At 40.4% G+C, this 60948-nt stretch overlaps 3 protein-coding genes across 4 annotated transcripts; 2 read left to right on the top strand and 1 right to left on the bottom strand.

Annotated features, from left to right (window-relative positions):
* Nucleotides 1–448: 448 nt before the first annotated feature.
* On the top strand, nt 449–6556 carry zc4h2 (zinc finger, C4H2 domain containing). Its single transcript, XM_088432302.1, has 5 exons — nt 449–676; nt 1776–1947; nt 2179–2351; nt 4823–4985; nt 5918–6556. The coding sequence occupies exons 1-5, from the start codon at nt 624–626 to the stop codon at nt 6029–6031; spliced, it is 675 nt and encodes a 224-aa protein (XP_088288428.1). The 5' UTR covers nt 449–623; the 3' UTR covers nt 6032–6556.
* Nucleotides 6557–11542: 4986 nt separating this feature from the next.
* On the top strand, nt 11543–12967 carry asb12b (ankyrin repeat and SOCS box containing 12b). The gene is made up of 3 exons (XM_088432038.1): nt 11543–11818; nt 12226–12754; nt 12825–12967. The coding sequence occupies exons 1-3, from the start codon at nt 11546–11548 to the stop codon at nt 12965–12967; spliced, it is 945 nt and encodes a 314-aa protein (XP_088288164.1). The 5' UTR covers nt 11543–11545.
* Nucleotides 12968–15185: 2218 nt separating this feature from the next.
* LOC148413563 (rho guanine nucleotide exchange factor 9) lies at nt 15186–53852 on the bottom strand. 2 transcript variants are annotated; one of them, XM_088431554.1, is made up of 15 exons: nt 53785–53852; nt 51335–52983; nt 49595–49930; nt 48766–48892; nt 48567–48673; nt 31451–31630; nt 30854–30943; nt 28324–28524; nt 27162–27341; nt 26119–26351; nt 25312–25441; nt 23942–24073; nt 21574–21817; nt 21360–21428; nt 15186–19180 (listed from the first exon to the last, which is right to left on the bottom strand). In XM_088431554.1, the coding sequence occupies exons 2-15, from the start codon at nt 52904–52906 to the stop codon at nt 19005–19007; spliced, it is 3777 nt and encodes a 1258-aa protein (XP_088287680.1). In that variant the 5' UTR covers nt 52907–52983; nt 53785–53852; the 3' UTR covers nt 15186–19004. The 2 variants fall into 2 exon arrangements, with proteins under 2 accessions (XP_088287680.1, XP_088287681.1); XM_088431555.1 differs by lacking the exons at nt 30854–30943; nt 48567–48673; nt 48766–48892; ... (1 more) ...; nt 51335–52983; nt 53785–53852 and adding an exon at nt 37208–37826.
* Nucleotides 53853–60948: the final 7096 nt, after the last annotated feature.

Genomic DNA, 60948 nt, shown 5'->3' with positions numbered 1-60948 from the left:
AAAGTGTTCAAAACAGAGATTGGAACAAAAAAATATATATATATTTTTAAGTTTTTTAAAAGTTGAAGATAACTAGCAAATTGTGGCGGGCCAAATCTGGGCCCCAAGCCTTATGTTTGACACCTGTGGCTTAGACCAACAATAACAAACGTGTAATAGGAAGGGAGGGGGCATTGGGGTGGTGTGTTTTTAATTTCATATATTTTCTTTAGCTAATCTTGCCAATTCTTTTGGCTAAAAATTGTTAGTCCGTTGAGTTCACCGTGTTATGAGAAACTATGGAACATGTGGCAGCAACTGCTCTTTTTTGCTGGACAAAAAAAAAACCTACCCATTATAACTCTGTCATTAACAAATCATCAATACTTTTACTTTTACCGTTCCTCTTTCTGCTGCACCTGTAGTTTATAATGTGAGTACTTTATCCACCTTTTAACACTTGACCTTTGTCGGACTTGCACAGGAATATGTGCACAACTGCGTTAACGTTTTTGCAGACTACTTCCTGGCTCGCTTCAGCCATCGCTTCACCTTGAGTGAGCGCTCTCTTAATGTAATACGCTAGAGACCACAGGGCAAGACTGCGGTATCAGCTGGACGACGACAAAAGGGATTTCTTCATCATGACGGACGAACAAGAAATCATGTGCAAGTTAGAAAACATCCTGGAAGTACGGTAAGGCTGAAAAACACGTAAACACGACGGAAAGCAGACGTTTGCGAAAGGTCAGCGAATGCAACACTAGGCAGCCAAAGAAGAGCCCCCCTTGGTTGCTTTGTTACCCTGTTAGCTAGTGGGGGCTAGCTTGGTTAGCAGCGGCTGCGCTGCTACTCACCTTAAAGGACAAAGCTAGCCTTTTTTAATGTTCAGTGCGCCTTGACGTAATTGCACGGATATGCACCGCGTGCAGCAGACACGAACGTTTATAATCATACTTCCGTCAGCGTTCCAGATGTGTAGGAAAATTCCAGATGTGGGTTGAGAAGCTGCTACGGTCGAGCTAGCTAAAGCCAGCAGCTGCCTGTCAGTTTTCAACTCACTTTCCTATCATTGCTCCCCGTCTGACACGTGCAAAACATAATTTGTATTTTAATTTTAAACACTGCGAGCATCGCTAATACAATTTCCAATATGTGATGTTACAGGGGCGTTGCAGGGCTTAAAGCGCTACACAGGCCCGTTACAACACGGTCCTCCAAACACCGGCTCGTTGCCGGTGTACGGGCCAGCTGCACATAAATATTACACACAAAATGTTACGTAACGGAGCATATGCAGTATATCTTAAATGTATTGTATCACCAGGGTTATGACTGCAACATGTTTGCCAGTCCACAAAATATAGAATATTGTATAGCATATAATACAAAATATCCGTTTTCATAAACGAATATTCAATATTTTAGTATGCGAGGGACCTCAGTCTAGGATGGAGTTATGTGAACTTTAATTTGCGTATGTATGAACACACTGTAGTTTATCACTAACCTGATCTGATAAAACCTCAATTAAAATATAGTTTGGACTTTGAATATGTAACAATTAAGTTATTAAGAATTGATTAAGGATTAATTGAGTTTGCATTCTTATCCGACTGTGCAAAGTAATTCACTATACTGTATGCATGGCACATAACCTTGGGACCGACTGTAATTTCTATTTATTTGTTTTTTACCAACCTGCCCGCGACCCCGCTTATGCACCGCAACCAATCAGGTGTTTGATTTTTTTCTGTGAAGAAGTTGAGCCAAGTATCCTCTTCTCGCGCCAACAGGAACAAAACAGTTCAAATGCAGAAGATTAAATCTCGCTTGAAGATTGAGTTTGAGGCTCTGGAATCTGAGGAGAAGCATCTAAAAGAGTACAAGCAAGAGATGGACCTCCTCCTGCAGGAGAAGATGGCACATGTAGAGGAGCTCCGGCTGATCCATGCTGATATCAATGTGGTGAGTCTGTGTGTCACAATTACACAACAGCACCATTAATATAATCATAATAGCAAGTACTATTAAACTTTTCAATTAATTTAATGCGGGTGTACTAGGAAGCAAGTTGTTTTGTCAAACTGTTTATTTACTGTGCATGCATGTGTGTGTATATTCCAATATATAGTTCCGACTATACAGTTCTCTGTCTATAGAGTTAGGGATTATACTGTTATTTTTTTCTGTCCAAAGATGGAAAGCACAATCAAGCAGTCTGAAAATGACCTTAACAAGCTGCTGGAAACAACCCGCCGCCTGCACGATGAGTACAAACCTCTGAAGGAGCATGTTGATGCATTGAGGATGACTTTGGGGTTGCACAGACTTCCTCACCTCAACGAGGAAGAGGAGAAGCTATCCTTGGAGTTAGTAAAACACACACACACACACACTTATCCAATTGTACTTTTACAGTATAATGCGCCCTCCCTATTTGCAGGGGATACACTACATACTGGGCCAACCAAAAAATAACAAAAATCTGCATGTAAATAAGGCCTATTGGAATCCATCTAGGGGGAAAATGTAATATTTACACAAAAAATATTGAAAAAACTCAAATCAACCTCCAGTGTGTGATTTCCATGAAAAATCAGGGGAAACTTGTGAACAGACGACAGTGCATTATCATTCAGACTCGAAAAACAGGAAGGATCTTTTCTTTGCTTTTGTGACTTCAAACAAGCATCATCTCTTCTCTGTGCTAAAAAAATACATATCTGAGCACAAGAATTTCCAATCTTTCAAATGACTATCCGAACAGCACTTCAATTTTTGAGCATGGATACCAGCAAATCAGGGGGTGTCATATGATGCATGATGATGTCGCAAAAAAAACTAAACAAACACATTTTTTTAGGGCAAATTGGGTGGAGGTGTGTAATTTTCAAGTGCGTCTTATTCTTTGTTGAGCATATGAAGAAGTCAAATCAGGACAGTTTCATATTTAAATAGTGCCAATACTGTATACAGGAGGTGTTATCTTAAAGCACCTTTCATGTGGACCAGGACTAAAATTGCGCTCAGGCTGACTGGGAAATGATGCCCCGATGCTGGGTATGAATATTTCTGCGCAATTGAAGCTATTACTGAGACTTCCATGAGCAATTCACATGAGGACAATGTGCTTCTGACCCGCTTTTGCAATTTCACATTGGCCGGCTCAGTCCCAGTCATTTAGAGACCCAAGGCAAATAGTCAGTGCTCCCCTTCCGCTTTGTACTTTTGTTCACGTTTGACAAAATGGGAGATATTGGTATATTTATATATAATATTGGCCACTTTGTCTTGCTTTTCAAATCATTTACTATGATTGATTACTCAGTACTAAAGAAGTAGCTCTCAGCATCAAAAAGGTTAAGGATCCCAGCAAGCCAATTAAAGGCAGTTGCTTTTGACCGGTGGCTAAAGAATACGATGCTATCGTGTGGAAGGCTGAATCCAAATCTAACGGGCAGCACAAAGAATTGACCTTTGTTTGAAGTAACGGGGAAGTCATAAGTTAACTTCACGAGTGGTTTCTGAGTACTATGATGTGGTCTAGGAAGTCCCTGTTTTGTAGGAAGTCAATGTGTGGCAATTGCTTTTTTTTCTTTTTTTTTTAAGGAAAATTGGATACAAGTCTATAATTAGCTTGGCCATCTGGGTCAAAAAGAGTTGTAGATGACTGTGAGGTCTACTGAAAGAACACAACCGCTAATCGGCAGCTAACAAAACGTTGGCAGCACTTTGATTGGGATTTGAACTCAACAACAGTGTTAAATGCCAACCAGCGAGAAACGCAAAATTTATCAGAGAAAAAAAAAACAAGCAAAATACAGAGACTTCTCAATAGTTTGGAATGTTCAATCCAGGAATGCTAAATATTCTCTGTGAGTGTTCATCGCTCCTGTTACTGTGACAGAGTTGTAATGAGCAGATCAATGCTATTTAGTGAATTTGTGCCTTACTGGTCAGTGTGGTCGGAAGATGGAGCAATTCATCCACAGTCTGTTCATCTAAAAATTGCGGTTGTTGAACGGCTTAATTCGGAACACTTTAACTAAGGATGTCCTGCACAGATACACAATTTTAAGCGAAAAGCTGCGGGACAAATCAAGTGTTTATCGATCGGTTTTTGATCAGCTGTACTAGGCTTCCGACCATCACTCTTCTTGTCTTCTTTGTGCCACAATGCTGTCAGACTTCTCGGTGGTTCATCTCGTTGTCACAAAAGTAATTCTGCAATCATTTTTACCGTTCGTAATTCCTCCTCAAGTTGTGCTTGAAAGCGTGTGAGAGTAACTTTCAACTGAAACGACGTCTCATATGCCTAAGATTTTCAAATGCGCTGAGATGAAATGACCTCCATCATAGAAAATCAGTTTGAAATATCAATTTAGGCAAGCACATGTTTAATGAACATTCATTGAACATGAAATATCGAGGTGTGTCGTGTTAATGGAATGCATTAATATGTGATAGCTGGGGTTACAGGAAAGCTGAACCATTCTGATGTGGTCTTCAGTGAATTGTACTCCAGCACAAACCTATTTCTGAAAGAAACCAGGGAGCATAATGAAATGGGATATCACTTTTTTGAGTCAGGGAAATGCGCCAGTCAGGCATAAAAACCGAAGCAGAGCCCCCCCCAGCCCTCCACACCCGTGCACAAATACACTCACATTAACTCAGACAAACACTCTCACTATGACTGTACTTTGACACACTAAGGGAAAAAAAGTGTGCTTGTTTTCTTTTGTGTTGATGCTCCTGACGTGATGGGATGGAGTTTGTGAGATCCTCCAAATGAGACTCACAGCCAGCCCTGTTTCTGTCTTGTCTTTACCTCCGACAGTTACTTTGAGAAGCAAAAAGCAGAGTGGCAAAAGGAGCCACATGAGCCAGCCATCCCAGAATCCCTTGCTGCCGCTGCGGCAGCAGCACAGCAGCTTCAAGTGTCCCGGAAACAAGATGCCCGTCAGACGGCCACCTTCAGACAACAGCCACCACCCATGAAGGTATCTCTCAGCCCAAAAGAAGCCACAAGGGAAACAAGTCTCGCGGTTTTGCTACTTCTTAATATAACAAGGTAGAGTTTGGTAAATAATTCAAAATTAAGAGCATGTTTATTCAGAGTGACAACCCAAATTATAATTAAATGGACCTGCAAAAATGGAGTACAAACAAAAAATAATTTAAAAAAATGAATCATTAATGCCAGCCCTGCAGGCGGCCTAATTTTGTGTAACAACTGTTTGTTCTACCGGGGCTAAATTTGAAAAACGTCGTGCACACCAGCCCTTGGTGAACCGTCGTTCCCGGAGAAAGGAACTGTGAGACCTGCTGTGATAGCGAAAATTTGCCAGTAATTGATTTCCCCCTAAAAAAGTTTGTAATTGCTTATACTTAAAACCTCGGTAAAGTGCAAAAGGTACAACTGCTATATCAGATGTTAACTTCCACTTCTAATTTGCGATTGAGGTCTTTCCTTGCACCATTTTGCTAAGTTTAGCACACTGCTCTGTACACCATCCACTGGAATGATCCATCAAACTGCTGTTCTACTGTCTAGCTGCCTTGCTGTCAGATGCCGGCCGACGACACTTGCTACTCCTCACCTAAAGCTGTTCCTAGGAAGGCATACAGAAAGAGCACAACATACACTAATAGTTGTGAATTAGTGTTTTTTATAAAACAATTTTAGGGGTTTCTGTTTAAGGATTTGTAAGTAGGGGCGACTAAATCGGCTGTGCTTCGTTTGACAAGTGTTATAAGTCTAAACATGGTCGTCCGCCTTTGTTTTGGTCATCACACACTTGCCCAGAGGTGCTCAGAACATGAAACATTTTAAGTGGAATCTGATGATAACGGTGTTGTTTTGCACCGCGAGATCCATTTTTGAATGTTTGTGTTTTCAAACTAAACACAGGCTCCTTTGTCCTTACTCCAGGCTTGCCTGTCGTGCCACCAGCAGATTCACCGCAATGCTCCCATCTGTCCCCTGTGCAAGGCCAAGAGCCGCTCACGCAACCCAAAGAAGCCCAAAAGGAAGCCGGACGAGTAAATCCGTTTTTCTGTTTACTGGCAGTGTGCTGATCACGCGTACAGAAAAGAAAAATCTACGCGTTTGGAAGACTCCCGCGCAAATTGGCTAAAATGTATTATTGGTACTGTACCTTATTCGATATCACTGAGCCAGGGATTGGGTCATAACTACATTGTGTGTTTCTATCTGTGCTTTTTTGTGTGTTAATATGTAACTGTATGACTCCCTAAGTTTATTAAGCGACTTCCTCAATCGTGTTCCCGCAATAATAGAACAAAACAGTCATTTATATTTATGTTTATTGCCTTAGATAATGTACTTTAAATTCTGTTGTTTTTTTTTTTATTCACTGCCTGCATGCTCCTGCAATTGTGATTTGTGCCAAAATTTTATTCAATAGATTTAATTGCTACTTTAAATGTCTTTGATTTACAACGTTAAAGAGACCACATACCCGCAAAAAAACAGCCAAACCTAGTTGCTTCGTTGTGTTGTAAGTTTTAATACAGTGATATAAAAATAAATGTCTCTTTTGTACTAAAATGTAGAAATGGTATTTTTATTGAGAAAAGCTTGTCATCATCACAATATCCAAATTCACCCAAAACCTTTTAAACTCAGGTACACAATGATTATTTTTGTTAGCTGCCTGGCTGTAACAGCCAACCAAAGTTCTTTTTCATGGCAATGCTCCAAGACCCGCGCGCATTGTGTGTGCAACGCTAATCAAAGGCAGAGTGACTCCACAGGCTCATGTATGCTCGTTTCCCCAGCAGTAAGCAGGTGACAAACAAAGCCACGTTGTTCAGGATGGTCAAATGCAGATGCTTCAAAGAGCAAGGGTCTGCGAGGAAAAAACTTTTGCTCGAACAAAGTGAAGCTCTACCAAAGCCTAACAACCTGTGGAGAAAATGCACATACATCTATTCTATGTAACATCTTTGAAGGACCAATATCTCACAAAAAGCTCCAAGTATGATGCAGTGTGCTTTAGTACCTTGTGAAGCACCCAGTATGCTCCATATGGACAATCGGGTTGTGTGGCCGGGATATTAAACGAAGAAGCGACGTTTGACACCACCTGAGCATTGTCCCTCACATGGTACAAACGCTGTGCCTGTCACGTCTGCTGCTATCTGTCTGAAAAAGGACAGCGAGGTCCTGCTAAATGAGTTCCTGTAGTGTTTTTGTCACGGTAACCCCTCATTTCATCTGTTGCCAGGGCAACTCCACGTTCCTTCGTAGTTGCTAAGGCGACCGCAGGTTGCTGTGACCCGCATATTTCCACAAAATACTTCCTCCCAAATCCACAGAGGGGCATTGGAGGGCGACGAGGCGTTTTCAAACTCGCGTGCACACTCCTAAAAGAAAGAATTGTTCAAAAGGTCCAACTGCATCAGATTAAGCGCGTCGGTGTCTCCAGGAGACATCAGTATCAGAGATGTTTGGACCTAAGCCATTTAGCTCATGGGTGTATTTAGTCTGCCTTGCGGCGGCTGGTACGGCAATTGTGTCTTCGTTCTGATAAAAGTTTTCAAGGCCGCAGAAACCTGTAACTCCTCACACTGACCACAGTGGGAAAATGAAAGGAGACACGCTCCACGGCGTTAACGTGAATCAGAGCACCCAAGACAAGAAAAGGCCTTGTTTTCTCTTGGCCTATATACCGCATATGAACGACTTCGTCTTCCCATCTCGTCCGAGATGTTTGACCCGCGGCGTTCAAATGAACTACAGTGGGACGGGCTTCATTTCAGGGCCTTGAGATGGAGGTTGCAAAATCTCCTTGAAGGCCTCACACTAATGCTGCGGTCGAGGTTAAATGGGAAGTCAAACAAAAGAATTATTTTAACAAAAATATGTTCCCTGCTCTCCCGGTAGTCTAAACACAGCGTTCTGATTAATTATGCATTTTGTGGAATATGAATTAAAAAGAAAAATCCAGCTATTTTCATCCATCTTATAATGGAGCCGTTTGGTCATTTGCTGTCGCCTGAAAATGACGTCTCAATTGCTCAGTTGAGGACCAAGTACAGCAGAGCAATGTAGGCTACGAAATGTAGGCTGCTCAAAGCACACTTCGCTCAGGACTTGTCTCCATGGAAACAAAGGCCAGATTTCAAAGCTAGATTTATTAAAGGCCGTGTGAATTTGGACACCTGTGTGCGGCCCGGACTTGCCGAAAGTTAGGATAAATTTGGCTCGCTGCGTGCTTATTTGGATACAGACGATTGATTTCTCTGAAAAACCCCTGTAGAGAAGTCTTTTCAGAATCTCATTAAAATAAGTAAGTTCCAGTTTATTATCATTAAATATTTGACAATTGTTCCTGCAACACAAATGTAACCTTGATTTTCTACTGTCTCTACCAATGTTTACGAATAAAGTCATAATCACAATGGCTACTTAGAAGGAAAAAATCAAATAATAATAACAGCAAAAAAATAAGTAAAACTAGGGTAAAATTATTCCAATTCAATTTTTTGTTCACTGTAATGAACACTACACTAAAAGTGTACTTAGTAGAATTATCACCAAAAAATGCAGTTTTTCAGTGCCATACTTATTGACGTAAAAATGTTGATTTTGGTTATCAAAAAAACAATGGAAAAAGGCTTAATAGGAGACCTTTACTGACGTCTATCGTCCAACAAAAAAAAAGGATTGCTTTAGTTGTACCAGGCAACAACCGCTGAACAAAAAATATAGAAAGAAGGTTGGTGTAACATTTTTCCATCATAAATTTATTTAGAAGTATGTGCAGTACCAACTCATCCATAATAAATTGCACAAAAAAAACACGTTATTTTTATGTTTACGGACACTATGAAATCAACGTACCACTGTCGCCATCAAGCGGACAACAAAGGAGGATGCAAATTCAATCAGTTTCCTTTTGACTTTCCTTTGCATGCTGGTTGTTTATGACATCGAATAAATTATTAATCACAGCAAAAACAAATATGGGCTGGTTGAATCACAAACAATAAAATAATATACAGGTGACATACAATACAATACAATACAATACAATACAATACAATACAAATCAAAATAATTTAAAATATATATCGCTAAACTTGTTAGTGATTACATATTTATTAGGTAGAAGCCATATCTTCTTCCACAGTATCTCATGTACAAACCTATTCCAATAAGGAATAACGTTGAGAAATGTTGCAACATCTTTTTGGAACATGGTTCTTATAAATCTATCCATATCAAATCATTATGAGGTGAGAAAAGACTCAAAGAGATTGCCAGTGGATCAGCGGTGTCAAGAAGAGCACAGCACGACGTTTATATTTGCAACTATATTTTTATTTTGAAAATGTTGCTAAAATCTCATCATATCTCGTTCTTGTGGACTCAATCTTGTGAGATCTCTCGTCTCATGAAATTTGTATCTCGTCCCATGCCTAATTATAACCATCCAGTTTTGAGAGCTTCCTCTTCTTCTCCTTTTTTTTTCCCCTTCAGGGATCGTCACAACGAATCAATTGCCTCAATGCACAACGCAGCTCCCGCTGACCTTCTCTGTCCGTTTTGTAAACAAATCAAGATCCTTAAAGCACATGCTGCATCTGTAGTGCTCTTTTTGTCATGAAACCATGGCGCTGCTCACAAATACCACTTCTGCCCTTAGTCTAGCTATTTATTTGCTTAATTATTTCACACATTCGTGCAAATGGAAAATATTGTCACTAACATATCATGTATGTATTAGGAATGTGGGCGTGAATTGGATAGGACATGCAAGCATGGGGAAAACATGAAAACTCCACAGGTGAAAATGGAAAAATTTAAAAAATTGTAAAATATGAACCACGAGATGCAGTATACTGCATACGTGTTCTCCAATACAGTAACCGAGAGTATTCAGTGAATGTCAGCAATCTGGACTATTTGCCATCTGCACAAAGAATGTTTCGTGACATTCTATGAAGACATGGTTGGGTTTGGCAAAAGAACAGCTGACTGATGGCTTCTCTGTGGAAACATCTCACTGTCGTGCAGCTGACACTTACTAAAATGGCTTCTGCTGGGAAACTGGAGGTTTTTTTTTTTACAACGAAGGTGGTCTCAACTGAATGTTTCAGTCAACCTCAATCAACTCTTTTAGGCATATAAAACAGAATAAGACACATACTTAAATAAACAAAATAAAAAAAATTCCATAGGTAAGTTTGTCGTCCTGGTAAGCAGTAACAACTAGCTTCTTCTCCAGAAAGCTAACATTTGCCTGTATTTCATTGTTTATTATTAATGATGGCTATCTAAGATATATTTATTCCTATTAAAGTTTATTTTTCAAATATTTAAAAGCCTGAATGTCTCCCACTTCTTGAATGAACCATAAATTCTATTCTGATCATTATGCTTGATGACATTTTCACGTTTAATTCCGTCATGTGGAATGCGTTTTATGTGTGCTTTTACATTCACGACAGGCCAACAGCAGCCGCAAAGTGTCTCTGGTCTCTCACCTTTCTAATTTTACGCCTGTGCTTCAACTCTCCAAGAATGGAAGTTCAGCCAGGCCCATCTGTGGCCTAAATTTAGCTTCCACCAACCCATAGGTTTAAACACACACATACGCACACGCAAACACACTATCAGGCATCATTCACAACGCTTTGCACACACACAGGATTTTCTCCATTTGTTGTACTTGTTTCCTGTCCTGAGTGTAACGTGGCGTTGACACTTATTTGGAAATGACCTAAGCCCAATGCGGTGAGTCTTTGATGATTATTTTTTAAAATACTTTTGTGCATCATTTCATCAGTCTCACAGCAACAAGCCAGTGCTGAGCCCACTGTCAACAAGGTAGGTTGCAATGTACAATTTCTCATCAAATAACCATTTAGTACTGTAGAAATACAGTATCTTGATAATATGTGCTATATATGTGGGTGCTACTATAGATTATATTGATTACTATGTATTGTAGGTCTTTGGTGATCATTTTCTCTTATCTGGCGTGTGTTTTTGTACAAGTGTGTGGTCTAAGGCGGGGCCTCTCAAACTTTTTTGGAGTCAGGGACCTCTTTTAAAAAGTACATTTTCCAAGGACCCCCATTGCAAATATTTGCGGAAAAAAACAACATTTAAAATGTAAAGAGTATTAGCGTTATTAAACATAAAAGTGTAATAAGTTTTCACCAAACGATTCAATGTGTTTTATTTGTACAAAACAAAACAAAAATAATTGTAGTGAAAGGGTTAAACAATGTCACTGTCATGGAGTTGTGTTACAATAAACTGGCGCTGAGGGGTGTGGATTACCCCAGGGAAAAGGTTTTGTTTTTGTCATGTGCAGTGTAACTGCAATAAAACAACAATATTCATCTTTTTTTCCAGGCATTTTCATGCACTTGGTTATTACTTTTTTCTCTTTTAGACTAAGCTGTAACCTATTTTTTTTATATATAGATAAAAATCTTATTTATGGGAAAATATACATTACCAGCTCCATCGTCCACTTTTCCAGATGGAAGAGCTTTGACTAGCATCGGCCAGCTGGTAAACATGGCTGTCGACATGAGTTTGATGGACATCTCCAAGATCTTCTCATTGCTGCAGCCAAAGGACGACGATGAGGACAATGAGCTGAGCCAAGCCTTGAACAAGGCCGTAAGCAGCGACGACGTCTCGCTTCTCTCTGAGCTTCTTTCTCAGGAGTGCTACAGGAAGTCCGTCAACACCCGAAGCGGGTGGGGGGTCCCCGTCACCCCCTTACGAAATGCTGCTGCTCTGGGGCACCTGAAGTGCCTGGAGCTCCTACTGGAGCACGGAGCAGAGGTGAGACTATATTCAGTAGTGTGATGGATGCTAGACAAACATAATCAGATCACCAATCCAAACAGGCTTAGCCTTTAGCATTTTACACCTGTTTAACATATTTTGCATTCAAGATGAAAAAAATGTTAAACACGTGTAACAACTCATTTTTGCCAGGGGTTGTATTTAGATTTCCTTTGTTTACAACATTTAGATGACCGTTTCAATTAAAAGAATTAGAAATGCTTCCCAGACTGAGCCACGATTACAACCTGTAACCACAATAAGAAACGAGAGTTCAAGATACATTTTCAGTTATCTAAATGTTTACGTTTTACTAAGCAGACTGCAGAAAAATGAACAATATTGTGTGCAAAACTTGAGCAGTTTTAGCGAAATTAATGTCAATGTGGTGTTACCCCATCCAGGTAGACTGCCTGGATGTGAAGGCCCAGACGCCATTGTTCACCGCTGTTTGCGGCAAACATCTGAATTGCGCGGTGGCTCTGCTGAAGGCCGGCGCTGACCCAAATGGCAGCCAGCACAACAACTGCTCACCGCTGCTGACCGCAGCCCGGGAAGGGGACGTGGACATCCTCAAAGAGCTGCTGCGCTTTGGAGCAGAAGTGGACGTTCGAGCAAAAGTACCAGAGTGGGCATCTAATGCGACAGCATGCAGAGGGCCTCTTTATATCTCAGCAGTGTACGGACATCTAGACTGCTTTAAACTCCTTCTCCTCTATGGGACTAACCCGAACTATAACTGCACGGATGAGAAGTTGCTGGCCCGAATGAAGCAGCCAAAGACTGTGCTGGAAGTGTGTTTGCGTTACGGTTGCGGCGTGGAGTACATCCGACTTCTTATAGACTTTGGAGCTGATGTGTATTTGCCCACACTCATTATTGACAAGACAACAAAGCAGAATGAAGCTGTGGCGCTGCTTCTCAAGGAAAGGGGTAAGACACACGTGAATGTCCTCTTGTTTTGTCAAATGTCTGGCTAACTTTGAGCGTCCTTTTGCACCAGTTTGTCCCAAACCTCTGATGTCACAGACTCGCCTGGCAATCCGCAGACACCTTCGTTTCGCTAACAAAGAACCTGCCATTGACAGCTTGGATATTCCGCTCACCCTGAGGAACTACTTGAAGCACGACACTAATTTGTACTAGGGATCACGGTTTAGTTGGAGACTTCCGGTGGTGAAATGGACACATGCGAATTATAGTCGGACTTGATTGGTACTTGTTAGGTAAATGTAATTTGCACACGTGCAAATTATATTGAAATAACCGATCAATTGTCTAAGCACATGATTCCACAAAAAAAAAAAAAAAAAATCCCCTGATTAAATGACCACGGCAGGGCTTCGCTAGTCAACTCTGCTGAAGTGTGACGTTCATGGGCATAACTGAAGCCGCAAGCAATAAATTCTTGAAAATGATCTTTGATGTTAAAAAAAACCGTCAAAGACAAACGCTTCTCATTGCCTCACAACGTGTAACACAGTAACTGAGCGCTAGAGGCCGCAGTTGTGCTATTTTTTGAGTTCACTTCATTTTAGGACGTGCCAAAGGCATGTTGAGTTTTTCTAGAATTCGTCCTCCATCACTCGGGTTATGCAAGTATGCCCTAACTCATAAAACAATTAAGTTAGCCCTACAAAGAGTCTTATCTGGAGCAAATCTCTTGGGGGGGGGGGGGGGGGGGGGGGGCAAAACAAAAGGAAAAGAAAACAGCCACACAAAGGAGTATTAAAAATCTTGCCGAAAAAAAACTAACAAAGAAAAACACTTGCATCTGTGGGTTGAAGTGAAAGACTGAGAAAGGGAAGCAGTCGTCAGAGAGATGTATTTGCATACGCTTTATTACTTATTAATGGCAGCATAGTTACAATGTGGAGACTCATTTTTGGCGTGCCTCCCTCCTCCCAAGCCCCGCAGACATGTCAGCTGCACCACTCTGATGAAGTAATTTTGTTTTAACCAACAGGGGGCGTTGAGGGGGGCAAAACCTACACAAAAAATATATTTCGTTTCAAAAACACAATCCATAGCTTTAGGTTCCAAATGAAAGTGTCACTCACCAGACCTGTTCCTTTCTTCAATAGAAAAGATGCCCGTTGATCTTTCATCCGAACAAACTTGTCAAATACCCATTTGTCAAAGTCCAATAAACCATGACTGAATTTATTTTCAAAGGACAGCATACAGTAGCTAGTGCATTTAATCTCTGCTGTCTGTACTGCTCTAAGGTGATCACTTTTTCAAAATCTCTACTCCACTTGAGCAAAACACCAAGCTTCTTCGTTTGTCCGCTTCATGAAAGCAGACAAATTGTGCATCAGCAAGGACTGAAAGATTACCAACAAATTTTTCTCTTTTGACGTGACAGTCATTCCCTGTCACAAACAGTAGATGGGTATGGTGGTCCCAAATGCAGGAAGGCAAGGCAGAACTATAGCCTGGTCAAAACAAAATGTACTTATTTTTCCAAAAATAAAACAAAAGGGTCAAAAAACGTGTAAGGGATTAGAAATACTAAAATGATAGTCAAAAAAGTGGCTAAAGAACAAAAAAAAAAGAGGAATGGGCTATTCTTGACCAGAAATGGACAAGAATCCACAAAGAAGCAATGGCTGAGAAAAACTGAAAGGGCGCCAGAGAAATAACTACAAAAAAATAAAAATAATGAGACAAGTAACACCTGGACAAGACACAAAGGGTTTGAACGGATAGGTGAACACAAGGGGCCAGGATGGGGAGAACAGGTGAAACCCAGAACTAACGAGGAAGACATCAAAGCACGTGAGGAAACGAGACATCCCCAAACTTAAAAAAAAAAAAAACCTCCCAAAAAAATCTGAAAATCTTCTGATGCCACAAAACTACCTCAACGTGTAAAATGTGGGTCAACATTGTCTTTAAACGTGAGAATATAAACATGCTATTTTATACTCAGGCCAACGCACTTATTCTTCATTTTTACCCATCAACATAAATGAGCAACCGATTAACATCCGATGTGGATAATTTAAACAAGAAATCAAACTTACAAAATATTTCAAAATGTAATTGCGATCAAAACTATGAGTGAGTAAAATTTCAGAACGGAAAATAAGAATTGAGTTTGCCGTCTATAGTATACAGTACTATACTGTGCTTCTGTACTATACCATACTACTGTACTATACTGCCGTACAATATTGTACTGTGGGTCAGGCCCGTCAAACTGTGAGAAATAATACTGAATGAATCCTTGTGTCAAATATTGTAATTACTATCAAATCATAACAAAGAACAGAAAGTGTAATTCACACACTCACGCACAAATCCCACACAACATTCTGTAGAGGTTTTATTGTCAACAAAAGTACAGCTATAGCATATATGGATTCATTTTTATTTATTTGTTTTTTTACAGCGAAGTACAACATATTCCCAGTGCTTCTGAATACACCAAAACATATAATGTACATACAGTTGACATCTCCACTCTCCCATTCACAGTTTCTGGATTGAATAGGCATTATTTTTCATTTCTACATCAAATAAACTCAAAATGCCAGCAAGAACAAAAATGACAAATGTTTGCATATGGAGACAAGGACTTTGGGTCGTGAGTTGTTTTATGTGGTAGGCAAAACTGAGACCTTGGACTATATGGTATTATACAATGAATAGCGTGTCTCTAATAATGGGACGTCAGTCTTTAGCTCGCATTGCTGTCATCGAAAACCGCATCTAATTATGGCTCATCGGACTCTGTGGTACCCTGACGGTTCGGTCGCAACCAAGGGATCGCTGGCGGCGATGCCACCGTGGTCCATGTGAGTGCTTTTTGTATACACTTTGGAATAAAAAGGATGACTGAAAGCAGCCCTCTAGGCATTCTTGTTCACTAACTTGGCTGTTTCAGCTCAAAAGTGGAGAACAAATGGGATATTAAAAAAAAAAACTATTTAGCACTGAGAGACTTGAATAAAAGCTCAGAATGTTGACTATATAAGATCAACAAAACCAAGATGTTTGAAAAATTGGCTACGAATTAAATAAATACAATTGAGAACATCGTCTTTACTGTCAAGTTGTTAAACCTCAGAGCATTATTTGGAAACAAGAGCGTGATATGAATTGTAATGAAGTACTCTGCGTCTTCAGGATTAGGGTTATTTATAACACCCCCCCCCGCAGAGTTCCTATGCGTTCAGCTCTTCTGCTAGACTAAAAATCTATACACAGTTCCTATGATCAGTGCTAGCTCCTATTTTGTTGTCATAGAAAAATTATACCCGTTTTGCCTCAGATCTGAAGCTCAGCAGTTACTGGTATCCATAAATAACCAGCGATTAGAGCTATGCCAGTGTAGCTTGGAATACAAAAGAGAAAACATTGAATATTTGGCTGCCGGTGCCTTTCGTTTGATCGACGAAGAGCTCACTCCGACTCGGTGTGAGGTTAAGTCCCTTTCCTCCTCCCGACGCGGAATAAGAACAAAAGCTATGCGACGTAAGCAGAAGACGGGTGGACAGAGACCAGAAATCCCTCCGGTGAGATGGCAGTGCGTTCACGATCGAATGCTTCATTCGCCCAAGTGAAATGAAACTAAACAAAGTGTAAAGAGTCGTTTTAAGTCTCATGCAAAGTATCGGATGCCACAAGCATGCATTTACCTGGTACTGAGCTCTACCGTACGCTAGAACTGGAACAACATTCGTCTCCAACGCAAAATACCAATATCCAAATATATGATCTGTTCTTTTTACTTTACAATATTTACAGTGCGTAGCTGATAACGTTAAAATAGATGACTTTTTCTTATTTAATTCATAACCCATTGCTTATAATAGTCTTTGAACAGTATACTCTAAGCCCACTAAGCAAAACTAATGATTTCTAATATATATCCCGAACGAAACCTCTTTCAACAATAAAGGAATTCTATCATTTCTATATACTACATCTGAAATCAGAATAACTTATATTTGTGCAAGATAACTGCAGCTCTGCAAGTGTGACAAAGTAACAAAATACTGTAAGTGTTTTGAGTGCGCCGCGCGCGCGCGCAAACGACTCACGTGGAAGAGATCTGTCAGAGTGGATCTCGTGCCAGACAAAGGAAAATACCGTTGCGAGCCCCACACTGAAGGGAAAATCCATGACGAATTCAAATCTGCCTGTGAAACTGAATAGCTAATCACTAGTGGAATGCTGGAAGGCACTGTTAGATAGCATCTCTCTTCTCCGCAGCACAACGGGCCAGTAAGTGCGCATGTTTGTGTGTCTCTGTGTGCCTTTGCATCTGCGGGGGTAAGGAGGTGGGCTGGGCGCAGCACTGGACCTGAGGTTATCATGCTCAAGGAACCGTAGGTTGGCGGTGAAGGGAATTCTCTTCCGGAACAATCTGGCCGGGAGGGACACCGCTCATTCGTGTCACCACTTTCTTTACTGAAATCAAACGCGGCTTGTACGACACACAAAGAAATTCTACGGAGTTTTCCCAGGAAGATCTAAGGTCTATTTGAAGGCAAACAAATGACATAAAACCATATACCGAAAACCCTTTATATTGAGTCACGCGGTAATGATGGCAGATTGCTCAGATACCGAAATGCACTGTCCGCTGAATACCACTGGAAAAGGTGTCTGAGGTCAAAATATACTTACAACCCGTGGCCAGATGTTTTGCTTACATTCCAACAGGAGCGACAGAAATCGGCCTTTCTCAAGCTGTGTTTTTCTAGCCGCTCTGCTCAAGAAGCATCCCGATCATTTTGGGTTCAACAAATCCATCTGATCGGGCCACAGTTTTCAGAAATTCTGTGAATAGTGTGCCAGAACATGGATCAGATCTGAATAAACAACAGGATGGAAGGGGAATGCCAAGATTTTAAGCTGCGGTCTGTGGAGATGAATCACAATCAGAAAATGCCTGTATGCTACACATTTTAACCATCCTTGTGCCTCTATACTCATACTACGCTTCTTTTACACTTGCTTTGTAACACCTCATTGCGGTAGCTCAGGATCTACCTTATTTTACCGAAGCCATCAACGCGCATTGATCTTCCGCAGTAGAAAAAACAAAAACTCATCCAAGCTGTGAGAACAATACAAAATTAGTCAAACATATTTTTTTCAAGAGCTGACGAAAAAAAACCAAAAAAAAAACAAGAACAACCCCAAAAAGACATTTGAAAGATCAAGCTCACTGGGTGCATTTCCAGAGGTGGGCCCTGCTCTTTCCAAACGGTCCGTGAGCTGCCAGCACAGTGCTACATGGGTGGTCTCTAGGGAGAAAGGGGAGGGGCTCCGGCGCCGGGCGGCTGGTGCGTCGCCTGTCTATCTCCCGCTCCCAGCAGGTTCATCTGAGCGGCAAGCTCCCCACAACCCACAGCCCTTGACCTTCTGCGTGATGGGATATGAATACCCTGTCAAAACTGCTTGGTGAAAAAATATTAATACACTATACTTCTGACATTCCCGCTATTGATTTGTTCCTGGAGCCGTCATATCATTGCCGGTGGCAGCTTTTTGAAGGATTGAAATGCTTCCTCTGACTCATAAAGGCTGAGCAGGTGAGCGGTGAGATAAAGATGACGAGGGTTAGGATGACGAAGAGGGGAAGCGTTGCGACGAGAGGGCTACCGAGGGGCGAGCGGAGCGTAAATGGTCTGCAATTTGCGGTGGGGGAGTGATGCCCCGCGGACTCGGGTTTCCGGGTAGTTCAGACGGGCCAAGCGTTACTTGGGCACACATTCACAAAACGCAACGCACAGTCTCACATAGCAGCGCAGCAAGATCTTGGACACGATCGTACAACGACTTGGCGCTGCCCGGTTTGTGTCCACGGACAATGGATTTAAGGAGGATTTCAAGACAACAATCTCAACGAATTCCAGGACATTCAGATAGTGTGATGATACAGGTCACGCGAGAGTGCGCGTGACGGTAGGACTGAGCCGGAGAAGCGTGATAACTAAGGATGTTGTCGACGTGTATGAATTGTTACGTTTTATCTCCCCCGACCCCGCGTTCGGCGAAAGTCTTCGGTCCACTTGCTGCTTTCAGCCACACCCACTAGTAACATTGGTCCTTAACTCTGAAAGTCTCAAGTCAGTGTGTTTTTGTATTTTCTTCATTGTGGGACAAGATCATCCAGTGTTTAGTGCTTCTAAGAAAAAAAAAATAGCTGGTCCTTCAGAAGTCTCTATTTCTTAAATGGAGCTAATCTACTAAAATTTTGCCAGAAAGGAGCCTGGCCTCTTTTGGATTGACTGAATTCAAAAACCTCTCCTTGTGCCATGTCCTCCGTTACCTCATACTGCCCCGCGCTGAGGGGTTCCTGGGGGGGCGGATATGAGGGGGGCGTGCACCTGTTTACACCTAGAAGAGCAGCAAGAAAGGGCAGGGGGACAAGGAGGCGGCATAGGCACAAAGCAAAGAGAAAACGATCGTCAGTATACTCATTGAATTGCTTGACAACACAACATCTATTCATGCTGCCACAGCACACAGGCGCACGCATAAAAATGAGATTCCATTGGTAACATTCCTGCATGTTAAACCTGAAACATGATCACATGATGACCGCCGGAGAGGATGGGAAGCGGAAGTCGGCGTTAGTGAAGACCAAAGATGCTATTCAAGCAAAGAGCAGAACCTACACGTCACATCGGATACAACTAGCTTTTGGACGAGAGAGACGTCGTTCCTCCGTTTTTGTTGACGGCATATTTGTTTGAATAGCAACCTCAACACTTGAGGAACACAAGGGTGGTGAAAGTAGAACCCAACAGAAAGCTTTTCATGTGCATTTAACTAGATTCTACCATGTCATTGAGCTGCTCTACAAGCATCACATGTATTGCTGCCAGATTTACAAACTACTATATTTGGAGATGAAAGATTCCAAAGCTGCCATGGCATCTCAGGAATAGATTAAAAAAAAAAAAAAAGAGTCGAAAAGGTTTGTTCTTTTATAGGTATTTTGCCAAACACTGTTTTAGCAGCAGTGAGAAGGGTTTGCTTCCTCTATTTGTGATCGAGGAAGCTGTTTCTCTGAGATGTGATAATGCTTATCAGCACATTGGACAGTGACTGCATGCTCCAGTGCCAACGTTAATGACAACACCTCCCAATGCTGTTTTAGCAGTTGCCATGGCATCTTATTGTGCTAGCGCTAAAGAGAACTCTAATGCATATACCTTTATCATTTTCAAACCATGTCCATACAACATGGCCCTCTTTCTCAAGATGAAATCTATAAATGAATCTGAAATTCAAGAGAGTACTTCACCTTGTGCCAGCCATGTACACATATAGCACATAAACAACATTTACTTGCAAAAGACATCTACAAGGGTTCACGCCAGGGAAAACATTCAGAAGTGGTCATTGGTTAATTCATACATCAATGGGTGATAATGCTTATTGTGCCATAGCGAAAAAACAAGAAAAACAGAAACACAAAAACGACATTTGGACTCAAATTAAAATTAAAATGGAAAGGATGACACCAGAATTTGTGACATGTGGGCCCAGTGCATATATTGTCGGTTGCTAGTATCTAAAATCTGTGCTTGAAATTCTTCACTTAGTTCTGGCGCTGTGATGGTAGATTTTACTTGCAACTATCTGTTGTTCCACCAGACAGAATCAGACAAAGTAAAGTGGAAAACTATCACAGACAATGCTGCTTAATAAGTATTGAACAGTATTCATACTCCAATGAAACTTTTCAAGTTTTTTCACATCCACGAAACTCAGTTTTGATTTTAGATTTTACATGCGTGAAATACATAAAGTAGCAGGTACCAATTTTTCCCAAATACAAGTCGATCTCAAGTATAACTCGACCCCTCGTTTTTACTGATATTTGGGTGAATTTTACAAAAACCGGATGTGTGTCGATCCCTAACTTTAGTGCCTACATATATCATGATTAACCAAATTTTATATTTTTTATAAGTTCTTTCAAGATCTGAAAGAACCTTGACAATTGTGTTCACTTTCATGTTGGACCTTATGAGCTAGTCCCAAGCTACGGAGCTAATATTACAAGGGCGCCTACGCTACTAAAACTGTACCTAAAACTACAGAAACAGGTATGAAGTACATATTATGACCGACATTTTTCCCTAGCTCGGTTGAAGAAAAAAGTTGCTAAATCCAACCAAAAATATTTAATGGAAATGACTTCAAGATAATTGCGACGGTGGATCCAGATGCCATTAAGACGGGTGTCATCTTTAAAACGCAATAACTACATGCAAACAGTCCCTCTGTCTTTTCATTGATGTTTACGAGCTGCTTTATTACGTGTGGCAAGTCGTCTTCATTTGAGCAGACGGACATTTAACCCAAATGGAAGGCCGAGGGCAAACCTTGATATACTGTACTTTTCCAGCAACCTTCATAAATGTGTGTCTGTGTGTTTAGGAAACGTTATTGAAAGTAGATAGAGAAAAAGCAAGTTGAACGAATAGTAAACAACAATGAGAAGACAGAGCACAGCAACAAGGAAAAGAAAATGAAATCACCTGATATCTTCTTGTTGCCTCACCTTTCTGTTTGGTCACTTTTCTCACTGTCATGGCTGCTTGCCGTTTCTGGTACTCTGAGATCTCAAAACCTAAACAGCAAACGACACAGAGATTGTTTGACATTACACCTTAAAACGAATTGTTATGGTGTCGGGTTGTACTAAAAAAGAACAGTAACTGAAGCTATCATTTCAATTAGGAATGAAGCAAAGATTTTTCAAATACGCGACTGACCGATTTTCTCATCCTCCTGCACCATCTTCCTCTCCTCATGGAAAGCTCTGAGCCAGCGGATCTTCTCCTCCGGCTTCTTGGCCAGGAAGATGTGGATCTCGTCGCTGTCTTTGTTGCACAATTTGAAGGCATTCTTCACACTTACATTGAAGTCATCGTCTCTTCCGTCAATGGCGTCCCGCACCTCATAGCGATCCATGTCGATGCGACCCTTATAGTACAGAATGTCCCGTCGTATCAGATCCTGGCGAGGTGCACAGAAAGATGAGTTGTGTGTAGTTCAAGAATGCGGTGTGAGTGTGTGTTTTTAAATCTCTGCAGAGGTGTCAACAAGCCACCTTATATTGATGCTGGACAGTCTGTCTTCCTGAACCCTTTCCATCTGCTAGCACCCACTTTGCACATAGAGGGATGACAGTTTTGCTAAAAAAGTATGCTTATCAAGGCTATTTTAACACTGGCATTGATAAGTGTATGAGAGCAGCGCTTGTACAAGGTAAAGCAGCTACTTAAAGTTTCAACGCTGTTAGCTTCAAATAATCATTGAACTTTTAGAGTTTACTTTTGATCACGCTGTGTAAACCAATGATAAATTCAAACCTTAAAACTCAAATGCCCCACAGACTAATAATGTTTAAGGAATATTTCCAATCTGGCCAAAATTCGAGGGAAAAATATCATTTTGAATCCATCCATTATCTTAACCAATTTTGCTTACGTTGCCCATGATTCTTAGTTGCACAGCAACGTATTTCGTGAAAACTCATCATGTGACTGTTTTCAGACAGGCATAGTACCAGAAACACAAGAGTGCCATAAGTGGATGTATCTGCTCGACATCTAAAGTGTTATTTTTTATAATTGCCTTAATCCAATTTTTAATCTCTAACTGTATGCCTTCTGTATGGTATTTAGACCTGCTTTTATGCATACGGGATTCCTGTGCTTGAATAATTGGGGGTTGGAAAGCATAGGTCAATAGTACCCTGTTGGCTGTTTTTGTGTTTGGGAAAACTTCATAGGCTGCAGTTGTAGGCGGGGGGGATAACTTCAGAATGAAAATGAAAGAACATGTGAGCGTTGTTAGTCCAATGAATGGTGAATTTAACTCCAAATATGACCTGATAATGGAAGGGTGATATCCAAGGAACTTGCTTACCACAGAAGCAACCCATTTAGCCTACCACAAAAATGCAAAACACCCAACTACGACTGCAGATACATCTACGATTAGCAACAAAAACACTAATGTAGCCACTTTTTGTTGTATGAATACCAATCTTTTGATCTGCCACCATAACACAATGTAAAACCCCAAAACCTCAAACAGCTGATTGCACTCGGCTCAATATTGTAAAAAGCAAAAGGTAAAAATGTCAAATTGTATTTTGACTACACTACTACACAATGGGTGCAAACCTCTACAGTCCTTTTAAATCAATTAACACAGCAGCGCATTATGTAACACACACGCCGAATTTCAGAAAAGGCCAAAGGCAACATCTGACCATGTCAACGGTACACTGGCACTAATAACCTTAGCCAACATAACTTGATTTGCTTCTACAGTATGTAAACATAAACTATTGGCCACAGCACTATTGCCTTAGGACCAAACAACATCCACGTACACGAGGAGGTCAGCAGGGGTAAAATGAGAAACAGAACAACTAATGAGCATACAGAGATAAACTTGCATCTATGTACACGTACACGACTGATAAAAACAATAGGAGAGGAAAAGATGGAGGGCTAGCACACCCAGGGGGGAGAAAAGGAAGTAAAAAAGACTAAACCAAATTTCAGCAAACCCTTGCATTTTTTTTTATTTTTTTAATTTGGCACTGCAAAAACTGAGAACGGCACACTGCACAAATATGCTGGAATTGATTTGTGCTGACAGGTACGATCAGCAGCGAAAGGTATAAGGACGGATGAGGTCAATAAATTATTAATCGTGTCATTACTAGCATTATCCAAGCCATACATGAACTATACACTGTATGGCTGTGTATATACCAAGATCATTGTTTATGGTCCTCATTTGGACGCGTGTGAGAATACATTTCCTCCGCCTCTGGGAGCACAGCCTTGGTGCATCGAAGCCCAAATTACCGCAGCTGCATTTTGAGGAAAAGCGCTGAGGATTTGAACTTAACCGAGGGCTCATATGTCTTGAATTGAGTAATACTGTATATTTCCAACCTAAGCAAGAAGTTGCATTGGCGTCAAGCATCTCTGTAGTCAGCATGGGATGCACACATTTCAAGCAGCCAGCAGGGGTTGTGTTCTCCCTTATCAGCTTGTTTTCAAGCAAACGGGAATCAAAATGAAAGGAAGAAAGTGAACAAAGAGAAAGACATTTTACCTTCTTACAGAGAACCAGCTGGTGATCAAAGAGGAAGAAGACTCGCTGCTGGCTTCGCCCATATGGCTGATAGATCCATGACAGCTCCCCAGTGTAGATGAGCTCTGAGCTTCTGTCCAAGATATCATCCCCCTAGAAACATCAAAATGGATTTAAAAAAAAAAAAATCAATAAACCCAAAGTTTACTCTTTGAATGAATCGTTTTATAACATATTTAACGTTTTTATCCAGCCTTTCCAAACAACATAAGAGTAGAGCAGAACAGCATATTGCACTTGCAAAGAAAGGATTCAAATCACCTTATGAGGGATGTGCAGATAAACTGTAATCCACCAGGAAGGTACATTGAATTATTCAAATAAACTTGGAATCACCTTTGGTCGATTTACTGGATGCTCCGACTTATTTAGCTATATCGAAATACAGTATATACTGGTACTTTTTTCTTTTGCAGAGCAGTTTTGTGGATAACTGAATTTATTTGAGGAGAAATGTTCTCTCTCTCTCTTTATATATATATATATATATATATATATATATATATATATATATATATATATATATATATATATATATATATATATATATATATATATATATAGGCAAAAGAAATGATTTTAATGTAAGCTAAAGAAAAAAAAACTATTCAAATATTTTCATAAAATGAGTGAATAAGTTAATGTCTGGAAATATGAAAGCTCATGCAATTAATTCTTGTTGAAATGTTGGATTACAGAAACGATGAATATAAACGAAGACACGTTCAATTATGTGAAATAGAAACTAATCACGGAGCGCAGGATCTTGATGAGAACTAGAAGCAGAATTCAAAGACGGAGAGAATAGATTTAATACATATTGTAAAACCAGCATTAAGAGACCACACCGTCAGAAAAAAATGTGTATGCTACATACTATAGCGATTAATCTGATTGTTGTGATGATTACGACTTTAGGACTGAAAAAGTAAAGTGCCGAAGACATAAACGCTGGAGTTTTGTGTTATAATAATTGTATAGTATTAGCAATCCCATATTTGTTTTGTGCAATATGAATGTTGGTACATTATTATTTTTTGTTGATTTTGTTTGTGAAGAAAGTATAAGGAAACTACATGTCTCTGACATGTAAGAAGAAAGCAGGCACCATGACCTAACCACAGGACGCAACGGTATGTTCCTGAGAAAGAAGATAGCAGTGATTATATGGACTTATAGTGTAAGGATTTGCATCTATATTGCTCACTATCACAAGTTGATTGTTAAGTTGCTGCTGTGTGTCTGTGTGCAATGGCTTTGTAACTATGAACAACCCAAATGAAAAAAAGACGGATCGACAGGATGTGTAACTCGTTCTTAGACGTACATACCTCCCAATCCAAAACCGACGCTTGCCACTGGGCAATTTTGTCAATGTTTTCCAGCCTCCTCTTCCTCTCATTGATCTGTTGGGTGACGTTTCGCATTACTGCCAAGGCTGCTGCCACGTATCGATAGTCGCTGCAGGAACAGACACAAATAATAAACAACAAATAATAACTCTTAGGGGTCAAATTAAGACCTTTGAAAATGGGCTGCAAAAAAACAAAAAAAAAGTAATGCTACAGTAATAAAAGACACAGTGTTACCGTATTATACAGTACATGGGTTGTTTCCCAAAGTAATAGTTGTAAGCCTTCTGGTACCAGGTCCAAACAGCAAGTCTCTATTGAATACCGATTAGCCGCTTTGTCTAGCAACTATGAATTCAACTGCATCAATCTTTGGAGGATTTTTCCTTTTTTTGCAGCTGATTGCAATAGATCCAAATATAGTGTGTATCTGTTTGACAGAGAGATGGCCTATACTTGGCAGATTCTCTACAGTCGAAAACTGTGAATTGGCAGGTCTTGCCGGCAGAGCTGGCGCCTGTCCCTATCTGGCTGAGAGCCCCTGGTTTGTGAATGACCCGGAGCTGGCTGAGTTATGATAAATCTCTTACACTATGTTTCTATGGGATGTACACACGAGTATGCACGTCTCACTTTTCATGTACGTGCATCTGCGTATGAGAGAACCGCTTGCATTAAAAACCGATAAAAGTCAAAACCTGAATATACACAGCATTAAATAATTCACAACAGATTATTTTCTAAGTACTTCTAATTCAATGGTGTTTTATTTACAATTTGCCATACCTGTGCTCTTGTGCGGTGTATTTGAGAAGCTCAGCCAACTGAAGGGGATATTTGCAGATCTTTTGGACTGGGGTAAGCAAGAAGCCATCTATGGCAATGTCAATCATTTGCTGGAGGAGTCGACAGGCCTCAAAGAAGTGCTGGTACCTGCCATCCCTCATCAGCTTGCTCAGCTCCATGCAAGCGTCCAAGTGGTTATTACAGTATTCTGAATATATCCAGAAACCATCTTGCTGTAATGAAGAAAAAAAAAATATTGAGTAAAAGACTTAAAATGGTCATCTGGCAGAGACGTTCAGGATTATTGAGCATTAGCAATGGTTTAGTCCAGAAAAAGTTCCTTTCACGTCTCCTTGATCAATCTTGAGATAGCAGGCCAAATTGTCAATCATCATTCATATTGTAGACTATTGATGAAGGCACATGCGATGTTATTGTCCGTTACAATATTGTGAAAAGTAATTTATTGACTACTCCTTATTTTTGCATATTTTCACCATGGTGAGCCTAAGCTGGGCATTTTTTTGCCTTGTTTATGCGTTTTAAGGTTTCTCATCATTCCTTGGCAGGAAAAGCGCCCATCAGTAACGCATGACAGGATGCCCACCTCTGATGAATACGATGATGGACGAAAAGTGACATTCTGTCAATGCTTACGGTAACTCATCATTTATTTTAGGTTTCTCGTCATTCGTTGTTCATCGGGCGTCACTCAGAGACAGAGTGTGTAGATCCCTACGGACTAACCGCCTCTGTTAAATAGGTTATACATCTTCCCACTGCTTATTAGACAGGCAGTACACAATGTTTTAGTATGAGATAAGTACAGTATAATGCTCACTCAATTTCTGAGTTTGGTGCTGTGTATTTGAAATAAATGCTCAATGATCAAAAAACAAACATCTGTAAGGAACAGCAGAGAGTGATATGAAAACATAAACTGGGATGAGAACACCACTGTTTAACTGTGTTGGGATATGTTTAAGTTTACTGGTGTGTTTTAATTGAAATACATCCATTTGAGTAGGGCACAATGAACTCACATGTTCTAAAAAGCATGGCCCGATTTCGGAAAGGTGAGGCTCTTCTGTGTTGTACTGTTTCTCCAAGTCTCGAACAAATCCCATTTGGAAACGGTAGATGTCCTCAATGTTTCCAAAGATGACCTTCAGTTGGTCATCATTAAACATGTCCACACGCTTCCTGCACTGGCGCAGGTAACCCTGCAAAAGATACAGTATATATTTATTATTAACGGAGGATTAGAAAAGACTAATGATAACTACAAAATATAAGGCCAGAAACCTTGAGTTGATTTCAATAATATAAAAAATACAGTAAAAGGAATACACAGTTCTTAAGTGTCCATGCAGAAAACATCTGCCAACAATTGACATTATCACATTTCATTTAACAGCACCATATGTTTCAATATTCAACAATGTTCGGTACGTGTTGTACATGTCTTTGTATATTACAGTGTTCCCCGGCTACTTCACACCCTCAGTGCTCTGCGTGTAAGCCGCGAATGTCAATAACAAAGAGGTCCGCCCTCAACTTTTTTTGAATGTCGAATCGGGTGCGAAAACACTTGTTTAATTAACACAAGCGGCGGACTTGATTCGAGTCTCACTTGAGTTACTTGGGATTTTCTACCTAACTGACTTGACTATCCCACTAAGTGGTGAACAGTGTTGGCCCAGGCAGCAAATGCAGGTTTATCAAGGTTAGAAACGTGTTCCAAATGGTTGCCAATTTGCCAAGAGAGTTACCGTTTGTTATCACGAATGCAGATACCGTACTGTGACAGGAGCAGTACGGATGAAGATCTGGCAACCGTCTGGCAAACGTTTGTCACCTTGAGGAAACTGACGAGAGGAAAACAGCTGCTACCTTTGCTAACAGTTGGCGACATTGGCCCCTCAGAGGGATATGGGTTTTAGATTTGAACTACATGACTTGACAAATCATCTTGTTTAATATGTGGGAATTGTATCACCTTTTTACCTTTTTATTACATATTTAAGGAGGAAAGAATCAAAGATATCAAAACGAGGGTTGTTTCAATCATGCCAACCTGGCAATCTAGACAGTGGCTAGTCCTGATAGTAAGACCTGTGCAAAAAACTCATAGCTCGTTACGGTTATCAGCTGTAATAGCTAGTATGATGTCTAATAACTGGTTTGCAGCTATGTATTTCGTACCTCACAAATGTCCTTGAGGTGTTTGATGTAGTGCCTCTCCGTGCTCATGATCTCGTTGATGACGTTAGCTCTCATCTGGTCACGGTTCTGGAGAGGCGAGCCCAGACACAAACAATCGTTGGCTGGATCCAAGTGACCATTTTGAACCTCGCTGGTGCCTTCGGCCGGTTCCCCTCCTCCATCCTCTTGATTCACCCACAACTAATGACAAAGACATCCACACGTACAAAGACGGGCATGGGATAAATCAGCCAATTGGGTGTTGATTGCATTTGATGAAAAGCAAACTAAACTAAAATGAACTACACATTTGATATCCAAAATTGAATATGACTTCCTTCCACATACACACGGACACATATAATATGAGACAGGCCATATCATTTCAAAGATTCATTTCCAGAGGACATACGACTTAGATAGGTGCACATGTTCAGTGGATTTGAAAAATAAGTGATCACACCACTGTTAAAATGCAAAATTAAAAAGGCCATTGTTAGAATTGAAAACTCCTTCCCACTTTACACGTGGTATATAACATGCTCACTTTTCATTTCCGTAAAAAAATATATATTCTGGGAATAAAAATAATTACAGCAAACAAGACAGCATGGTTTGTTCAAGCACATTTGCTTCAATAACAACATTCTGTCTTTTTTAGTCAGGAAGTTATCAGTATAGCACGTTTTGTCTATTGGGTCACTCTTGCTTGCAGTAGCATTCCGAATCAAATTGTAAGGACATTCTTGTAGTGACCCCACTGCCTAAATACTTGCAGTGGGATTTAGGTCTGAGTTCAGTCTGGGCTCAATTATATCTTCCAATAAAGCTAATATTTTCTAAATATAATAATAAATAACAGCAATATGTGGTTTTAAGGCAGTTTAGTCACAGAAAAAAAATGCTATTTGAATGTGATTGTACAGTGCTTCACAACAAGAGCTTGGAATGCATTACTTTTATATTTAATAATGCTGTTGATCTCTTTTGGTTAGTATTTGGATATCACGATTTTGGTGACATCAATATGGTTTCACTTTTTAAGGTCTATACTGTGTTCTGTGGTGTATGTAATACTGTTAAACCTTTTTATCATTGTCTGTTTCCTTTGAATAGCAGTTTTATTAAGTAGAGACTTAAAATGGTTGTCAAAAATGTTCTTTACAATAATACGGGCATAACACGGGCATTCCGCCATTTATCGTTGGGCCTGTAGATGTCAATACAAATTCTCAGTGCTCAGGTAACGATCAAACACAGCTTGAAAACATCAGATGACCAATTTTAGAAAAACAGAAAAAGAATTCAGCTATATTCAACTTAATAGACTACAAAGAAGGTTTTTACAAATATTCTCACACTTCTGATTTGATGCCTTCAGCATCTTTCATAAAAGCTGGACAACATAAGACCGGGAAGGTTTTAAAACACTTAAAAAAAAAAAACCTGTGAAACATCCCAAACGTGAACCGGTTAACTGGAAACCGATGAGCCATGATGTGGTATAAAAGGGAGCATCGCCGAATGGTTCATTTGTTCACAAGCAAGGATGGGTCGTGAGTCTTCTTTTTGAAAAAAAAAAACAAAAAAAAACGTGTGAACAAATAGTCCAACGTTTTATTAAAAGCATTTTCATTCAATCGCCGGGAATTGAGGAATTTCATCAACTATAATCCGTCTATAATATAGTAAGATTTTGAGAATCTGGAAATATGTGTATGTCAGGAGCAAGGCCAAAATCTAACTTTGAATGGCCATAAACCTTGATACCTCAAGAAATGCATTCGGAAAAGACATCATTGTGTAAAAAATATTGCTAGAGAACACATCAGCAAACCAGTAAACACAGTTTGCCCCTACAGTTTACAATTGCACGTTGTGCTGACATTAGAAAAATCAGTTTTTTAACAGTGATGTGTTCACCTCATCCACTCACTGTTGATTTTTGCAAACGTCCTCACATGCACATTTGCTCCCCAACATTCATACCCACACAAAATATTCCATCCCGCTAATAGAAAAGGCACAGTGAGCGTGACTTTAAATGCCCAGCAGCCAACACCTGACAACACACAGTTTGCCAATATACAGGAACATCGAAGTACTGACGGGTAGAATGCCAAACACAAGACGTGAAATGCAGCGCCACAGACAAGCAGAGTGACGGGTGGGAGAGCACTGAACTGCAGACGAGAACCAGTAGCGCAGCCTTAAAACTAAAGAAAATAGTCAGAGTCAACAGTAAATGAACTGTAAAGAAAAAAAAATAGTTTTAAAAAATGCCATTAAGCATACATTTTCATTTTTATCTTGATAATTGTCACTCAAACTGCCTAATGTCTCAAATACTTCGAGTATAAGTCTCGAGGAAGAAAATTAAGATCTTTACTTTTGACTCATCACTACTACCCAGTATCTATGACACCTGTCAAGGGTGATTGGATGAGGTTAATGTTTGGTAATGTTGAGGGTGCGTTGCATGGCGGTTTGACAGGCTGGATGGGTGGATGAGGCTGGAAAAAAAACGCACCTTTGACGTGGTGTTTTGGAACCGTGGAGTTGCTATGGGGTTGATATAGAAAACCTGTTTTGTTTGGGGCTGAGGAGGGTGGGGTTCCACCTTGGAGAGAAAGAGTGACACAACAGAAAGATACTTTTTGGTAGACAGTCCTGCCCTCTTGGTAGTGACAATGGAAGGGTGGACAGGTGGGAATGGCAATGAGGGGTGTCTGGAGGTAGAGGGAGGCGTTCTGCTGTGAATGTGGAATCTTCCTTCAGTGAACCCTCAAGGTAATAAAACACAGGAGCTTCATCAAACAAAGTTGGACTAGTTCTGTTCAGAAATTTGTAGTTATGTAATCACGATGTAAAATGACAATAAGGTGGGTGCATTTGAAAGAAAAAAAAGATAGACCTGACGCCACATGAAAGGGCCACCCTCAGCATTTATTTTTAATAGGGCAATATGTCTTCAAATTCTTGTTCACCGCTGTGTATACAAGTATGTGTGAAAAGCCAGCAATATCAATGTTTGTTTGTTTGCATATCTTTATTGTGCCTCCAGTTGTGTGTGTGGGTGTATGTTGAGTCTGTAGACGTGGGCCAGCTGTGGCTGCATCAGACTCACCCGCACAAAGCTGGCAGGGAACCATCCCTCCTCCTCATCAATCTGTCCCCACCACCAGTCCTTGTTGGAGGCATCCAGCACCTTTATGACGTCACCGGCCTTAAATGCCAATTCCCGGTCCGCCATGGTCACATGGTCCCATACCGCCTCAGCGTTGACGATTGACCCTCCACTTATCAACTGAAGAACAGGTGAGAATGAAAATATATATCACAATCTATAGCACAGTTTAATTAGTCTTCAAATGTGTTAACATTACTGAAATAAAAAAAAACACACATATAAGGGCAATCTTAAATGATAACTCAATCACATATAAACTTTATTATATAACAATCTGTTGCTCATTTATCTGCTTTAATATGCACCTTTTACATTTCGTATGGCGTTTAGCTTGAGATTATAATTGTTTTTTTTTCCCCACTTCTTACAAAATGCTCCAAGAATTGTGTTTTAATTGAAAGAGCTTATGAAATAATTGTGAAACAAAATGCGGTACTGTGCTTATCCTTGATATTGAAACCACTCCGATTTCTAATGGATGCAAATACAAACCCTCAAAGCCAACTGATAGCACTGAGGACTGTAAACAGCATTACACAGTTTGTAACACAAACCACAGCACAATAAGGCAAAGTGCATCAACACACAAAGGGCAAAACTAAGACAGGAGAAACAGCACAGTGTTCAGACATGCATCAGTCAGTCGGGGAAGAACATGGCCTGTGAGCTGATTGGATACAGGCAGCTAAAAGTCATTCTCATTAAGGACAAAAGACTGTGACACTGCTAGAATCTAAATGGGACACATATCCGAAATCATCGAGATTCGGGACAACATCACTGAAGGGAGAAGTTGAGCATTATTTTGGTTCTTGTCTTGGCTTGTCAAGTTTCCTTGTCATAAAAAATGCAAAGGAATCACCACCGAAATTCATATGCACATTTCTGCACTTGTCCATTTCAATTTGTGACCGATAGAAAAACCATCCATCCAGCCGTCCATTTTCTAGAGCCGCTTATCCTCACAAGGGACGCAGGCTTGCTGGTGCGTATCCCAGCTGGGCTTTGGGGTGGGAGATACCCTCAACGGGGTGCCAGCCAATCGCAGGGCACCCAGAGACAAACAACCATTCACGCACCCAATCACATCATCAAATATAACAACCATCTGCACAATATTTAGGATTCTTTGTTGACAGCAAATTTGAGTTCAGATGAGGAAAAACTATCAGGTGAAAAAAGCAAAAATATTGTGATGATTTATTTTATTCAGTATTTTTATATGTTGAAGAGGATATTCAAAGGAAAGTGGTCAGAGTTTTCAAACATTTAGGAACGCTAAGATTTTTACTACAGCCAGTCAGCATCTTTTCCACATGTATGCTACTTCTTGCAGGCTAACTGTGGCGGTTGCTCAGGCAATAATCAATTATACAACTTATACTATATTATACAAATTATACTATACAACTAACATTAGTGAGAATAATTTTTCTTATTATTAAAGAATTGGAGAAACGTAAGGACAAAGATAGAGGCTGCTGCTTTGATTAGATGCCAAAGACTGATATTGAGTGCTTTTGTTGCCATCAACACCAAGTTCTGGTGGATAACATTGAAGAAAATGGATAAAAATACTGAAATTTAAAAGGTGGATTTATCTGCATGTCTTCCACAAAAATCAGTGGCTTGATCAATAAGTGTGCGTGACCGACTCCTGATCAGCTATCTAACCAGTAAGTTTTTCAAAAGCTTGTTGAAATGTAATCCAAACTTTGTTTTGCTATAACGATAGATAAACAGATGAACTTATAAAATATGGACCACTGAAACTCTAGGCTGACTTGCCAGCTGAGCGAAGCTGGCAATAGCTGGCGATAGCTTACAAGAGATAGAGCATTAGTGATTTTCTATGAATTGTACAAACAATAAATGATATATTACACTTGATTTATGTATTTGCTACAGCTGTTCCTTAAATATTGCAAAAAATCATTAACATGATCGGTGTCTTCACATAAACTGGTAGCCCTTCGTATTGATTAGTACAAAATAAGTAGCTCTTAGTTTCAAAAAGGTTAGTGATGCCTGTTGTAAACCATAGTTTAACATTCTTTTTGTTCCTTCTCATCAGCTAAAGTAAAATAGAGCCTATCTTACCATTGCTAGTTTGACCAAATAATGTTTGTGAGTGGCCGTTTCATACATTGCACTAAAGCTCATTTTTTGGGGGACTTTTTAAATACGCTAGCACTGAATAAACTATAACCTTGTCACAGCAAATCTGATCATTTTGTCAGTGGAGCGAAGCATTTTCCACTAAATCATCCTGCCCGTTTAAACTTGTCAGTGCAAGTTGAGGCATCTCCAGCTTATTTAGCTTAGCGTAGCCTGCTCAAAGTCGCCAATGAACACATCTCAAAACGTGAGTGCATGATGTCCTGATTGTTATAAGAAAGGTGTATGGAAAATGAAAAGCGGGATTCCTGGGAGTGGGGGTCCTACTTCACGGATTTAACTTTTTGCTAGAGTGTTTTGGTCCCCATCAACTACAAAAAATGAGGAAACACTGCATCCACTTTTCCATCCATCCATTTTCTATCGCCACTCACCCTCACTAGGGTCGCTGACGTGCTGGTGACTTTATGAGCTGTCTTTGGGGAGTAGCCGTGGGACATCCTGATGTGGTTGCCAGCCAATCGCAGGGCACACAGAGATGAATGACCTCTCATAAACAAACACACTTAAGGGAAATTTTGGAGAATCCAATTTACCTACATGCATTTTTTTTGCATGATATTGTTATATATTATTATGATATATTATATATCACCTGTTTAGATTTTATATCATATATTTTTATATATATATCCCGCTTTCCCCAAAATAACATTTTTCCAATAGGTTCTGTGGGGGAATATGAGGTGGGAGGAAATTTCCCCGAATATTTAATTATAAAAAGTAGACCGTTAAACTATGGGATTTTTTATGAACTACTGCATCATATTTGATTTCTAATTAAGCATCCAAATACCTTCATCACATTTGGTGGACTGAGGAAGATATAGAGAACCTGCTAAACTCGAAAAGGAAACACCCATTTCTACATGCAGATTTTTGCTCAAAGATGTTACTGAGAAGGTTGATTACATCGGCGATCACACAGGGCTGTGAGCTGCTGCAACAATAGTTCCAGCCTATATCTCAAAGCTCTTCACTTCAGGAAGAGAGGAGGATTACTGCAAAAACATGTGTCACGCTGCCATGGAAACAGCACGGATGGAGGCTGCTCAAAAAGATTAAAAATCTTTGTTCATTCAGGAAGAGAAATTGGATTTATATCATTCAGACTGAAATGATTATAATGCAAAAATATATTATGGAATGAGCGACCTGACTGAGCCATCATAGACAGAATAGAGGTCATCCTTGATGTTCCTTTTTTTAAACCTATCAGGTTCATACCATTGCACTACACCTTCTGCCCAATTCACCAGAGCGCAGTTCCTATCAATCTGCTGTAATACAGGCGACAGACATCAGGAAAAAGAGGGGGATAGCGATCAAGTCACTATGACCATGTTTCTCAGCTTTCTGTTCTCCCCGTTCCCTCATCCCATCACCTAATGAGATCAGCACTCTCCAATACATTGCATTGCATTTCTCTGCATAAATTAAAAACATTACATAATCAATCTCAACAATTACCCCTGCCTTAGCCGTAGCGTGATCCTATAACATCGGAAAGCTCTTCTATGCAAACACTCATGGCCTGTGTATCTGACAGCTGTAATGACCTATACAGTATGTCAAGTTGCACCATTAAAAACCAGGACCCTCCTGGAACTGGAAGATTTGTATTTAGGTCAGAGCGAATTATTGCAGAGCAATGTCACTCTTAGAGCGGACTTATGTGGTACGTTTAAGTGACATATATTAACACAACGTAAGAAACAAATAAGCTTGAGCTATGCTATCTTTGCAGCACAAAGCATCAGCATTCACTGCACTGGCAGCCCCACTGCATTCTTCCGCTCTTCGTAGTTGTAGCATAGCTGCAACGATGCACCGACAGCATTCCTAAGCATATACACATGTTTCAACAAGCCTTACCATCTTTGTAGCGTGTAACTGTAAGGAGAGCTTATGCATGGAGAGGTCCAAGTCCGGCTCATAAGATCATGATTGAAGATCCCTTTCAATAAAAGTCAAAAGTATGCCTGTTCATGAGAGCGAAGCCCGAGCTGTCGATTAACAGGGTGCTATATTCCAGAAAGAGGTTTCTCTTTCTGACGCACACAGTGAGTCTCACGGTCCATCCTCCCTGCGTCTGCCAACCTTGTTATGTAATACACATATACCCCGAGTCTGGGAGCCAATCAGAAATAGCTCTTCCTAAATTCAGTGAGGAATAGCAGCACATCTCTCACACACATGGTTTTTATCCTTCGCACGCTTTATACGCACATTGACACTTTTGTTTGCAAAACATCTGACTGAACGCTTTAGGAAGACTCCAGCTGCAGAGGGATTACAAAGGTGTGAATATCTTCCGATTCGATAAAAGACAAAACAGTCAATAAGAATAAGTTACATTACATGCAAAATACAAATAAAAAACCCGACACGGACTTGCTAACGTGTGCTCTGCTGCTTACTTTAATCTTGTCCAAAGCTGCTACCTGCGGGATACAAAATCTTGATGCTCCATGTGGCCTCTACATGGAAGTAAGATCAAGCTTTCTTCTACAGTGAAGAGAACATCAGCCAGCATGCCATGACAAGTGGAAATGTTACCTTCCCTTGAGATGCGAAGGGCTGCCAAGTATTTGTCTACACATGCAGTGAAACCTTTCCACCTTCCTTCAACAAACACGTATCACTTAGCCTACAGAGTAAGAGCACTTAACTCTGAAAAAACTAAATAAATAAAAAAGCACAACGCAAACTAGCCTACCCACTATCACTAATAATAGGAATTTCACGAACAAGTCAAAGATGGGCTTTTAGCATATCTATTTATAACATTCATTAAACATTTATGACACCTGCTTCCCATCTTTATTGGCTCATGCAACTGCTTGCGGAAGAAACGAAACAGGCATTTTCCCTTTAACATGCCTTTTCACTTGGCGGATAAGAAAAGTACCAGATGCCAATACAGTTCGCAATGGCCGGAGAGCTGCGAGCCTCAGAAACATGTGCGAAGAAGTATGAATATTCTAGGACTGGAAATGGGAGGCGAGTTTAACAGCATCCAAAATGGGGGATACCTTATGTGGAGGCCCTCCTGTATTCGGCCTAGCCTTGTCCACAGCTGATTACAGTTCAGTTACCATGATGCTGCAAGCGTCTGCAGCACACACCACCCTTGCAGGCCTACTTGCTAGGAATATAACACGTTGTCCTCGGTAAGGAGAACGCATATTCGCTGCCACGTTGTGAATAATAAACAATAAAAAAAAAATCATGCAGCATCAGGACGAGGTTAAAAGAATTCACCCAGTCTAATAACATACCGCTATAATTGAATTATACCCTCATGCTCATAAGCCATGGAATACAACATGGAGGAGAGAAAAGAGGAGATCGACGAAAGGGACATGTTCATAACTCGAGTGACCACAGAAAGAGGTTACAGCGCAGATCGAGTGTGTCCGCACCACCACCAAACAACATGACAAGAACGGTGAAGAGGACAATACACAACGAGGGATGGAGGGGGGTAACACAAATACATTATGTTGTACCAACGTCATTCATTTCAACGCGAAGCCGTGATGGAGCGCCGGGTGTCCCCGCTCTCAACCACCGCGCACCGCCTGTCTCTCCTCTCCTGTGTGACAGTGACGTGCGCTGCGAACCGGGCCCCGAGCGCAGATCCATTAACGAGTACCGAGGATGAACATCAACAGCACGTTCACAAGCACCAGCAACGCGATCACCGTAAACACCGCGCAAGTCTGGACATCCAAGGCCATGGCGCAGCACTGCGGGCCGTGAGAGGCGTTCTCAGTCGGGCGGTATTCGGCTGTGAAGACCCCAGGCGAGCATGTAATCCACCTTTCCGTTCGGGCAAAACGTGGAAAAAAGATTCCGATACGCCTCCTCACACTGCGTCTTGTAATTCATAATGGCACAGGAAGGGATGCATCATCCTCACCATCATCATCGTCATCAGTCTGCACCGCGATTTCTCCCTGCTGGTTAACACCTGACGGTGTTTTTGCCTCTCCCCGACAAACGAGAGACTCTCCGGGTCGTAGATTAAAGCGAGCGGGGGAGAGGCGGTGTGCAGGCTGTTCGCAGCTGCAACGCTGCCTTCCGGTGAGGGGAGACCAGGCAGAGAAGGGCTCAGCTTTGGAGAGGCGGTCCTGAATTAATACTCATCAGCCTCCACTGCTAGACTACCGGCATCAGACATCACACCGGGCGGGGAGGGGCACGGCCAGCCCCTCGCTGACTTCATTGACCACCAAGGCTGAAATCACAACCGTCATCCCTTCTAACAATACCACCGTTGGCTTCGTGCCATGTAATGCGATGCATCATTTATCAGTTGTATCTTACATGAGGATCTCGCCACAATAAAGGGGGCATCATATTAGTGTTGAGCACTTGGTATATTGGTATGACGTCAGCATTTTTCACCATTCCTTCAGAGGCTCATAAGGCTAATATTTCCTTGTATTCCTAATTTTCAAATGAGGAAGACAAAAAAGAAATCAATTCGTATTTCTTGTGAAACAATCGAATGCTCACACTTGGTGATTGAATGGACCGTGGGCCGTTGTTCAGTGTGCCCACTTCACTAAGCAAGTGCACTGACATGTTGACTGGGTTGCTAGTTTGGCAAAACTGAAACAAAGCTGCTATTTTGGTTTCTTTCTGCCATTCTTTCCTTCCTCAAAGGTGAACTGGGGTAAATTAAAAACGATCAACAACTGAACAAGATAACTTGTCAAGGCAAGTAGTTCAAATTCAAGTCAAGTCATTCCCGAGTTTTTGGCAAGCAACTCACAAGTCCTAAAAATAGTAACTCAAGTGGGACGCGAGATAAATCACATGACTCAAGTCCCCCATCTCTGGTCAGTTCTGACAGAACATTCGTCAGTACTGGCCCACCTCTGTGTGTTATGTTATTCGATTGACCAACAGCTTCAGTTGTTGTTTGTTCTTCTTCTTTGTGAAAAAATAGGGACTATTATATCTTATTTCATTCTTTCATCATCATCTGTATAAACTGTAAAAAGCCAATATAAAAATGTCGGTTGCATAAAATGCTGCAGTTTTTCCCACAGCAACAGACAACACAGATTTCGTACATTATAATAGAATGGTTGCAACTGCTTTGTTTGCCTTGCTATTCCTTTTTCTGTCTTAAAGAAAAAAAAAACAAAACATCGTTCTGAATGTTAGGATTGCTATTTAGATTACGGCAACACTTGATAACACCTTATGGCATTTTTATAGCACAATAGAGCAGAAAACGTAGCCAAAATGAACAATGCCATGTTTCAGCACACAACATATCACAGTGGTAACGTGATTACATAATCTGAATGACATAAAAAAGTTGTGTCTGTTGAGCTTGGCATAATAATGATGGAGTGACAGATGATGGGCTGACAGAACGGCTGATGATCCTAAAAAAAAAAAAAAAGCACTGACTACTATAATTTAGCAATGACGGAAGCACCGTGAAAATAATGATGATGGAGAGATGGACAATTAGTTTCGGCTCAGCTTGATGAAAGATATTGATCGAGATAATAGTTTTTACATACATTCACAATCCACTGTAATGTTTTACAATCAATAGTAAGAGTAGCAATTATTAGTATTTACATCCTAATTGCTGAGAATATTTTTTTGTTTGGTACTCATAGTGATTATAAATCATTTCATCGGCTGCCTTCGGTTTAGATCAGTCACCACAATCCCAAATCAGTTATCAAATCAACCACTCAACGCAACTTCGCATTGAGCTTCGGGTTTGGATCAAAGATCGAGAACATGTTTGAAAGAATAACACCAAAAGGAGTGCCCCGGTATTTTTAAAGCCATAAATAATTTCCGTGGCACTTTCTGCACATACATTCAGATAAAAGCAAAGGCTCATGAAAGGGAGGCTTTCAGAGAATTGCGAAGAGCTGTATGAAGCATCACAGCTAAGATATGACAGCCCTTCTCAAACAAGATCCTGCCTCTGTGCTTGCATATGTGTGTGCGTGTGCATGTGTATGAGAAGCAGAGGGAGCATATTACATAAGCGTGCTCTTCCACTGTGGGCTCACACTCCAATCTCCCTGACATTTAGACAACAAAGGTCACATCTGAAAGTCTAAATCTGCACAGACACCAATGCTAATTTACTCATACATATACAGAAGAGAGTTAGTTTGTAAAAAGAGTACAATTCCTCGCAGTATTACATACGATAAAATGCTTATGAACAACATCGAAAAGCGGCCCTGCGTGATCCTCTCTTTGACTGTCCAAGCCCTCGTTTTGTTTAGACACATTTTCATCCTACTTGAAGCTGCATAGATCCGTTTGTGATTCGTTTCCTGGACTAGCCGAGCTTAGTAAATCTTTTTTTGTTTTGCTTAAGACTGAGTTTCATGAGAAAATTACACCTATCAAATAAGTAAACGATAGCATTGGGCTTGCCTTGTTCCTTTGTCAACGAAATCAGTGTCATTAAGAGTGCTGAATAAAACATGCCTAAAATCACTAGTGTGTCATTTCCGGGGAGATTTTTACTGCTGATATCAGTTTTTAGTAAAGACGGATGAAATAAGGAGCAATGCTCATCTCAAGCAAGTGTCTCTTTAAGGCATAACTGTACAAACTTTGACAGTGACCACAAAGTGTGTCCATGTTACCTGGAGAATAAAAAATAACTGGAAAATTAATTGGCACAACCAGGCCATCTTGATTGTGCTCAACAGACACTGTTATGCAGCACAATGATTTGCACGTCAATGTTTAACAATGTTCACTGTTGTGAATTGTTGCTAAGAAGAATTAGCTCATGTTATAATGTTCATACAAAAGCAGATATATATACGGTATTCTCATAAATAATATGAATATTACACATTACACCTTACCTTACCTAGACTGGGAACAATACACTTAACAACTTTCATCTTAAGGAGTGACCTATTTTTTCACTTTATTAGAAACCAAGCCATACCTGGGAATGTAAACGCAATGAAAATCAATGCCATATATATCATTAAGAGGCAGTGGAACTGCCAATTCAACAAAAGTAATTACATAGTGCAAAGCTCTGTCAAGGTAGCTATGTCTGCTTGTTATACAGTATATTGATTGCTTCATTTTTGTTGTTGTGATTAGAAGTTATAAACTGCAGTACAGAATATGTAGACAGCAATACAAATAAAACGTACAATTAAGAAGACAACAACAAGGAAAAAAGTATTACAAGACGTGGAAGAAGATGTGAGATAATGCATAATTCTATCCCGGGATTATTTTAATGACTCAGTCCGTGTGAGACCACAAACATTTTTAAAATGCTTCTCTCTGAATAAGAGTATCTGTGTGATCAAATCTACTTGTGGCCAGAGGGCATTGGCTTATTGAGGCAATGGCCACCACACCCATTCCCACTCCAGTCTGCTCCTGCTCTTTTGTTTTCCTTCTATCCCCACGGTAACCACACTGACTTCCTGCTTTCTCCAAGTGCCTTTATGCCTCAGACAAACAGACTTTCCACTCAATACGCCCAGGCAGGATAGACACATTTACTGGGCAGTAACTAATAGGGACAGGCCAGAAGTGCTATGAAATACAGTCGAGCACATGGTGGGAATGAACTGCCTGCCTCCACTATAGTTAGGCAGGAAATGTTGTGAGAGGCCAGACATGCTTCAAAATATACTTTATCATAGTAAGAAGAGTATGATGTGAATGGCTTTGGTGCGCTTTTATTCAAGATTCAATAGATTTATTGTCATATGTATAGTTGTACCACACAATGAAATTCTTATTCTGTTTCTCTTCCCCGAGCAGCAGACGGCATTGCATAATCGAGCAATCAATAAATAGCAATGAATAAATAAATACTAATAAACAACAAACAGAGACAATGGTGCTAATAATGTAGTGCAGAATATCATATACTGTAGTGCAAAATTTCAATGCAAGATATTGTTTACGCATGCAGTAGGAGGCAAATTCGGTTGTGAGGGATTTGTTGAGAATCCTGATGTCTTGTGGGTAGAAGCTGTTTGCCAGTCTGTCAGTCCTGGCCCTCAGGCTTCTATAGCATCTGCCTGATGGCAGCATTTCTGACAGATCATTTTGTGGGTGTGTCTTGTCCTTGATGATGTTGCGTGCTCGCTGCAGAACCCGGGTTATTATTTTCGAGTTCCTCTCAGAAGCATGGTTTAGTGACACTGGTCAATTTGATAATATTTTCCTGACAGAGTAGCTCTTGATGTAAATAATAATTCTGACTTTTTTTTTTAACTAACAACTTATCAACATATTCAGCAAATGAATGGGCATCCGGATCGTAACTCATTCACATGCAGAGGAGCATCTGTGTAAATATAAATATACCCCAAAATGAGCATTTATGAGGGGAAACGAGTAAAAATGCATGACCTGTTTCAGCCTTGATGCAGCATTACTGCGCTTGCATTGTGCCAGTTATGAGTGTGTTTACTAGTGTCACTACTCATCAGAGCACTGGCAGCCACCTGGGGCCTTATACATTGGAATCCTGGCTGCGTTTTCTGGTTGCTGGGTTCCTTTTTGCACGCAGTGTATGTTAGGGTATTGCAAAATGTTGACTTCAGAGCTCTAATATTAAAGCCTCTGTTTTTACCACGTCTTAAGTCAATTTTTTTTACTATAGATAAAAATAAATTAAACTACTAAAACAGTTGTCGTAACTGAGGCTTTACATCAGGCTCTGGTATAGACCAGACCTGTACACAATTTTGTTCTGTTCACATTTTAGGTTATTTTTTTCAGCTACCCGAAACAGAAAACTGCTCCTGTCTTGTCTGTCAGAAGACCTATAATCATGACTACTGAGCATTTTTAATGATGTTGAAACGTGTGGTACTGTATTTGTATAGTGGAACCTCGAGTGACACGCATTTGCATTAGGTCTGTTTCCCAATTCATTGATAATTATTTGCAACTGACAAAAATGAATAAACAGCTGTTTTATTTTAGATGGCAATTAAGTCACACTCAGATGGCAAATCACACTAAATCACTCCCGATTACATTTACCCTGCAAATAGCATTTTCCGCTAAAAATAAAATCTTTTTCAGACAATGTTTAGGCTACCATGTCAATCATTTGTGAAAGGATGATGGAGCATGTAGAGCGGAACCTCCGCTGACATATGCACCTGCTCTCTCCCTTACGGCGTACAGTTCATAAATAGGAATGTTGATAGAATGAGGTTCCATTACAGTGCAAAATAATTAAAAGCAATTTGAAATGTGCTATCATCATCAAATTACCACAACATAATAAGAGACCCTCCTGCTTGGAGCAGGTGCTGTACTCTCGCATGCCTGGAGGGACGACCACATGGGAGAATGCAAGTAAGGTGAGCAGGTGAAAAACAAACATTTTGGAGTCAAACTCAAGTTGATGTGCGGAGCGGGAGAAAAAAAAAGTCATGCCAGTGACTGAGGTTTAGCTCTCAACTTAGAACTTGAAGGGAGAGGCAGGGTGAATAAGAAATACTAGGAGTGAAGTGGTTGCATAATACTGTACGTGTGTGTGATGGAGCGCTTTTTGTGATGCCGCATTGGTCTAGCAGTGAGCCTGAGAGGTCAGAGACATAAAGTATAACAAAATAATGTGCACAGGAAGTGTCAGCTGCCAGGAAAATCTACGTCATCTTTTAAATGGGCCTACAGGACACAACTACAACACCTTTAAGCCAACTACATTTATTTTAGAAATGTGCACAATCCATTGCAGGATAAGTGACGCTAACATGTTACAAACTTCAAATAAATAGAGCTTGACGGTATTTGCCTTGTATATTTATCTCACAAGATTTGTATAAGTTAATTTGAAAAGCAAGTATAAGAAACTAAATTCACAAAACCTTTGAACAGTTAACCAACCACTTTGATTGACCCAAGCAGCTCATTTGTCCCAATTATAGAACCTTTTTAATAGGGATGGGCTGAGACACAAATCCCATGTAGACAAGATTCTGACGGTATGATAACCTTTAGCAATAATATCACAGTATCGCGGTAAAAAAGAATTGAAATTACACCTCTAAAATACACAATTTAAAATACTTTTGGCTAAAAAGGCATTTTTCTATATCATTTAAAAAAGTGTTATTTGTAAACAAGAGGCGAAGCGGCTATAGAAAATGGATGGATGGATATAATGCAGCATTTGTTACAATAGCAAACGTTTACCACGATAAATGCAAATATTATGGACAAGAAAAAATAATATACTTCCAACTTCGATTCTCAAGTTTGAAGTATTAATGTTTAAACAAAAACATCAATCATTTGTGCATTTTATTAACAGTTAATTATGTCCCACAATTAGTTTACTCAAAGCTCATGTGGCATTCTGCCAGAAAGTTTCAGTGTCTAGGATTTTGGCCTGAGGGTGACCAGAGAGAAAGCTGAGGCAGCATCCTAAATGTCAAGCACCAAGAACTTGTGCACAGTCAGTAAAATGACAACTTTTCAGCTGAAGACAACATTATTGATGTTGTTTGCAAATCCACTTAACATTGGCAAGACCTGTGCCACAATATCCCATCAAAAAAAGAACTACTTAAATCTATTTTTTTTAAGTAATGATGCTGTAATTATATCTGGAAATTTGTGAGGAGGGGCACTACATGGACAATATATGGATGCAACAAACATCATTATCTCATTCTTCTGAGAAGGCTTGACACTCTATTTTGGAATGAATCTCTGGGAATGTTTGCCATTGCATGCAATCTCTTTTGCACTTCCATCCTAAAGGAGTAACAAGGTGGAGGTCAAGGCTCCATGAGCTAATCCTATTATTTCACATGAAATACATCCATCCAGGCCTTTCTTACTGTGTGCTCTGATGCAGTCAGAACAGGAAAGCACATTTCTCAATCTGTTCCCACACCAGATGAATTGTTCTAATGACTTGGTAAGGGGGAATAATAGTATGTCTGTGCAAACCGAGGTTATCAATGAACATTTTTAGAGAAATTACCAACATAATCAAACAGGCAAAATGATCAAGTTGGATAAAGAAGTATGGCATGGTATAAAGCTGTCCCAAAAGAAAGATTATGTAACACATGTGTCACACCATCTACAACATGTCTTCAATGCCCTAATGTGACATCAACCTTTGATTTCTTCGCAGGTGATGCAGCAAAAAATAAATTTCAACTACTACAACAACTGACAATAACAATAATAATAATAACATTAACACAACATGCAGCAAAATACCAATAACACAAATTTGCACGACCTGATCTAAGACGTGTGGAAAAGTATGGAGAATAATTATAATAATTAAGAGTTACAGTAAAGCAAGCTACTCCAGTAAGTCAGATCAGAGTGTTACCACATAGTCTCTGGGAACACGCAGCCACATTAAATAAATGTGGGAATAGCTTTTGTAAGGAGCAAAGGAAACTCTCTTGACAATTATATAAGAAAAAGGCCCTGAGCCTCTCTGTCTCCCAAACACACTCACAGACACATGCACATGAATACACAACATAAACACATACTGTGCATGCACCGACAATAATACACATGAACACACCTGACAGGCACAAACTCAGTCAGAAGGAGAAACAGCCTCAGGAGGTTGTGACACAACTACCTGGGTAGATTCTATCAGCAGCACTCTATCAGAACTGTTACAGCTGGTGGCTGCAGGATGTCACGGTGCGTATGGGTTTGCACCTTTGTAGAGCAGTGTGGCTGAATAAACAGCAGTGACAGGTTTGGGAGCACATGTGGCTTGTATTGCAGATCTGCGCTGTACCTTATTGATACACCTTCACAGTGTTCGACAAACACATTACAACCTGGTGCTGTGTATTAATCTAAAGATGGATGCTCGTGGAATGAGAGATCCTAAAGAATACATTTGGAATGCATGCATAAGAAAATGCAAAATGTATGTACAGTACTGTACTCTCTATCCGAGTGAGTCAGGCGTACTTAGGATGTATCACTAGGGCAGAGCGTGCGGTGACAAATATTGTAAACAAAAGTGATTTAAAAAATTTACACTCACAGAGTAAAGTCAGCATATGAGAACTGGTATCCCAGCATGTGTCTAACGTTGCGTGCACAAATAGCACGTTCCATCACTGACTTACTCTTTGCCCAAACAGCCACTGCCTGCTGAGTCATGCATTCATAATTAATAGACAGTGTTGCATAATATGATTATGCCTGAACATACCCGGCTTGGTCTTATACTTAATCATGCAACATTTCTGATTTAAGTTTTAATCAGCATGAAGCCCTTAATAAATTTACCACTAACCCAACGAGTCAGTACGGACGCTATCACACCATCGGTACCAAACCACGACAAACTGTCCCCTCAATCTAAAGAAGAATTAACAGATCCAATGAGAGGAGAGGAAAGGAGAGGGGGCAGTGACTTGAGGAGAGATCCATTTAAATGAAATGAAGAAGAGAGGCGTCAGCATTAGCAGTTAATCCACTGCAGTGAGAACGCTTTCTTTTTGCCTGCGGCCTCCAGGCGCGAGTAGTCTTTCTAATAGGGAACAGTAACAGACACTGTAGCGCACCTAAAAGATTTCTGTCAAAGCCTCAATTCATGTGAGGTGAATAAGACACGGAAAATGTGTAACATCTGCGGATGCTTCACATAAATGTCTCTCACCATTCGACGACCTTTCCAGTGGTGCATGTCCCCACCCTGGGGCAGGCTACGACACAAACATGCACACAAAAAGGAAACATCTCTCATTCCTTCTCACTCTCTTTTCTCTACCACCCCCTTTTCTCTCTCTGTCACCCACACACTGTCTTCTTTTAGCCCTTGCTTAAAAAGGCTACCTAAAGATAGAAGCAAGTAGATGAACACGAGACAGCCAGTGTCATGGCAACATTGCGCAGTGGTTTTCAAACACCACTTAACATCAAGTGCTACAACTGCTTAATTCAATCATGAGACCTCATTTAAGAAATCAAATTCCGTTTAGAGGTCACAGAATAGGGATATCAATATTAATTAGAAATAAACATTCATAAACCATTTTAGTGTGGTTTTATTGAAGATCACATTTCACTTTGTTCTGCTATCCTAACCCTAACCCTAACCCGTATTTTACGATACAAACTTCTCTACAACTCCAGACTGCACTCATGCAGTACCACAGTTCCTTACGGTGTATCCTGTCATAGACTTTAGAATGAAAAAGACACACTGCTGCAATGTAAACTGCAATATTGTTATACACTCATGATATTATACACGTAATGCAAAGTTACTCTTCAAGTATTTCCAACAGCACTAACCAATATATTCTTACCATGACTAAAACATAAATGGTTATGCAGCACAAGTTATTAAAAAAAGATTATGCAGAGAATACCTTGTGCACGTGTATTCCTGTAGATGCAAATGCGAAACCATCTTTTAATATCATCCCACTTGGCTACTTTAAAATGAATAATGTCTTAAGAAGATTGGATAAAATCAATCTGAATAGTCATCACATCAACGCGTCATTTCCTACATTGTTGATGATGTATCGACTCAACCCATGTAATCTCCATTTTAAAAGTGCCCGTTTAGGACAGATAAACAGACAATGCTCCAACCTTTTTCTACTGTGACACTATGTTTGGCGAATCAGCTGAAGGACATTCTTATGCACACACATACACAGACACCGCAAAGACTATCATCAACTCAACACCTACAGTATGTCGTCCCTGAATTTTTGACCACGTGCTGTGACCTGCTGCAGATGCGACTAGATCTGGCTGCTAGTTAGATTGATTTGCGTCATGCTTTCCCCCCGCCCCCTTCTTCCCTACCCACGTACGTACATGTATGTCTCAAGATATTGTGGCGATGCTTCTTTGTTTATGCGCGTGCCATTTTTTTCCCAGGCTTATACTATAACCCTTGCTAGGGAAATGGCAAAACATTCATTCCCCTTCTCATCCCCTGCGTTTTGCTTTTCTTATCTTAGATGTCAGAGCAGTGCAGAGCAGTTGCATGCTCACAGGAATAACTTCTATACTACCTTGTTCATTATTGTTTTTGTGCCTCTAGGACAGTTTGAGTCTGTTTAAGTGATTATTGTTGCCTTGTATTTGTGCAGGTGTAATGACAATAAAGCTATCCTACACTATCCTATCCATGTTCTTAGCCGCTTATCCTCACTAGGGTCGCGGGCGTGCTGGAGCTCATCCCAACTGTCTCCAGGCAGTAGGCTGGGTACACCCTGAACTGCTTGCCAGCCAATCTGATTGCAAACATAGATGAACAATCCCACACACACCTTAGGGTAAACTGGTGTCCGATATACCTACCATGCATGTTTTTGAGAATAAGGGAGGAAACCAGAGAAATCCCATGTGGGCATGGGGAAAACATGCAAACCGCAAACAAGCAGGCTTGATCTGGTATCAAACCCGTGATTTCTCCACTTTGAGAAGGGCATGCTAGGAACGCTTCTCAATATCATCTCACCGGTATAAAAGGAGTGTGTATGTTTAGATTTGTCTTCAATCGTGTAATTTTATATAATTAACAATCAATTATTTTGCCGACGGACAAGCCTAAGCAAGGTGTGCGATCAAGAAGAATTTACAGCGGAATCTGCAGAATGCTCACACCCTCATATTAGAAGCACGTCCTAATGGAGAGTGTATTGACGATGAGATATTCTTTTATCCAGTAGCTACCTAGCAATAACCAAGAGGATGTGATGGCAAAATAAGCAGTTTTTAATAATACATATGTGTTTGGTCAGCAGTTTCATTAAAGATATTTTTCATCTATTTACTGAATGGCTCTTAAAACTTTAGAGAGCAAAGCGGTGAGTGTTTATTTTGGATATGCTCAACTCACAATGTTGACTTGTAATGGTTCTGACCCAGGCCGTAGAAGCCTCTTCCTTTTGCAGCTACTGCCTGCTGACCGCAGACGTACTGATGACGATGAGGACTTACCCACATCTGTTGGACGTAACAAAAAAAGTGGACAAGAGATGAGCCCATTAAATTTCACATTCATATATACAAAATAAATAAATAAACTTGTGTTTTACCTGACTGAGGCAGGAGAAGAGCCAAGGTAGTTAAAGAACTATGGGGCAGCGGGAGGGAGCGACATCGCTGCAGAGAAGCCTTCAGGGGTGGTTCTGATGGAGACACCCCAGGAGGACGAGACAAGGCCTAGAGGGTACTCAGAAGTTAGGACAATTCCTAAAATCCGTACTCATGTACACAGCATCTCTGCCTTTCTGCTTGCGTTCAGTGAATTCAAAATATTTCACATCCAGCATGCTAAATGGAGTGGTGTGTTAGTGGTGCAAGCCTGGCTGCAAACTGTCAGACTACACAGTACATCAAACCAGCCAGGCAGCCTCTGAGGTTCAAACAAAGTGACTTTTGAGTTAGGTTAACGAGAAGGCGAACTTATGGGAGCAATGAGGCAGAAAATTGGACATGGAGGAAAAATGAGAGAAGGAAGGAGAGGCAACAAAAAGAAAGACAGAAGAATGAGAGAGGGGGATGTGAGCTGGTAGACAAGAGGCATCCAGAAATAAAGGCCTTTCTTTATAAATGGGACAGAGCATGCTTGCATTGTTGCAGCTAACAGTGAGTAGTGTATAAAGACTGTGTTAGGAACAGGCTGACCTTCGGGATCTGTAGTGCGTTCATTCATTATGGCCTTGTGTTCTATTTATCAGTGCGGTGGTGGAGACTTTAAGTAGGACTCAGAACTCATTTTGAAACTGCCTTTTGAAAGGAAGGGGGGTGCATTTACATTGTACTGTGCATAAGGTGAAAAATTCCTACAGTGCATTTCAATATATTGATACCAAATGCAATTAAGGATGCTCAAATGGCCTGTGTGGTATTTTAACATCTTACTCTGTCGTGCAACTCCGTGGACTGCGTCGTGCTAGTAACACTGGCTTCAATGACAGAGCAGGGCCTGGGACGAGCAGGGGTACATTTAAGCCCGAGGGAGTGTTGCATGGTGGGATTAGGTCCGTGCCTCCGTTGGCATAGTGAGCCAAACTCACTATAGTTGTAGAGTTCTTGGTCTGGGTTGGGTCTCCACAGATCCAATACAGCTGATGCCGGGCGAGGACGGGGACGCAGCAGCTTCTGAGGTACAGAGGTCTTCTCTGTGTTAGAGTAGGGCAAGGCTGGGGCTGGCAGTCTTACACTGCAGCCTGTCTGGCTTGCAATCTGCTCACACAGCTGGGATTGGCAAACATTCTCAGAGGCTTGGCCCAGACACAAGATGCAACAATAAATGCTTACAGGACACTACATTAGGTACACCCAGAATCAAACAAGACCCGTTACTCGCACACTGTGCCTTTAAATTATAAGGATTTATTTTGATTGACAGCCACAAATGTATTGTTTAAAATAATATTTTGATGGGCTGTACCGATGGAAAATTAACAATGATTCAGTCAGCGATATCTATTTTTTTCCAGGTATTTTTAATGATTGATTGAGATGCCACAAAACACTGAAGAACAGGTGCTTTACCAAATACAGACCTGTTTACTTCAGGTCATTGGTGGTGTAGTGGTGCACGTAGCTGACTTTTGTGCAGCCAGCGTGGGATTGATTCCCACTCATGAACTGTAGGTGTAAATTTCAGTGTCAGTGGGAACCATTCAGGGAATATTCTGTCTGATGCTCACAGTCAGCTGGGATAAGATCAAGCTCATTTACAACATTAAAGGATGAGCGGTGGAAAGCTGGTAGATAACGGATGGCTTGGTATTTAATGTAAATCAAAAAAGAGAAAGTGTTAATAATAGCATAATTTTTTTATCCTTCACAAATTTGAACACAAATAGATTTTAGAAAAACAAATGATCCAAATGTTGGTCTTAGGAGAAGACAACAACAACAACAACAACAACATAACTCTAACTAATAAACTCTGGTAAACATCTATGTCGACTCACAAATTGGGCCGCAGAACCACTAGTTCTCATGATCTTGCATAACAATTGTGCTGAGTATTGCAATGTCTTTTCTCATTTTGTCAGTTGGATTTGGGCTACCATGTTCTGACTCAATACCTTGACGAAAATGCCCCCCAAAAAAATTAAAATAGGCATCACCGTTGTAAAAGGGGGGACAACAATCTTCACGGGGGGAGAGGGCTACATAAGCATGCTACATGAGGTATGAAGTACTGCCATTGCAATTACTACCTCCTCTTTCCAACAGATGGTGCTAAATGATAACAGAAACAGGCGCTATATTTACGTCAGTTCATGATTGGTGAAATGAATTCACTTATTATTTCAGATATTTATATCATACCTACTGGGATTTAAATCACGGGATGGTGACAGCTTTGATGCTGTTTATTTATTCTGTTGCTGTTCCAGGAAAATAAATGCATGTAAATAAAACTGTTGCAAGAACCAAAATTTGAACATGGAGAGTAATGCATGCATATGGTAGTGTTAAAGATTAGAAAAGTCTGCGTTGAATCGCGGTTATGACAGAACTGTTAAACATTATGAGACTGGCTACCTACGATTTTACACAAATTCCATTATGGGATGCAAACGATAAATAAAAGCACATTTTATATACTAAAATTGCTTATAAATGAATAATGTACATTACCTTAAATATCTCCTCAGTGGAATTAGATGATGGTATGCTACTGGTTGTACTCTCTTTGCCATATATTTGTGATTGAATATTCACTTCCTGTATCCGTTTTGAGTCAGGTGAAGCATCCTTGGAATCCTCATCATTTCCTGTGTCATCCTTCACCTTTTCTCTTTGGAGCAGACAGTTCAGTGGATTCATTTCATGCTCAGCATGATTGTTTGTAACTGAGTGAGGAACATGATTTTCTACAGTGGTGAATTTCTGGTTTGATGCTGTGTCTATATGATTGCCTGTACTCTCTAAGCTTTGAATACCATTTACGCTACCAGACACTGAGCAAGCTTTGAACATAACTTCACCTGTCACAGGTGCCAGGACGTCATGTTCAAAGCAACTGAATTTTGAGGGCTTAGCGGTCAATGACGACGAAGGAGAATTCTGACCCTGCAGAAGTCCTTCGCCACGGACCGTTAGGGACACACTGTGAACTTTGTGTACAGTGCAATGGGGAGCCTGAGGCAAACTAATTGGGGTCTTTTCTTCCTCGGGAGGGGAGAAAGAGCGGGATGTTGTCCGCCACTTTCTGGCTGTTTCTGCTACATTATTGAAAAATTTAAACAGTCCACCAAAGTGTCCTTTTATTTCTGGATTTTTTGGAGGCAATGCATGGAAGTCTTTGACATTCTCAAGGTCTACAGAACCATATTCAGAGTCAATAGTCTTGTCAAGAGAGTGAAGCTCAGAATCAAAGCTCCTTTCTGAATAGGCAGGATTTGTCTTCCCCAAAAGAGAGATCCTCCTCAAGTAGCTCCACACATCTTTGTGCCGCCTTCCTGCACCTTGGGTGGTACTTCTGCTACCCTTAACACAAGTCTCCTCACAGCCTGCAACTTTGTTACAGTTAGTTGAATTGTTGTGATTTCGTTTTGAGTAGGAAACCCTTTCTGATGGCTTACAGCCATTATGAACTGTAGTTTCTGGCACCGCAGTGGTCTGATGGTCATCCATCGGAGCTGGGAGGTCAATGTCTTCAAAGGAACAGTCAAACTCTGCTGTATAGCCAGCATATGAATGCCGCTTGCTACGGTGTTTAAGTGTGTCCCTACTGGATTGTTGTGGTGTGCCAAAGTCTCTGCAGAAGGAGCCCTCGTCCACCAATGAGTTGCTAAGCTTGGCACTAGACAATTTGCCAACCTTTCCCCTGAACACAGAGGGAGATTTAAGTTTCTTAAAGGAGCGAACTTTATCAGCAAATGAGAGTTTGGGGATGGAAGCTTCCCCAAGTAGAATCATGGAGTGGGGTCTTTGCCCCAGCTCGGAGACTCCTCTTTTCCGGTTCAAAATCTTCCAGATGCCCCCAGTGGCACGAGGTCTCTTGTTGACCTCCTGTCTGTCCTTGACAGGGGTCTGAAAAGATGGGGCCTGGGCCTCACCCAGCATCTCTGCAGGATCTGACCCAGACTCTTTAATACAAACACTGCTGGTCTCATTCTCTACGTCCAGAGAAACATTAAACACTCGGTTGACAAACCCATTAGGGTTGATACTCTCAGGGGCAGGATTGTCTAGTTGCGCCATCATCTGTCATTCCACAATGTCAGCTATCTGCTCCAATGAACATCATGTCTTGGTCCTCCCTCGCTCTCTCTCATCAACACCTAAAATGTTGAACAAACAACACAAAAGAACAGTTTTGTCATCAACCATAATCACCATACTTCCCCACCATCTTATTGAGAGAAACTAGATTTCCATTTAAACCAGGAGGCAGAAACCCTAAAGTCTGCAATGCCTCGCTATTTGACGTTGGTTGTGGTATCAAATCAGCTGTTTCAGAAAACTAATGCCAAGTTAGAGAACTGCCATGGTCAAGGCATGTATCACAGCCCCTTTAAAGTAGATTGTGTACAAAGAATGCCTGTGAAATGTGCAAAGTGCTTGTTTATAGTGACCGTTTCAATGAATTCAAAGAGATGTTATTGTCACATGTATAGTACTATTCCACACAGTGGAATTCTTATTCTCTTCACTCTCTGAGCACACTACATTCCATAATCGAGCAAATAATTTGCTTACTGTTTTTTTTTCTTTCTACAAGCCACCTAAATGTTCTCGTTTGGAATAATTAATTATCTATTAATCCATACGATACCGTACATTAGGATTCATCCATCCATTCAAGGAAAGTAAAAAAAAAAAAAAGAAGTAAAATACAAATAAGAACATTTTTACTAATGTAAATTTGATATTATGAATATTTTCGTGTGATATATTATCCCCGTGCCACAATTATGACTCAACTAAGATACAAAACTTACATTAAGGAAAGACGATTCTTGTCAGTCAACTTGTGACACTTTCCAGATAAATAGTGACACTGGGCGTCCACTTTAGAAAACGCAGTTTCTTCAAACACCAACATCACAAGTCGCACGTTGAAGATAAAGTTGTTCGCTTACTTCGCAGTCGTTAGTGAAGATGGCATCGTCGCAGGAGTCCTCAAAGTCAACAAAACTCCGACTTTCACACACACGCGAACCTCTGCCTGTTTAGCGGCTTAGCTGACATCCATGGGCGAACAGCAGTCTGCAGGATCCTTTCCTGCTCGGTTTACACAACAAAACCTCGCCCGAGCCTGTCTGACCGAAAGCGACTGGTGTGTGTTAAGCCACACACCAGTGAACTATTGGCCTGCGAGCACGCGCGCGGCCGCAGACTCGTCAGCACAGATTTATGCACGCGCACACGAGATCTCACATGCATTATTGTTGTTATTATTTGCAGTACTTGTGAATTGAATTCAGCCCTTAAATGTATGTGTTTCCCCTTCCATAACACCATTTTCTCCATATTGGCGTATGAACAATTGCAGAAAGAGAAAAATACAATTCTGCTTGCATTACTATTGTTGTGCTGTCAACATGTGGTCAATTGTGGACGGATTACTATGGTAAAAACGTTCCAGTGGGTGCTGGTCTGATATATCTGTAACACTCGAGTTACAGTAGCTCAAATGCACAGGGGGAGAAACAAATCTTGTCTCCCCTCTACATGTTGAGCACACTTACAACAGTTGTTATACACACCACTACATTCGATTTGAATGAAAACACATTCAGATTACGACTATACAGTTACATATTTGATTACAAACAATGTTTAAAACAATGCAAATATAATACTCTGAATAAAACGTAATGGGCATACACATAAGATTATGTTGGAATCAAACTAAGCTTCTCTGTGTGTAGCATAAGTATACTGCAAAAAGGAATATGCTTAGCAACTGTTGAGTCTATAAAACATATAATACAAAGACTAAGAAAACCACAGTAATATGTATAGCAAAAAATTATGGAATATAAAAATAGTAACACAAAACAAAACAATGTTGGTAAGTCGTTGAACATCAAGCGAGCATATTCTATGTTTTTTTACACCATATACAAGGGGGGGGGGGGGGGGTGTACTGAAAAGTGTTGAAAAAGGCATCATGTATAAGACATGTTGAAACAAATTAATTCTTCTACACTGCGATAATAAAGTTGCTTCAGGGCTGTTTTCAGACCTTGATGAGCACTATTGAAAAATAAATGTTTGAGAATCATTCATCCCTTTTGCTTTTTCTGATGCTTAAAACCTTTTCGACATCCCTCGTATCTGTACAGTAACTTTTCAATGGCAGACAAAATATAGTTAAAAAATTGTATCGCTTTCATCTGAAAAACAAAAGTCAACTCTTCCACCTTGATTGTCTAAGTGCTTATTTGTGAGAGATTTACGCTAAAGCGCATTTGTCAGTGAAAACAAGTAATTGACTGCACTCCGGTCTCACTGACTGATCCTCCTTTGGGATTTGCCTTGAATGTGAAAATCCTTCCTTTGAAAGGACACAATGGGGAGAGGGAGCTCAGGGGGTCGGGGAACTGAAGGAATTCACAAAACCTAAACAGCTCCAGGACTCTATAGCCGATAGAAAGAGGAGATGGTGGAAGAAGGGACCTAAATTTAAACATTTCCTCTCTGTCCTGTTTTGGGCCCATTGTCAGAGCATGGCGTTCTCCCTTCTGCACAGGAAGGAGTGGATCTGACATCAATGCTCTCAGGCTGACAATGCCAGGAAGTCTGTCTGACTGTATGTAAATATCTCTATGTGTCCATGCTTCCCTTGCTGCCCACGAAGCCACGTTTCGCTCCCTGCTCCTGGAATTGCCATACGCACTTTGCAACAGTATATGATGATTTAAACATTATACCCCAACAAAAATTGCAAGTAATGACAGCAACTTTATGTCCAAATCATCCAGCTAAACCTTTACCTCATACATTACAAGCATTCTGTAATATTGACTCATGTTTTGTCTACGTCTTTCTGTTGTCAGCTTTCCCTTATGATTCTCTTCCATTCCCTTCCTTACTTCCCTCCACATACTCAGTCACTTCCTCAGGACCCCAAGCCGTCTTCCTGCTGTTCCCTCCCATCACAAGACATTCTGGCCCAAACTGGGTCGCGGTACTCCGGCTCATGCGTGCAGCAGGCAGTTCTGAATCGCAGCTGAAATACACCAACATAAAAGATACATACTATAAAAAAAAATTAAAAACATATTGAGTAGTATTATGTAATTTGACGGAAAGAGGGTGCGGGTCATAATTGGACAGAAAGATTTATCATGTATTTGTATAGACGTTTGGCCAGCGTGCCCCGTGTTTAAAGTGATAAGTTTTGTTGATATTTGAGCTGTGTAACTTATCAGCAATTGCCTATTTATCCCAAGTGTTGAGCGCTCTCAACAGAGCTCTTTGATATGATGTCATTGCCTTCTCATAGTCAGAACAATCAACCTCTTCCGCCTCTTCCTATGACACAGTCCTCACTGGTGGAGATTACGGTACACAAACACGAGCTGAGTTTCAGCGCAGTTGTAATTATTTCAGCAGTCTTTGTCAAAGTTGTCGAGTGAAAACAGGCTGCCTTCAAAAAAGTTAACCGGACTGGGTCAGTGGGGGGTGGGTGTATGGGCAGATATATTATGATACCAAGCGGGAGGTTTTCTAAAGCATGGGAACTGGATTCCAAAGGTGTGTCTTTTAAAAAAACAGCTGAGACTTTCATATTATTTTCAGGACAGGTGTTTGGCAACACAGTTTAAAGCTGTCTGGATTGATGTGTTGAAGAAGTCTCAAGAGAGGAACGCTGTCAAACTCCTGCGTGTGCGTGTATCCAACTCACCTTCAATGCGTTAGAAAGAACGGTGCCAAATGTTTAAACTCTATCGGGTAGTTTTCTGAGTTTTTATATTGGACAGGTCCAGGTGTCAGTTTTTTCATGGTCAAAAAGAATTAGAATTATCCTGACATTCCAGACATTCCCGCTGTGCTGACCTGCATTCTACCCTGGACAGGCTGCACATGGCACTATCATTGACACACACACTCAAACACACACACACACACACACACACACTGACTGAATTGTCTGCCTTGCAGAAACCCACACTTTTAAACGGCATCACCATTTGGAATTTTAGTCTGTTTTGTTTATTCCTTTTGTAAACAAGGCATTTCAAGTCACATTAACATCAGTAATAAGACAGTGGAAAGGTCTGAAAGTCATCAGTGATGTGAAGATGTACAAAATTTCAGGTAAACCAAACAAAGAGCATGCATGAGCTCTGGACTTTTTTTCTTATCAGGTTGAATCTAAAAACAGGAAGGCGGGTTCCAATAAACAAGGCGAACGGAAGACGACCACGGTTCTACTTCCTGTTCCAGAGCAAGAAAGGAAACAGCAGATTTTTTAGGAATTCAAATCTGAACTCTGTAGTCCTCACTTAAAATGTACTGTTGTCAGTAATTAACTTTCATGAGTTATGCTTGGTTTCACTTTTTTTTTTAAATCTGTTCTTATGGTTAGTTTTTTTTGACTTTGGAATTGTTTTGGACTTGCTTATGAGAAGTCAAATAAAATGATAAATTTCAACCTGTTTATTGTTTATCGTGTGTGCTATCTTCCTGTTCAAGCCTTGGGCTGAGCTGGACTTGGCTTTGTTTGTGGCTCAGTAGCAGAGGAAGGCAGCCTGGCACAAAAAAATGTTTCCAGTCTTGAAAGCACCTACTTCTTTGTAGAGCAGAATTTCTCATTGAAACCCACAAGAAAATGAGTGGAACCATTCTGCAGATGAGGCCAGGATAGTTTTCTAAATATTGCAAGGCGGTGGATGTGGTTTAGTGGTTAGACGGTGATCAGAGGCTATTTAGTGCATAATTAGTGTGTGATTGATAGAACACTGGCGTTCCTGTCAGTGACTTTTAGCAACGTTCAGATGCCTGTTTTATCACTGTGATGAATGCTGACCTCTCAACTCAGGATTTTCCCTGGCCTGTTTCTAGTTTAATTGGAAAAGCAACATTATTCTGTCACTGTCTTACGAGGCAACAATGAGATCTCATACGCAAGGTTCCTCTTATTGTGTTATGCCACAATTTGAGAAATGTAATTGCTGTCAGTGGACAATCTCACTGATTTCTTACATTTGATCACAAATGGAAACAAGTTTACATCGATCCACCAACAAACGTAGCTTTAAATGTGCAAAAGGGAAAGATACATGAAAGGGGTACCAAATTCCTGCTGCTTAAATTTGTGGAAATACTGCTTCTGAATGGGGAATTGTCAAACATAAAAAGCTTATTCCTTCACCTTCTCATCCTTTAATCGACACAGTTAACGCGGGAAATTTCCTTCAGTTCAGACACAACTCTCTTTTAGAGGCCCATTAAGGCAATTCCAGAGTTAAACATGGGCAAAGAGTGACATCTATAGGTAGTAGCCGAAACTGTTCTTGATTTATTTGTGACGTCAGACGGCTCTCATTCCTTGGCCTTAAAGTGGTTTAAAATTTGTCAGTCTGTCTTTTGCACCTTTTCAAACAAGTTAGATTCCAAACCTTATCGTAATCCTGAAAAGGATGAGCAGTCAGGTAAAAGCGGAACGGTGCAATTGCTGGCTATCAATAGATGCAATATAATGCAGTTGATCTACGTATAGGATACGGGACATTCCAGATATGGAGGACATTTTACATTCCATTTAAATAATCCACATATAAAATACTAAAATATGATTAAAAAAAGTACGTTTACTTTTCCTGAGACCCAAACAAGTTTTGAGTAACCCCTGAAACGCTAGATTTATCTCATGCTCCACCCACCTCCTAAGCACACATCACCGAATTTTATCTCAAATAAAACAGTTACAATGTTTTTTTTAAATTATTATTAATTGTATCCTTATCCATCCGTCTATCTACACCTGGGCTGCCCATTGAGTCTCGTGGTCGAAACCCTGGCCTGCTAGCGCCCCCCAAGTAGATCTCGAGGCAATTAGATTTGGCTACCCCATAAACGTATACAAAGGCATACAAAGAGTGTAGTGAAAAAAAATCGCCACATGACGGCACTGTGGGTCTTCCAAAATGAATAACGATAGCCTGGTTCAAAAGGACGCTTTATTGTTAAAAATCAGATACAGTGCACGTTTGAGAATATTATTTTTTCAGAATCCACAATACAGCCATATCCAGGTTTCTGTGGGATTTGCACCGATACACTGAAACTAGAAGAATTAATCTAAAATGATGAAATGATATTGTAGGCCCAATTCACTGTTAGGATTTTAATTAACCGCTTGAGAAGCTTCTGTTCACTCATTCAATGAATTATTGGTGAGTATTAGATGGTTCCAATAAGACACTGCTCCAGAACTTAATAAAGAGTCAGAGCTGACCACTATACAGTACACCACTCTGTGTCTGAGTTCTGCCATATATAAATGGCACCCTGAGGCTTCTGGTTCACCTCCCTGTAATAAGCCTTTTGTCGTATGGGTACACGTGCAATTTCAAGCAGCTGGCCATATGTGGTAGAGGAATACTCCCCGCTGAGAGATACAGTGTCTGTGTCATTCAGTGGATCGTGCTTGTTATACTTAAGCTGTGTAAGTGACCACAGTCGTTTTTGCCTGTGTGCGGAAGACGGCTTGAACTGAGAAGTAATTTCACATAAAAGTAGAGAAAAAAAGGCCTGGGGGGATGGGACTCGCATTAAAGTCATATGTGATGAAAGCCAGTGGATTTTCACTGTAGGATTTCAATCCCTAGGATGTTCTTTAAAATAGTTGAATCATTGTATTTATTCTTGGGATTTTCACTTGCAATATTGCATGATTTCATGGGCCTTGTACATTTGCTTAAATGGTTAACCCCCTGTAACGCTGCGGGTCTTAATGACCCGTTTGGATGATCGAGGAGAGGGAAAAAAAAGATGCAAAATTTTCCTGGCCTTTTCTTTCTTTTTTTTAAACTAATGATTTATAATAATAATACAAACCATTGCATAATGTTGTGTCATGTCTTTGATGATTCAAAATTAGAGCAGGTCACACTGACCCATGAACACGGTCAAGGCACCAAAACAACAGGGGCGATAGTTTCTGGTTGGAAAAAAACATCTCGTACTTTTGCGAGGAATTTCATAAAATCAGATAACTGCTAATTGATGCAAGTTAGGTGACTTGGTCTGAATTATAAGATACAAGTCATGTGGAACTCTCTCATATATTATTCAGCGAGGCACATTATCACTGCTAAAGGCTTTAAGAGGAGAGATAAGAGCATCTTTTAATCTGTATATATGGGAGACATACATCTGTCGCATCTCCTTTTTCCTATCAGTCACGACAAGGTCTAATCATTGAGTTTATGCGGCATGTTTCCTCCTTTTAATCCATTTTTCCTGCGAGCAGATTCACATTCATGGGGGGGTTAGGATAAAAAGAGAAACTGTGACTATTAGGGGAAAGATTGTCGAATATTTTTCAGCACTCCTAGCCAAAGCCTGTCGCCTTCATGTTAGCAGCTGTCTGAGCCAAAAATGGCCAATTACCATCATTTTCCTGCTGCTGTTGGTAATGTTAGCGGGAGCATCAGGCAGATAGAAGGGACCAAATGGCAGATGAGGCAAAAGCAAGTGGAGATAAGCCACAAAATGAGACGGTGGAAATCAGACAACATCCACCATGACAGGAGGTGAATCCATCATTTGCAAAGGAAATTGATTCAATTAAATGAGTCTCTCTGGTGTGTGACTACACAGGAATTGTTTGTATGATAATAATGCTGTTGCAATTGCATCACCTGGTCCGCTCACATTGATTATGCAGTGTGAATAAGCAAGGCCTAAAGAAAGACAAAAGAAAAACTGTAAAAATATAGTATCAGCATAACGTTATTGAGAATGAAATGAATTCGGAGACATTGTTACGGATCTGACCAGGTGCTGGATGTGCATTGTTTCTCAATTCGAGTATGGAATGTGTGCCCTGAAAAAAATGCTGCTTTATGTCTCATATTTTATAAAGCGGCGCCACAGTCAATTGAAGAAATTGATGCAGTACCCCAAATGACTAACAATTAAACATCATTATCGTATTTCCAACATTCCTTAATTTGATGATTCCATATTGCTTTAGGAGCAACACTCACACAAAACAGTCTAGAATGATAAACGTGAGTATATTTTCATAGATGGAATATCTCTGCCTGGCTTTTCATCAGGCTCAG

This window comes from Hippichthys cyanospilos, chromosome 13 (assembly GCF_059441005.1).
Source record: "Hippichthys cyanospilos isolate Australia breed blue-spotted pipefish chromosome 13, RoL_Hcya_1.0, whole genome shotgun sequence".
Taxonomy (NCBI): Eukaryota; Metazoa; Chordata; class Actinopteri; order Syngnathiformes; family Syngnathidae; genus Hippichthys; species Hippichthys cyanospilos.
This window is presented reverse-complemented; position numbering and strand designations above follow the sequence as displayed.

What these genes read in the sequence shown, in the direction of transcription:
- zc4h2 (XM_088432302.1), top strand. Translation starts at nt 624, where the DNA reads ATGACGGACGAACAAGAAATCATGTGCAAGTTAGAAAACATCCTGGAA. An exon ending in GAAAACATCCTGGAAGTACG is followed by an intron (nt 677 to 1,775) that starts GTAAGGCTGAAA and finishes TCGCGCCAACAG; the next exon opens with GAACAAAACAGTTCAAATGC. An exon ending in TCCATGCTGATATCAATGTG is followed by an intron (nt 1,948 to 2,178) that starts GTGAGTCTGTGT and finishes TTCTGTCCAAAG; the next exon opens with ATGGAAAGCACAATCAAGCA.
- asb12b (XM_088432038.1), top strand. Translation starts at nt 11,546, where the DNA reads ATGGCTGTCGACATGAGTTTGATGGACATCTCCAAGATCTTCTCATTG. An exon ending in TACTGGAGCACGGAGCAGAG is followed by an intron (nt 11,819 to 12,225) that starts GTGAGACTATAT and finishes TACCCCATCCAG; the next exon opens with GTAGACTGCCTGGATGTGAA. An exon ending in GCTGCTTCTCAAGGAAAGGG is followed by an intron (nt 12,755 to 12,824) that starts GTAAGACACACG and finishes CTTTTGCACCAG; the next exon opens with TTTGTCCCAAACCTCTGATG.
- LOC148413563 (XM_088431554.1), bottom strand. Translation starts at nt 52,906, where the DNA reads ATGATGGCGCAACTAGACAATCCTGCCCCTGAGAGTATCAACCCTAAT. An exon ending in CCACTGAGGAGATATTTAAG is followed by an intron (nt 49,931 to 51,334) that starts GTAATGTACATT and finishes TGCCAATCCCAG; the next exon opens with CTGTGTGAGCAGATTGCAAG. An exon ending in GGCCATGCTTTTTAGAACAT is followed by an intron (nt 26,352 to 27,161) that starts GTGAGTTCATTG and finishes TCTTCATTACAG; the next exon opens with CAAGATGGTTTCTGGATATA.